Raw genomic sequence first — 71,434 nt, 5'->3', positions numbered from 1 at the left:
CTAGAAGGTCTCAGATTTGTTTCCTCTTTTGCTTCTTCCTTCGCCTTGGCCAAAATCTCATTTCCTCATAGAGGAAATTTGTGTTCTCTTTTTCTTTTGGCAAGTATATTCATACATTAATGCACAAAATAATCTCCTTTTTGTCTTTGGGTGTTGGGCGGCCAAGAGCATCTAGAAGGGGCTTCTAGATGTTTCTTCATTTGTTCATGACAACATAAGAAAGGCCCATTAAGAATTTTCAAGTAAAATTCTATGAAATGAAATTAATCCACAAGGCCCAATAAACTTGTCATGGCCGAGTGATGATATGTCATCATATGACAATGTCAAAAAATTTATTGACATTCATTTCATCCTATGTCCAAAAAGACAAAATTACCCTTTTGACAATTTTCGTAAAACTTGTCTCATTCTTGTTTTGACTTAGCTTCTAGTTTAACTATTCATACTCGATATGATTTGTGACAGTGACCTCATGGATCCAAATGAACAAAGCTTGAGCTAAAATACTAGGACTCAAAAGTTCACAAACCTTTTCCAAGTTTAGCTTAATGTCAACTGACTCCACTAAAGCGTTGACACTGAGAATCTCTCGGTTCAAATGAATTTATTTTCTACTCAAGAATTCAACTAAATTATGATGAATGGATCCACTGAATATTATCTATGTTTACCCTTCATGAATATCATCAGCGAGTCGGGATTTACAAAATTACCATTTTACCCTTCTAGTTGTTATTTCCTCAACTCCTTTGTCGCTTGTGAATAAGTTAGAAACAACGTATTGATGAGGAGCTAACAAGTCACATTGATTCATCCAAAAGAGTCATGTCTCAATTTGGACACTGGCCAGTTCATTTATTCACATTCCAAGGAACAAGCATGAGGTGATATACATTGCATTTCAGCTATCTTGTACATGAATTCCATATCTATGAGAACTTCACAAAGTTACTCATGACATCTTCATAACTTAGTACTTCACCAATAGGTCTTGTTAAGAATCACATAGTGAATCCAAAATCTGACTTTCTCAAATGAGAATACGTAAGCTATGAAATGACATGTCTCATTTCAGGATTGAGGTAAGCATGATGCAATTCATTCGTAGTGACCTCGAGACATAAGAGGTTAAATGTTTGTTCTTATCTTGTCTCTAGAAGTGCACCGGTCAATTCAGTACATTCGGAAGATACCTAGAAGAACTATTGTACTAAGATCAATAGTCCTTTGATCCTTAGATTGCGAATATATTGTTTTAAGCAAACCATGAAGAGTTCGTTCATTCAAATCTACATTTGTCTCTTCATGTGTTGTTAGGTTTGTTTATGGACAAAAGACTAAGGTTTTATCATAAAGCTTCGGACAATGAATAATGAATGAACATTTCAACTTTTATTAATAAATAAGCAATTACAAGCAAGAGTCTTCGTGAGACTTTAGTACATCAAATGTACAAAAGTAAAGACTACAACTCTTCTTGTGGGCACCATTGACAAAAGTTTTTGAGTTTATAAGCATTGTCTTGATGAGTTACAAACATTATAAAGTAGATTTGGCTCATAGGTCTTATTTAATTTAGAAAAACAAAGCAATAAAAATGAGGAAAAATTCCGACTATTGGTAGTGCTACCTCAAGAGTTCCACATTCCAAGGGTAATGGATCGGGGTCCCGTCCATGTATTCGATGTAATAGGTCCCGTCGTGGACCATTTAGCGGACCCTATAGGATCCTTTCTAGTATGGACCAAGGATTCCGGCACCTTGTACTTGGGTGTTTTGAAACATTCTTCTGACCACAAGGCTTCCAACGGCGAAGTTTTGCCTCTTGATTTTGGAGATGTAGTATTTTTCGACTTTATGCTTTTGCACAACGGGGAGATTAAGTGCATAAGACCTCTTATGTTGATAAAGTCTAACTCGACGCGCATGGCCTTATCATTGTTTTCTTCTTTGAAAGTCTCAACTCGATCGGCACCACGGCTTCAATCATGTATGTGATGGAGAATGGGGTTTCTCCAGTGGCATTCGGACCGGTAAGCCCACAGGATGAATATTAGTTCTTTCGCTTAGAAGTCTTTCTTTTCTTCGAGCTTCTTCTTGAGGTTTCTCTTTATGGTCTTGTCGACTGCTTTGACTTGGTCGTTAACATGGGGTTGTCACGGCGAGGAGAATGTCTTGTTGATTTTGAGTTGAGCGCATATTTCTCGTACGTTGTCAAATTGTGCTCCGTTCTCGGTCACAATTGTGGTCGGGATCCTGTGGCGGCAAATGATATTCTTCCAGATGAAGCTTGTGGTGTTTGCCTCTATGATCTTGGCCAGTAGCTCGGCTTCCACCCACTTGGTTAAGTAGTCGATGGCGATAATGGTGTATGCGTGTTGTTTTGGCGCTCTCTAGAGCTTGACAATGATGTCCACTCGCCATTTGGAAAAGGGTCGTCGAACGATGATAGCTTGTTCTTCGTTTAAAGGCGTTCTTCGTTCATCGTCGAGATCTGAGAGTAAGTAGAAGAAAAATTAAGCTTAGATGGGCGTAGAGGAAGTGCCTCTGACGCGCGCTCTGGCGCTCAACATTAGTTTGATTGCTATGTGAGATGGGGGGTCAATATTTTCTAGTTAAATTTTGGAAGATTAGAGGCTCGGCAGAGGAAGCAGTGCGAAGACAATGTTTCTAAATTCTAGAATTGAGTAATCTTGAGAGAATGAGAGAAGTATATATGTTTGGGAGGCTGAGGAGAAGTCTCTAGTCGTTTGGGTGCAGAAGGTTGCGCGCGCGCGTTTAGGTGCTGGCGCGTGTCATGTGCCAGATTTTTGAAGCACGTGCGGCTATCATTCAACGGTGCATGCGAGGAACAATTATTGAAATATAGGTATGATATGTATGACTTTATCAATATTTCTATTTTCAAATTTTTAATAAAGTATATCTATAATATTTTTATATATTTACATTACCTGATCAATATTAGAGAATTTAATAATATACATGTTTTTCTATTAAAATGTAATATGTTTTTTTTCTATATACCTTACGTTATTAATATTCTTATATACGTATTATATATGTATATTACACGTCATTTATTATATTTGTATTACTCGCTATGGAAATATACATTTTTTTTAATTATACGACTGTACATATAATTTAGTTTGCCCTCCTCAAAGAAAGATAAAGAAAAAAAAATGTTTACTCAAGCGAGTCAAAGTTATATTGTTAATAAGTAACAACTTGTGTACACAAAATTTAAATGGGCAATTAGGCCTCTAGCTCAATAGTCTATCATCCTTAATAATCTAAGTTTTATTTTACTAAGAAAATAGTCCACCAAGTTTATTTAATTAACTTCATCCTGGTGTGCTATTTTCATAATAAAATGAAACTTATGCTACATCCTAAAAAAAATAGAAGATTGATTAGCTGCGACATATACTTAAAATTTAAGAGCTTATCACTTTTATTTTTTATTGTTTATTATTTTATTTTCTATGTTTATAATCTATATCCACTATTGTATTGTCAGAAATTTTTTATTGTTCTTTATTGTATTTGTTTTTTATTGCTTTTTTTTTAACCTTTGTAAACTTTTTTGAAAAATTGGGGCACACTGCGCCTTCTCTCTCACCTTCTCTTCCTCCTCATCCTTCTACTCCTTTCTCAACCCATTTTTACAGAGCCTTATTTTTTTTCTTGAAATTTTTTACAGAGCTTCAACCGACACTTCAACTGACACATCTCGGATTTCTTTGATATTCACCGAAAATATGTTGAATTTGTACTGCACCGTGTCGAAACGAAAACGGCACTACCGAAAGTTGCCAAAATTCGTCAGATTCTGAGGCGTGTACGCCGCTGGAGTGGATCGCCCGAAAGTCACAACAACGAAGCGTTTCTCTTCGACTTTCCATGAATATCTTCTATCATCATTCAATCTTATTCTTTAAAAAAAACAAAAACGATTGATCGTTTTTGGGCCGAATGACATACCGTTTTGTCAAAATTCCAATGACATTTAACGGCTAAACGACAATATGTGTCTTCGTCAGCCATTTTCGCTCAGGCAGCGGCGACACCGCCTATTTTCGCCGGCATTTATAAACAATTTAAAAGAAAGAAACAAAATTGAGGGTAAATTAGTAAGATTGAAAGGAAGAAGGAAATTTAATTTACTATTTAAGTTACTCTTTAGTTAGAGAATTTACCGCGGGCCGGGTGGATTATTTTCTTAATAAAATGAATTTTTGACCTTTTTTTAAAAGGAGAGTGAACTATTGGACTATTGGCCTAATTGCCCCACATTTCAAATGATTTAATAAAAATTATAAACCTAGAAAAGAAAGAAAACAACATTTTTGTTATTATTTTAATGATTTATAATGGAGTTGTTTCTTCTATTTTTTTTTTTAAACTTGAGTTATTAGGGATGGCAATTTTACTCGTTATCCGGTCTTAACGGACCGGATAATATCCGTTCTTATCGAGTAAACGGATAAACGGGTAGGACCCGTTAAAATTATAGCGGGTCCGAGTAACATAATAAGTGGATTTGTACCGTCTCTCCAGTACCCTCCGTTGACACTCGAAGTTAGTATTATAACAGTAGTAATATATGATATTAATTGTATTTTATACTATTACACTCATATTTGATCTCGTAATATAACATTATTTTTTTATGGTGTATTTTGATTATGTATTTGATGGGATAAAACAAAACAAAAAATTGCATAATTTAAACGGGTCAATGGATCTACCCAACCCAGTACCCATAAATATTAACTCTGTTTACTCAGCAGTTATGCCCGTTACACGGCTTGTTTCAAAAACTGGATAAACGGGTCCAGGTAACCGGGTCCATTTTTAATCGGGCTTGGATAATGAAATCATTGGACTCAACCGGATCTAGACCCGTTGTCATTCCTATGAATTATTTCTTAAAAACCGTAATAAAAAATGTTTATAAATAACAATATCTGAGCATTAAAATTGCACTCAATAATACATTCTATACTACTTATCATGCCAATTTGATAACAAGCCGTTACAGATGTGTCTTTTAACTTATTTTAAAAAAAATGGTAAAGTGCAAAGACAACGTTAAATAATAATAATAATTCAAATAGTATTCGACTATAGTGTATAGCTTTGACACGATTAATCATTGGTATCAAAATCGAAAGAGATCGAAAATTCCGGTTCCGATGCTTTAATTTACACCACTGGAAGTACCATTCCGGTGGCAGTCGGCCGGTAGTGGAAGAGACACTTCCGACAAGCTGTTAGAAGCGGTAAACAACCCATGGAAGTCTTCACTTCCGCTAACTTCTGAAGTTTTTAGGTTTTTTCAATTTTTTTTAATTAATTTTGGACCATTGGATTCAAAATCCAATGGCTTAGACCTCATCTGCCAACAAGTAGCCGCGGCAAACTCCAATCTTACCGCGGCAAGTTCGTATATATTTTTTTTCACGCTGTTTTATGTTAATAGATTACAAAACGCCAATATAACCGGAATTCGGACTTTTTGGTCTTGGAATCGGAAATTACGGTGTCCAGCGGGATGGGATCACCAGTCGTGAACGATGGGAGGCTTCCGGTATATCGTTAACGACCGAATGCGTTTTTCATTGGAAACGGATTTCCGATACCGTCCAATGTCCATGATGAGACACAATTCTAGCTTTTGTTGACACATGTTTTCATAGAAAGAAAGAAGAGGACTTCAAATTTGATCGACCATTTATCATATGACTGCAAGAATTTGGAATTGTAAGCTATTTTCCATAAAAGCTCAATGAACCATAATGACCTAATTTTGAGTAGCGTCTCAAAACTTGTTCTTTCACAAATAAACCGAAATACAAAAATATTGCTTGTGTTGCAAGTCATCCTAAACAAAATTTAAAAAATAAAAAAGAATGATATTTTAGAATCTTAGAGACTCCAATTTCTGAGCCGCAGAGGCTAGAGTGGCATTGCTTTTACAAAAAGCAAACCGAATATATCGACTCTGATAATCTGATTCGGATCCGGACACCAAATTTGATGAATTGGGACGAAAGAAGACACATCCAGGCACAGCCACAACCCCTGCTTTCTCTATCATTTCCATTACATATTCCACCTGCAAAAGAAAAGAAATTAAAAAAAAAAAAAATTATGAGTTTTTCATACTACAAGAAAAAAAAATAAAAATAAAAAATATCGCATACACATACATCAGAGAGTGGGCACTCCTTTGGGAGCTCAGCAAACAAAAAGAAAGAGCCTTGTGGCTTAAACTGAACGTTGAAACCAACCCCTTCAATCATCTTCACAATGTAATCTCTCTTCGACTCATAATCCTGAGCATTATGACCAGAATTAAAAAAAACTGGGATTCAATTCCTCTATATTCAAGGAAGAATGAATTAAAATTTAAAACAAATAAAATTAGAGTGAGTTATGATATATTTGTGTATACATTTCGCAGCGACTCGAAGTAGTGAGGAGGGCTTGCCAAAGCAGTCAGGGCGGCTTCTTGAAAAGGCGCGGGCGCCGAGTCTGTGATCTTCACGTGAATGTTTTTTATTGCCGACGCGATGATCGATGGCCCGATCGCCCACCCAACTCTCCAACCTTATGATAAACAAAAATATAAACAGTAAATAAAATAATAAAAAAATAGTCCTTAAACTACATATTTTGCAGCTTTTTAGTACAGTTTTTTTCATAAATATTGCACCTAAACAACTTAGAACATATCTACAAACTTAGATACCGTGTTTAGTTTCAAAATTTATACCTGTGACGCTGAAGGATTTCGACAGCGACGATGTGATGATAGTCCTCTCTTGCATTCCCGGGAGCGATGCAAGCGATATGTGTTTGTTGCCGTCAAATGTAATGTACTCATACACCTGAATAATACACCAAAGTAAGTCATATAAAAACACAAAAATTGAAAAAAGAATTGTTTAGGGATCTAGATAATTATACTTCATCTGTTATGGCAAAGCAGTTTCTGAGGCGGCATTGTTCGGCGATGACCTCGAGCTCGTCTCTGGTGAAAACTTTTCCGGTCGGGTTCTGCGGACTGAGCGATATTTCGTCACTAAAAACTCGTGTTTCAAGTCACGAATATCAAAGGACTAGCTCGTAACCTGTTCAATACTATGGCTTTTGTTCTCTCGGTGAAACACTTCTTGAGCCTCTCCGGGTTCAATGTCCATCGAGGAGGGTCGAGAGCAGCATACACCTGTTTTTTTTTTAGAAAATGACATTAATGACCCTATTTTTTACAATGATATGTTTTTGTGGCTTTACATGTTTTACAGCCCAAGTTTTTTGCATCAAACTTAATTAAAATAAAGCATAAAAGACTACCGCTTAAAAAGGGGACAAATATGTGCAAAACCCGTTTTTTTCTATAAAAAAAAAAAAAACTACTGTAAAAACGACAACAGATTAAAAACGACAATTTGAGAGATGTTCTATCTATATCTAATTAAGCTCACCGGAATTCCACCAGCCAGCGTGACACAACCTTCGTAGGTCTCGTAAGCGGGGTCGAACAGTATTACTTCATCGTCTTTGTCTATTACTATTTATATATAAACACATATATAAGCAGATTGTTGAGTTGAAGAACACTGAATTTGCTCTGAGCGACTCACTAGCGAAAATCGCGGCCGCGAAAGCTTCAGATTGGCCACAGCAAATGGCGATATCAGTTTGGGGATTCACCTCCAAGCCTTGCGTTTTCTTCAATGTCTTTGCCAGGCTGTCACATAGTCCTTCCACGTGCCTTGAGAGTTGAGAGAGAGAGAGGTTATGGTTTAGATAGTGAAAATGAGGGAAGTGGTTAAGAATCGTACCGGTACTGATTGAAATCGGCGTTAATGGCGGAGACGGCGGCGTTTTTGAGCTGTGAAGGCGCGGGGAAATCGGGGAAGCCTTCGGCCAGGTTGACGGCGTTGCGTCGCTGGGCGAGGTGTGAGAGCTGTTGAATCGGCGAGGGTTTGAAATTCTTTGCCGCGGAAGATATTTTTCCTTCCATTGCTCTTTTTTTTCTCTCGTGACTCTCTCGACTTGAAACTTCTCTTCTTTTTATCCATCTTTTTGTCTCTTGCCTGGCTTGTCCTGTTCTTAGTTTTATATTTGAGATTGTGATACAATTTTACGTATTGAATTGACCATCTTTTTTTCAAACAAGGTAAATCTCAAATATGAATGAGCTCTCGAACATATTAGTAATAGTAAATTGTATGTCCATTATAATTACTAGTAATATTATATTTATTTTTTTGAATCTTCAGTAGTATTATTACATACTAGCGGGCTCAGTGTGTTCGTGAATAAGTAGAAATTTAGTGATTGCTAGTATGTCTGAGTTCACATGAGTGTGTGATAGAGATAAATATATATTCGGGCCCCTCAATTTTTTTTTTGAAAATTTGGAAAAATGTGTGTTAAAAGTTGCAATATTTGGTTTTTAAAGAGTGGTAAGTTTTAATTTAGAAAGTATGTATATTTTCACAAAAATGACTTTAGACACGCACTTTTCAAGTTTAGCCTCTTTTCTCTTTTTCCTCTTCACTCTCATCTCATCAAAATCCTATCGCCGATCAATGAGATTTATTCCTATTGCTCTCAAGATTATTGAGATTTTAGCAAGTCATAAAAGAAAATAGGAAATGAATCCCCAAAATCTCTAATCACATTAAAACCTTTCTTTCTGATGAAAAACAAAACCATTAATAATATTTTTCTTTGTTTTTCTCTTCCTTGAACACCAAAAGATCAGAGTCTAAGTCTTGGTCCGAGTTTGATTCAATGACTTGGCGGTGCTCGCATCCCAGCAACAATGGCCACAGTTCAGGACTTTCCCTAATCGCGAAGTGAAGATCTTTGGAGTCCGTTTGCCCTAATAGTGGGTTCTCTTCCGCTCGATCCGAATGCTATGGGCTCGCGGAACCGAGCCCTAATCTTGTGATGCGAAGTACGTCTTCAATGTACTCCAGATCTGAGAGGATGTTTCACAGGAAATCACGCGCGATAGGAGACTGTCGCTCATCGAAGCCATGAGATTATGAACTGATTTTGTCGTTCCCAAGCTTCAAAGGCTGGATTCACGATTCCGTTTTCTCGATTACGATCGGAAGTGAATTCTGGTGGCGTAGTTACTTCAGCTAGCAGGAATCTCCGCAGAATGTGGCCTCGCAAAGTAGCTAAGACTTGTATTTCTCAAGATAATGCAGTTTTGCATCAAGTTTAGATGCAGCTGGATATGAGAAAGGTGACGAAATGCGTAGCAGCGTTGCTTTCCATCTCGGAGAAGAAAGAATAAAGATGAAGGAAAAGAGGACGGCGATCGAGGAAGTGATCGAAGATCAGACGTCAAACGAGAAAAGCTCCGATACCATGTTGAAGCTAGAGAGAGAGAGAGGGTGTTTGGGATCAAATGAGTGAACGAAGATTTCATTGATACAAAGAACAGTACAGAGAAGATCATAATTTATAGTTACCGATCTTGAGATAAAAGAACGACAATGAATAGAAGGGAAACTATACGATACACAAAAGAAAGAAGATGTAAAGAAACTACAAGTCGTTTCTTTACTCAACACTAACACCGGAGAATACGCCACACCACCGCACCGGACCGCAGAGCACCTCATGTCCCCTTCGGTGGCCTGTGATTGTCAAACGGCGCGCTGTTATGCGATTCTCGTGCAGTCTGTTGCGGTCGTGTGCCATCTGTTGCGGCGGTGTGCGGCGTGAGCCGTCCGCTGCGGTCCTAAGTTGTCCGCTGCAGTAGTCTAATGTTTCATCTTCATTTCTTGTTTTGGCTCATCATTGTTGTTGCAACTTACCAAACATAATTGTTTCTTTTTTGGTGGCCTAGAGACATAATGTAAGAATACTGGAGATTTTATTAGCCAGACATTTTTTTTTTCTAAAATATTTTACTAGCCGGGAATAAATGTCTATAATAATTTTATCTTCTTGTATTGTTTGTATACAAAGAGATGATAGTTTTGTTTTGATCTTGAAAAGTCTATCTAATAATAGTTATTTAATTGCAGAATGTGGAATATCATTATTAGTGATGATAATTTTGTGTGTTCGTGTCGTAATTATGTCGTGTTAATCGTATTTATAAAAGTAATCATTAAAATCAAATCCGACATTTATTAATCACGTTTCAAATTTAGATTTAAATTCGACCATTTATGTTTTTACAGATTCATATCCGTTTAAATTAAACTATTTAATAATCGTGTTAAATGATTTATTTAATTAGTTTTTGCTGGCACTTCACCATCATCGAAATGATACATCGACACTTTGTTCCACTTATTCAGAATTAAATTCCATTTGAAATCTGCCATATTATATTGCAAAGAATACGAGCAGAAGCTACAAAGAAATTAAAGAGAATCATATTATATACTTTAGCAGAATGCATTAAAGCATGTTATATACAATTTGTTCAACACATTGCATTTCAAAACAGTACATTCAATGTCTTCTATAAGTATTAAATAAAAATCTGAATGACAGAGTTGACCCACCCAAGCATGGCGGCTCAGGAATTATAGACGAGTTGAGTGAGATAAGACCCGATTCCCTTCATTCAAAGTTAAAAGTTAAAAGCAACACAAGAGCATCTAAAGTTGAGTAATAAATTAAATGAACAGCTTTCTCTCTAGAGAATTGTCTGTGTGAGTGGCCGGTTGTCTTCCTCTTCTCTGAGTATGGACGACTTGTGCGACAAATGGTCGGAGCGGGGCATCGAAGAGGAAGAGGACGGAGAGGTTATGGTTTTTGAAGAAGAAGATCTTGAGAGCGCGGCGGTGGACCTGTCCGACTGCCTCTTGGGAAGGCTGCTCCGAAATAAAGGCTACAACAGCGATGCACTCAAGACCGTCATGGCCAAAATCTGGAGAACGAACGGGAAGCTGGAGATCAGCGATCACGGAAATGGTGTTCTATGTTTCCGATTTGAGAAGCCGGCGGATAAGAAACGTGTGTGGGACTTGGGGCCGTGGACGTTCGGCAAGGCCCTCCTGGTCTTGAGCGATCCCGAGACTGAGAAGAACAACGTGGATGAATTCCGGTTCGTTGAGTTCTGGGTCCAACTCCATGGAATCCCTGCCAGGTACAGGTCGACGCAAATGGGAGAGCTTATCGGAGGAAAAATTGGCAGGGTTACAAAAGTTGATAAAACCAGGGAAGGTCGGGTTTGTGGCGATTTTATCCGTGCCCGTGTCGCCATCGACATTGGAAAGCCGTTAATGACGGGAATGTTTATCAAATTGGGAGCTAATGAAGGGAAGACCTGGACTGCTTTCCGATATGAGAAGCTCGGCGACTTCTGCTACGGCTGTGGCCGTCTCGGTCACGGCGAATCGGAATGCCAAGATAGAATCGAGGAAAACAACAACAACGGAGTTAAGGCCCTGTACGGGACCTGGCTGCGAGGTGACCAAACTAAGAAAACCAACCTGGACACCTGGACCTTCAATGGCGTCACATCCCGGCGTGAGAAGGGATGGGCCGGCCCGGACTTGGACTATGTGGAAACCTCTGGGACGGGAAGGAAGGCCAGGCCAGGCGGGGTTGGGGACGACGGCGAGAAGCGGCACACTGGAATGGACTCTAGCGGCTCGCAAGGGTCGGAGAACAAGGAATCGCAACCGAAGGATGGAGCGGCGAATCCAGGCGAAACCCTGAGTGAGACGCTGGAGACTGAAGGCCCTGTGCCGATGGTCGCTAAGCCTGGACCGCGAGGTGCGCCGAAGAGCCCACCGACCTCCGGGTCTGCTACGAAGCAAGCCAACCGGGATCTCTCTGGCTCGGCGAAGGATGTTGGAGCGGCGGAACCCGGCGAAACCTAGAGCGAGACGCCAGAGAATAAAGACCAGGTGCCGAGGGTTGCTGAGTCTGAATCGCGAGGCGCGCTGGAGAGGACCACCGGTACTGCTACGAAGGAAGCCAGCCGGGATCTCACTGGCTCGGCGAAGGTTTCCCCTGAGGCGCGCCGACTACAACCGGGGAAAAGAGCTGGGAAAGCCGCCACGTCGGTTGTCTCGGGCTCCGGGTCTGATTGCCATTTCGAGAGGGGCAGCCATAACCCTATTCCGAAAGGAGAGGTTCTTTTACCTGATTTTGGGGGGTTAGGAGGCAACGGCTCTAAGCAGGTGGTCTCTTCAGAGAAATTCAGAGCTGCAGATAAGGAGGCCATGTCCTTTGGCGAGGGGCGCGAGGTAGGAGTTGTTGAGGTGGGACCGGGTCAGAGGCTTTCCTCAGAAGAAAGGGCTGGGTGCTTCCCTTTGGGCCCGAAAAATGTTCAGGCTATACCCAGGAATGGGCTTAGTTTGAATTTGGGCCAGGGAATGTCTTTTCCTTCTGAGGAAAGCAAGGGAAATTTCGGTTTGGGCCAGGATGCTAGTCCCACGAAGCCCAAAGTTGATTTAAAAGGAACGCTACATCCTGGAGCCTCTGGGCCGTCCCCCTCTTCTGGCCGTGGGAGGCCTGGGCCCGCTGAAAAGTTTTCTCTAGCGCCTAAAAATATTATTTTGGGCCGCAAGCTTGATCATTCCCACGGGAGGGAAACTGATATGGGCAAAATGGTGGGCGGGGATGACGTAGGTGGGCCGGGAAAGAGAAAATCTAGCGAGAGGATGCGAGTCGGAAACGTGAAGAAGATGGCTCGACTGTTTGAAGCCGGTGGGGGGAAGCCAAGCGTGGAAGACCAGGCTCCCGGCTGCGAGACGAGGCCTTCCCTTATTCCTCAGGCGAACCAGGTTAGTCTTTCTTTCCGGTGCTCTATTTCATTTCCGATTGATCATGAGATGTTACGGACCTCAAATGAGATGGTCTCGGAGACAGTTATGGGTACTAATAACTTAGGAGCTTCTGACACCTCGGATTCGACTAAGGACGATTTGACAGAGAGAGCGGCGCCCCTCATGGAAGAGGGCCGCCGATCGCAATGATAGGCGTTATTTGGAACGTCCAGGGGTTGGGTAACCCCGGGACGAGGTCAGCCCTCCTTGCCCACGTTCGAGACCATAGCCCCGATTTTATTTTTCTTTCGGAGACTAGACTTCGGCGAGAGGGGGCTGAAAGGGTGAGAGTTTTGTTGGGTTTTGATGGTTGTATGACGGTTGACTGTCTCGGTAGGAGTGGAGGCTTGATGTTACTTTGGAAGGAGCCTGTGAGACTCCTACTCGGGACGTTCTCGAGATTTCACATTGAGGGAGTTCTGGTTAGCGAGTTAGGAGAGAGTTGGAGATTTTTGGGTATCTACGGGGATCCTGTGAGCGCCCAGAGGAGGCATACTTGGGAGCTTCTTCGTCGCCTCCGGAATTCTTCCACGGGTCCTTGGTTGGTTGGGGGCGACATGAACGAAGTTGCCTCCAACTCTGAGATTAGAGGAGGTAGAGACAGAGGCCCCGGCTAGTTATCGGCGTTCAGAGAGATGATTTTGGATTGCGACATCCACGACTTAGGTTTCGAGGGAGACCCTTTCACCTGGCGCAGAGGAAATATAGAGGAGCGTCTTGATATCTGCCTTGCGAGTCACGAGTGGAGTGATCTTTTCCCTTCGGCCACTGTTCGACACTTGAGGTTCTGGAGTTCGGATCATAGACCGCTTCTTCTTCTTACAGCGGGATCTCGAGATCGCCGGCAGAGCAGGAGGCCGAGGCGTTTCTTCTTTGAGGAGTCTTGGATAGGTGAGCCTGAGTGTGACGAGCGGATCCGTAGAGCTTGGGGGACGGGCCAGAGTGGTGATCAGAGTCCGAGCTTAGCTGATGCGACCAGTCAGTGCAGGCAGAGCCTCTCCCACTGGGGCGTAGAGAGGAACAGAGAGATCAGAACAGGATTGAGAAGCAGAAGAAGATTGTTGAGCTCGCGGGACAATCGGGTCCGGCCTTCAGCATGGAGCTCTTCAGACGGGAGGAGAGACAACTCGACGCCTTAGTTCAGAAGGAGGAGCAGTACTGGAGACAGAGGAGCAGAGTGTCCTGGATGCGGTGCGGGGATAAGAATACGAAGCTTTTTCACCGCAAGGCTTCCTCTAGGAGGAAGAGGAATGCTATCAGAGGACTGGAAGACGATCACAGTGATTGGCATAGTGGATACACGGAGATTGAGAGGATCGTCTCTGGTTACTTTGGCGACATCTTTTCTTCGGCGAGGCCTTCTTCGCAGAGTATTGAGTTAGTTTCGGCGGGCGTTCAGCCTAGGATCTCGGAGGCTTTGAACGCCGAGCTGGAGCGCCCTTTTGAGCCAGGGGAGGTGAAAAAGGCGCTTTTCTCGATGGATGCGATCAAGGCCCCGGGAAGTGACAGCTTTCCCGCGATTTTCTACCAGAGATATTGGGACGTAGTAGGCGAATCGGTCTTGAAGACCTGCCTTGGGATTCTTAACGACGGGAATGAGGTGGCTACCATTAATGATACTGTGGTCACCCTCATTCCCAAAGTCGAGGACCCGAGACGAGTCAGCGATTTCAGACCGATTAGCCTGTGCAATGTGATCTATAAGATAGTGGCCAAGTGCTTGGTCAATCGTCTTAAGACTACTATGCACGATGCTATTTCTGAGTCCCAGAGCGCTTTCGTTGGAGGTAGACTGATCTTCGACAATGTCATGGTTGGTTTCGAGGCTCTCCATACGATGAAGCGGAAACGCTTCGGAAATGGAATGTGCGCGTCTCTCAAGCTTGACATGGCGAAGGCTTTCGACAGGGTCGAGTGGGCCTACCTGGAGTCGATGATGCTGAGACTGGGTTACTGCCCGCGGTGGGTTCACCTTATCATGAGATGCGTTACCTCAGTCATATTTGCTTTCAACATCAATGGCTCCATCCGAGGCAGTGTGACTCCTTTCAGAGGCCTCCGCCAGGGGGACCCTCTCTCTCCTTTCCTTTTCCTCTTCTGCTCTGAGGGTCTCTCGAGCCTCTTTCAAGCGAGCGAGGATGCTGGAGCGATTTCAGGAGTCCGGTTCCGGGATCTTCATGTGTCTCACCTTCTCTTTGCGGATGATAGCTTGGTTTTCTGTCGAGCGATACCTGACGAGTGTGAGAGGGTTACAGACATTTTACGAACTTATTCAGAGGCCTCGAGCCAGATGGTGAACTTTCAAAAGTCCGATGTTTGTTTCGGTACGGAGGTTTGCAATGAGGAGGGCGAGGTTTTGGCTCAGATCCTTGGTGTTAGGAAGACGGACTGCCATAAGCGATACTTGGGTCTCCCCGCGTTCACTGGTCGGAGGAAGGCGGAACTTTTTGGGTTTGTGAGAGACCGTGTATGGGCTAAGATTAAGAGTTGGAATGGTCTCTCCCTCTCGCAGGCTGGCAGAGAGGTCCTCATTAAGTCCGTCCTTCAGTCGATCCCCAGTTACGTGGCCTCTTGCCACAAGATCCCTCTACGTTTGATTAGAGACATCCATTCAGCGATCGTCAGATTCTGGTGGGGGGGTGGAACGGCGACGAAGAAGATCCACTGGTGCAAGTGGGAGGACCTCACGCGACACAAGTCAGAGGGCGGGATGGACTTCAGAGATCTGGAGAAGTCCAACCAGGCCCTTCTGGCTAAGAGTGTCTTGAGGCTTCTCAGGAGACCTGATAGCCTGGTAGGACGAGTCTATAGACAAAGCTACTTCTCAGACGGTGATATCATGACGGCTCTCCCTGGCTCGTGTAGCTCTTCCATATGGCGCAGTCTTCTTTGGGGTCGTGAGATCATTCAGTCTGGTTCGAGATGGCGGATCGGGGACGATGAGTCTGTCTTGGTCATGGGCGACAGTTGGGTTCCGAGGGACAGACCGGCCACCTGGATCGACCCCCCTTGGATTCCCCCCGATATGCGGGTAGCTGAGCTAATGAGATTCGACGGTAGCTGGGACGTCGATCTTATTACAGCAATGTTCGGGGTGGAGAACGCTGCGGCGATCCTGAGCATTCCGTGTGGTGGTGAGGATAATCCTGATGTGCGTCGCTGGCATTTCACTGAGAACGGAGAGTACTCTGTCAAGAGCGGCTACCGTGTAGCGATGGAGAGAGCCAGTACTCCAGTCGCCAGCTCTTCTGATCCGACGGTGATGGAGAAGTGGTGGACGAAGTTCTGGCATTTGAGAGTTCCTCCTAAGGTGAAACTCTTCTGTTGGCGAGTCTGTTTAGGCCAGATCCCGGCCAGAGCAGTCTTAGCTAAGAGGAGGATCACCTCTGACGACAGCTGCCCTGTCTGTCAGGAGGCGAGAGAGACTGTTTTCCACGCTTTTTTGGGTTGCAGGTGGAGCAGGAGAGTCTGGAAAGAGGTGGGCTTCGGCCACATTCTTCCGCCCTTCAGAGACGGCGACGTTTTCGACGCTATCCTCAGAGCGACTGAGACCCTTGAGGTTCGTTTCCATGAGCTTTTTATTACCATTATTTGGGAACTTTGGAACCACAGGAACAATGTCTTGGCCGGGAGATCAGCTTGGAGCCAGCCTCAGCTTGTCCAGTGGACGGTGAGCTTCCTCGAGGAGTACAGGGCGGCCACGGTTGGGGAGACTCCGACGAGCACGAGGGTGACTACGACCCCCAGATGGACCCCCCTAGGGACGGGACCCTCTCGATTAACGTCGACGCGGCACTCGCTCGCGACCGTGGAGGCTTCGGTGTCGGTTGCATAGTTCGAGACCACTCCGGAGAGGTGATCGCCTCGCAGACGCTTTTCCTGGCTAGGGGGTTCTCCCCCCAGCTTGCGGAAGCGTTTGCTGTCCTCCAGGGCATAGAGCTAGTTCGCAGCGTCGGCGGCAGGAGAGCGGAGATCCAGTCTGACTGCTTGGGGGTGGTGAGGATGATCGATGAGGGCGTGACGCCTGCAACAGAGCTTGGGACGATCTTGCACCGCATCTTCAGAGAGGTGAGGGAGCTTGAGGTTTTTCGCATTTTGCATATTTCTCGCCTTTGTAATGTTGCTGCGCATAATCTAGCACGCTATGCGGTTAACCATCACTCGTCCTCGACCTGGCTGGGTTTAGTCCCGCCTTGTTCGGAAGAGGCCATTAGGGCCGATGATCGCGAGTTGAGGTCCCGCACGGCCTCCTAGGGCCCTGTTTGTTTGAGCTTGTTTCTGTTTTCTTTCCGTTGGTTCCTGTTTCACTCTTATCTTTGTAACCACGGTTTTCCTCCGCCATACGTGAGGGCTTTTATGATATTCCGTGGCTCCGACCACGTTTCCTAAAAAAAAAATGTCTTCTATAAGTATTACAGAAATATAAAGTTATCCGCAAGCAATATTAAAGAAATTACCACCAAACATTTGCTCCCAAGGCACTTTATATCATGGCGTTTACACGGAATTTTTTTTTAGAACACTTTCTTGAGTATCATATCGATATATATATATATATATATATATATATATATATATATATATATATATATATATATAAAAGATCAAGCGGCTAAATGGTCAAATAGAACTTAAGGATTTGCAAAATAGTCAAAGTTTATCAAATATAAGTAAAATAGTCAAGCTGCGATTAATTCAGGTAGGATTAAATTTAATCCAGACAGGATTTCTGGATTAAATTTAATTCAGGCAGGATTAATTTAATTCAGGGATTTTATTCAGTCCTAAAATTTAATCCTCGACGTTCTTCGACCTCCTTCTTCTCCAACCTCCTTCCAGTCACCGCAATCGCACAGATCTTACCTCCCGTCGGACTCTCCGTCACGGCGGCGAAGGCGAGGAGATCGACGGAGATTCGGGACTCTCCGTCACACTACGGCGATGAGGAGGGCCACCAGGTCGGAGCTGCTGCGGAATTGCGCGGCGCAGCTGGCCGACGCGGTGGTGGAGGATCTGGTGTCACCGTGCCGGAGGCAGGCGGCGGTGAGGAAGGTCGGGAGGCTCGTTGATCGGTATCTTCAGGTGGTGGCCATAGATGTGAACATGCCTGTTTCCAAGTTCGTGACTTTGGCTGAGTGTGTAGTGCCTGATCTGGGAGACTATGGCTATTTTGCCTAACCTAATGAAACTACGACTATTTTGCAAAAGTCATAGTTTGAATCGGCTAGTTCATGCCATTTATCGTATATTTAAACCGTATCTATCTAACCCATATATATCTAAACCTTCACCATATATATTCAACTATATATTTAAAGGCAGTAATAATTAAACTATATGTATATAGACATATACCTACGTATCATATCTATAAATATACTAAACCATATGTTTTAGTGAATTTTAATTTTTGTTAAATATTAACATGTAAAAAAATAATTTTAATAAACTAATTTAAAAAATATAGGAATTATAATGTTTTATTAAAATATTTATTAATAAAGAGGTTATTTAGTTTTAATAATATAAAAATAGAAAATAGTGTTTTTTGTGTGATTTTTTTTTTTTTTTTGTGGATGAAGTTGGAAAAAAGTTTGATGCTCAAAACACAACAAAATTATTGTGATTCAAACACACCAAATTTGGTGTTAGAGTTGGAGATGCTGACGAATTATAGAAAGAGGTAAGGGGCATTGATTTATATTTTGGGGGAGGAGAGAGTTTTTTTTCATATAAATAAAAGGAATAAGGTATTTGAGGGAATGAAAATTTTGGGGGGAAATGAAAATCCTAATTTGATGTATCTTTTTTTAAAAAAAAAAAACTGAATAAAAATTAGAGATTAAATTTGAAAAAAAGGGAAGGAAATAAGTTATTTTACTACAATTAAAATAAAAACACTAATGAGAGAGAGAGAGAGAGAGAGAGAGAGAGAGAGAGAGAGAGATAATAAGGAAATAAATGAGGATAGTGAAAATTTTGATGGAAATTGAAAACACTAATTATTAATTTGGCTTACTTAAAAAAATCTCAACCAAAATTAGAAATTGAATTTGAAAAAAAAGGAGGGAATAAGTTATTTTATTACAATGAAAATTAAATAAAGTTGAATATGATATGTTCCATTTAAATAAATTTTTTAATGAATTGTTAAAATAAATTAAAATTGAATATGACTCTATAAAATTTAATAAAATTGATTATTACTCTTTGATAAAGTTAATTAAATTTGTTAGATACAAAATTTCACAGGTAGATATTACATACATTTGATACTAAAACTATATAAATTTTTTACATTACCAATAGTAATTGGGTTTTAATAATAGATACAAACATATTAATGACAAAACTAAATTACAATCTTTGTATATAGCTAGTGATGTCAAAATTAATTTAGGCTTGATAGTATAACTACAGGATTCAAATGTGATTCATTGTGAATCGTTCGATATAATAATTTAATGACACAATTATGCACTTTAAAAACGTAAATATTCGTCCAAAAATCAAGAAAAGCGCACAAAATGGAACTATTACGCGAAAATCAACGAGAAGAACATATAAGTGTTTTTTTCCGTTTGAACGACGTTGAAGTTTTAGTTTTCAAGTTATGTAGAAAATGGTGTGAAAGAATAAGAAGAAGTCAGAAAACTAATAGGAAAAATAAAAAAAGAAGCTAAAGAGCTTTTGCCAAAAAGTAATTCAATTTTTTTTTTTTTTATGAACAGAAGACATATCTATCCAAGAATTATGACAGTGACGAGAATACATCCCTTATACTATAAAATTGACCACTTTGCTCTTCAATACTAGCTAATGTAACGTTTTGGTCATTCCTTGTATTTTGAGCTCAATCCGTCAGTTAAATGTACATATTTTTGGTCAAGTGATTTTTTAAATTAGGGTAAACTCGTAATTTTAGTGAAAAATAAACTAAATTTAAAATTAGAAAATCAAAACAATCTCTCTCGCTCTCATCAACCCATCTTCTTCTCCATAACACCATCACCTTCATCACAACTCCCAACCGATGACTTCCCCACCAACAAACTCTGCCATAGTCGTCATCGTCGTCGTCGTCTCTCTCTCTCTCTCTCTCTCTCTCTCTCTCTCGTGTAGAAATTCTCACAGTATTCTCCAACATCACCTCAGTCATTAGATTATGATTAATCCATTTCTCCGATTTCTTCACTTCACACCACCACCTAAATCAATCACAACCACTATGTATTCCCATCACCATCGCGATTTTATTTTATGGGTTTTACGTCTTTTTTTACTTCGTTGCGGAAAGAGTAGTCTGGAAGTAACTTCCAATCTTTTTATTAACTCAAAATACGTTGAAGGACCAAACCTTTACAAAAACTGATATTAAGGAGCAAGTGGTCGATTTTATAGTACAAAGAGTGTACTCTAGTCACCGTCATAATTTAAGGGGCAAATATATCTTTGATTTTTTTTTTATATATAAAAAAAATTGTACAAATACCTCCGGGGAAGACAAATTTGAAAAGTAAAAGAAAAATCAGTTTGGTACAAGTTGTAAGTTTTAACTTACAGTAACACCAAAATATATACTTGAGCCTAATAAATAAGTGCAAATATAGATAACTAAGCAAGAGTAATTTTTTCAATTAAAATCATAAACACTATTATACATCTTAAACCCAAAACATTTGTTATGCATCTTAAACCCAAAAGAAAAATAAACACCAATACATATAATTATATATTAAATTTAGGGAATGCTAGCCCACTAGCCCAGTCCACTTTCCTCTTTTAAAAGTTTATCCTAAGTTTCATTTTATTAAAAGAAGTAGTCGATCGGAATTGGCCAAAAAAACATTATTCCGAAGATACCCCTCTATATTAACTAAAAAGTAAATTAAATTAACAATTATGGTAAATTAATTTTCCATACAAATCTATAAAATTATATATTTGATTACGAGAATCAGAAGAAAAATCAAGAGATAGAACGAGTCGACTGTGTTTGTAATGAGATTTTTCGTTAAAACAATGTACATCAAAAGAATATATGAAATTGATAACAAAATCAAAATCTGAATAGTCAATTAAATTAACTGTTCGGGTAAATTTAATTTACTATACAAACTCGTAAATTTACAAACTTAATTACAAGAAAGAAAAAAAATTCCAAAAATAGATCGATCCGAAGTGAGCTTGTAATGCAACTGAAAAAGAATTTTATTGTTGAAGCAGTTTAAATCAAAAGAAATATATGAATTTAGTAACAAAACCAAAATCAGAATAATAAATTAAATTGACTCTTATTGTAAATTAATTCACTTCACAAAATAGGAAATTTTCAGATGTAATTATGAGAATTTGAAGAAAAATTCCGAGATAGAACAATTCAAATTGAAGAATAAAAATCCATCGACAGAACGATTCGAACCGAGTTTGTTATGAAGCTAATAAAGGATTCTTTTTTAAAACAATGTAAATCAAAAGAAAATTATGAATTTGGTAACAAATAAGCAATATCGGAATAGAAAATTAAATTAACTTTTTGGGTGAATTAATTTACTTCACAAACCTGAAAATATTTTAGATGGAATTACTAGAATTTGGAGAAAAAAATCCGAGACAAAACAATTCGAAATGAAGAATAAAAAACCAGAGACAAAATGATTCGACTTGAGATTGTTATGAAGATAATAAAGACTTTTTTTTGTTTAAACAATGCAAATCGAAAGAAAAAAAAAATACGAATTTGGTAACAAAACTAATATCGGAATAGTAAATTAAAAAAAAACTTTTATGGTAAATTAATTTACTTCACAAACCTGTAAATTTATCAAAAGTAATTACAAGAATCATAAGTAAAATTGTGAGATAGAACAATTCGAAATGATGATGTAATGAACATAGTAGAGAAGTTTTTTGTTTAAGCAATGTAAATCGAATGAATTGATGAATTTGGAAACAAAGCCTACCAAAATGAAAATAAGAAAACAAAGGAAATTAGTTTGGTTATGAGATGTGAGCAATTGAAATAACACTCAAACACCAGAGGAAACAATGAGAAAATTAGAATGATAAAAAAAAAAAAAAAAAAATTGGGTTTAACAAAGTAATAAACACAGCTCAATAAAAACAAAACAAGGGTGCAATAATGGCTGTGTTTGGCATAGCTTTACTTTTTAAAAAAGTGATTTTAAAATAGCTGTACGAAAAAACTGTTGTTTTAAAAAACAGATGAGTGTTTGGTAAACTATTGTAAAATAGCTGTAGCTGTTAACAAAAGCTGATTTAGTGTTTGGTAAAATATATATTAATATTTATAAGTGATAATTATTTATATAAAATGTAATTAATAATAATAATAAGATATATTTTGTTATATAAAAAATATATCAAAGTGGGTGTCTATAGAATGTAAAAAATAAATTATAAATTTTGGTGACGTCAAAAAAATTATTTGATAAAAGCATATAAAGATAATTAGAATTAAAAGTTAGTGTAAGAAAAAACAAAAAGTTAAGAGAGAGAAATTACAATCCAAAAACTAAAACTACGTATAAAAGCTACAAATTGTAGCTTTTGATTTTTTAGTTAAAATATTCAAAAACACTTTTTAGCTTTTAGAAAAAGCAATTTTACCAAACACTTAAATATGATTTAACTTTTAGAAAAAACTAAAATCAAGCTTAATAAGCTGAACCAAACATAGCCAATAACGGGAGAGTGAACATACTAGCCCAATCAACCCACCAATATTATGAGAATAATCCAAGTTTAAATAAATTAAGTGAATAGCCCAATTAATATTTCACTATCTAAATTACCCTCGTATATAAGAGCAAAACTCAATTTTCCCAAAACCTAAACCTAAACTCGTTCTCATCTTCGTGAAATTGTTATTGTCGTTATCAAATGGCGGCGGCAAGAATAAGAATGTCTTAGGTGATGACAACTTAATCTCACTCCAGACATTCTTAAAAGAAAGTGTTGCCGCTGCCATGGTTGTTATTAATAATCTCAAGAAGGACAACCAAAGCCGCCTCCTTTTTTTTCTCTTTCACGCCACCGATCCACTTCACGCCGCCGATCGCCATCGATCCATTTCACGCCGTCGCATCGTCGCCAATCGTCGTCCATCCTCGTTGCTGATCCCTAACGTCGCCGGCGAGATCCGCCATAGACGCCGTCAAGATCCGCCATAGACGGCGTCGATTCCGTCGAGCTCCGGCGGCGGCGATGCTCGGAGAATCGACGGCTCAGGTTGACTCGAAAATCGGCGGGGGGAGAGGAATCGGCGGCGGAGAGGAAATCGGCGGCGATGGAGGAGATTGAGGAGAGACACTTTGTAAATTCGCGAATCGATTAATTTAATTAATCTACTGAAGTGAGTTAGGTTAATTAATTAACTGATTCGTGAAGGATTTGAAATTCACAAAAAAATTACAAAAGTCATAACTTAAGTCAATTGATATTCAAAGTATTCAATTAATTAACCTAATTCCAAATTCAATCATTTAGTAAATTAACTTTACTCACAAAAAAATCAGAACCTAAACTAATATTCAACCAATAAGTTAATTAATTAACCTAACTCACTCCAGTAGGTTAATTAAATTAATTTATTCGCGAATTTACCAAGGGCGTTATGGTCTGAGCTGAAAATATAAGCTATTTGCTTAATAAAATGAAACTTAGGCTATTCCCCAATAAGAATGATAAACTTGACTAGTTACAACAAATTTGACTAAAGCTTAACAATTGAACTTCACATGTATATATATATATATATATATATATATATATATATATATATATATACATGTGAAGTTCAATTGTTAAGCTTTAGTCAAATTTGTTATACACACACACACATGTTTATGTATTATATTTTTAATATATTACGCAACATTATTTATGTGTGTTCTTTTATTGGCATATCGATTTTTTTTATAAAAAACGGAATTTGAAAACAGTAAATCAGTTGCACTTTTCTACATTTTTTTATGTAATTTTTAATCGGTTTGTTGATTTTGTGTAAATTAGGAAGCTTAAAACGATAACAAAAATGACATTCGAAACTTTGGTTATCGCATTTGATAATACAAAGAGGAATCGTATTTCCCTTTTCTACAATAATATATAAGTTTTAAGGCTTTAAATTCGTTGTATAATAACATCATTACAATAATATATCTTTCTTTGATGGTATGCTTCCGTCATACCATGGCAATCACACATTTACAATTAAACATTGACCGATAAGAATTATTTAGAAAAACTAGTGATTTCCTATGTATTTTTCCAGGGCATACTCATTAAATAGGTTTTTTAAATAACAAAGTTGTTTGCAATGAGGAAGCTATTTATTCATACTCTGAGTCAGCGGGATGGCAATTTGCCCCGTTACCCGCATTACGACCCGTTCCTCGATTTTAATATCGGGTCGGGTAATGCCCATTCTTTTTGGGTAAACGGGTAATACCCGTTAAAGTCTTAAGGACAAGCTTTTGCGTCACTCGTATTGGAGAGTTGGAAATAATAAACGAGCTTCCATTATCACAACTAAATTCTCGAGTAAATTATGGTTCAATAAATTTATCGAATTAATTTAAAATATATTAAGGTAATGAGAAATCTCGGAATAAATAAAGTAATTATTGAGTTAATCTCGATTAATAAATTATTTTCGAGGAAATATTCCGGGAATTAATTTAATAAATGAATTCTCAAGAACGAGAATTATTTCCAAGAAACCTTCAATATATTTGAATTAATCGAGAACAAATGAGAAATTATCGGTTCGAATCATATAATTATAATCCGTTCGGTTATAGATTTAATTAAATAATTATATGATAAGGACTTAATTGTAATAATTTTTCTGGACCCATTTGAAATAAAAATGGAACTCCGGGACAGTGTACAAGAGGTGATAAGTAGAAGGATTAAGTTAGTAATTATAGAATTGTGGGTTGGTATAAAAACCAAAATCCTTTCTCTCTTCACACGTCTTCTTCCAACATCTTCTTCCAACATCTTCTTCTTTCTTCGCCTTCTTCTTCCGCGCGACGCAGGAACACGAAGAAAAGAAAAGAAACAGCAACACAGCAACAACAACAAGAAAAACCACCACCATCAAATCCTTTTCCGACCTTCATCTTCTTCTTCTCTCCTCGTCTTCTACCTCGCGCGAGCCCCCGCGCGCGCACGGACCGAGAAGAAAAGAGCTGCTGCGAGCACGCCGAGGACACTGGACCGAGAGAAATCGCCGGAATCAGAGGGAAAGAGCACCAATGAGGATATATTAGGTGAGGAAATTCTTTTTCCCCAATTTTATTCTGGATTCTGGGGTTTGAATTTGGATTTTCGGATTTGATGGTTCAAGGGTTTGATTTCGATGATTATATAAATGGTTTCTTGATTTATGTTCGAAAATGAGTATATTCGTTTTGGAATTCTCTCTCGTCTCTTTTGTTTAGGCCGATTTTGTGAATTTGGAAATCTAATCTAAATCTCTGTTATGCTCGAATTGATGATGAGCACCATGTCTGAAAAATCTAATTAGATTTTATTCTCAAACATGGTGTTGGATTCTGAGAAATAGATTTGATTTTTCAGATTTGTTGATATGGTTGATAAGCTTTGTTTCGTGTTGTGTGAGTTATGCGTTTATCGGGGGTTTAGGCTCAGATTAGGTGGGCTACGCAGAGCTGTGGCGGTGGTTCGGGATGGCGAGGACGCTGTCCGAGAAATGGCGGAGCTGCCGCGCGAGCGTCGGTGAGGTGGGGCCGGACCAATCCGAGAGTAGGCCGGGTGGGAAAGGCCTTTCGGCTTTGGCTCGGAGGCTCACAAAGTGTTTGTTTAGTGTTTAACAAGTCGAGGATTTTTCGAGTCTCGACTCGAGCTAGTTACGAACGGTTAATCATTTTTAAGAGTCGATATATATTTTTTGTGGTATTATTATGTTTTTTTTTTATGGATTGTTAAGTATTTTATTTTCCGAGTTAGTTTCGATATAATTTGTTAAAAATTATAGTGCTATTATCGTACTCGTTGGTTATCCAATTAATTATTTAGTATCATTATTTAATTTATGTATTAAAACCGATTTCGACTCCAAGTTCGACTCTTTTGAATCGAAAAAAATATCAACGAAAAATATTTTAATTGGGCAAGAAATGAAAGAAAGATTCGAATACGGACCGAGGGTTCGATTATTTCGTAAATATTTTATTAAATCGAATCCATAATCTATTTACAAAATGATTAGATATTTAAAATAAATGACTTAGTTTATTTTAAATGAAAGGGTTTTACGTTTATTTACATTATCAAATATCTATAACTTGTCAATAAAAAGAGACAAGTCAAAAAAATGTTTTTAAAGCTTATTTAAGAATGAGTTTCGGAAATTTTAAGTCTTTTTCAAAACCCGAAACGAAAGGTCTTGTTTAGTTTATGGGTCGTGTGAAGTTTATGATGTTTTGAAGGTGTTTGCTCGAGTTATTTTCAAATAACTCATGTTAGATAGCAACTACTAGCTAATGTTTCTTTTTTATGTTTTGATTATTTTAGTCTCGACTCCCAGGAATCTATTCTAAGCAATGGGTTTTGCCTAGTCGAAAGAGTAGATGGTCGAATAGTGTGAGACGTTTCTTCGCTTAGATCAGAGAAGCAATGTCAAGGCCTCATTTTAGGCTTCAATTCTTTTGTGTGTCTCTGTTCTGTCTTGTGTGTTCTCTGTTGCTCGTGTTTGAGGCGCTCTGAGTAGCGTGACTAGGAGAACGTTTTGAATACATTCCATATGAGCTTTCTTTTAGTAAACGTGTGTACGTTAGTGTGTCGATGGATGAGGTACTAAACACGCTCGATGTTCGATCTTTCTCTTCCTTAGATAAGTCCAAGAGTAGGATAAGCCAAAAGATAAGTCACTATCAAGAGTAAGGGCTTCAAGCCACTAACGAATAGGGAAACAGAATTAGTCCGGCTAACGAAATTGGCTAGAGGAAACTAGAAACCCGAGCCTTTGTTACGTCTTTAGTTAGCCTCCCCCAAGAGATCCAGTCCTATTGACTGGGTTATGAGAGACTGTGGTTAAGACTCTATTCAAAAGCGAGGATGTTTATGTAAAGATCTCTGTGAATCACATCCCGAGATCTTATAAGTCACGAGTTAATAAGAGAAAAGAATATATGTTAAGATCGGGATTGAACCCGAACTAAGCAGTCTTTCATGTTAAGCTAATTAAAGAGAAAACATGTAATGGTACCGCTTCCGACATATACCCCATGTTAGCAGGTACCTGTTATCCTTCGTGGTGGTACCACATGGGGATTAGGCAGGAGATTGTGCACCCTCCTGTCTGGCGCCAGTAAGACATATGTCGTGCGGATATCATTAAGGGATCTCGAGCATGGCATGTATTGTATGATGGGAATCGCGGGGACCTAAGCTAGCAGAGTCTCAAGTAAGTATGAATTACCGAGACCTAAGCTGATAATTCCATAGATTATGATAGAAATATGTATGCTATGATGTGAATCACCGGGACCTAAGCTGGTGGATTCTTATGAGATGAATCTATCGGGACCTAAGCCAATCGATTTTAAGTAAGATGAATCTATCGGGACCTAAGCCGATTGATTCTTAAGTAAGGTAGATCTATCGGGATCAGAGCCGATACTTCCACAAGTTATGTTAAGATATAAACTATATGTTATATGTTGCTTAGGTGTTATGTGCACGGTGTTGGGATTGATCTAGGGTTAAGAAAATATTTAATGCTTCGAGCAAGCGGCAGAAAATAAAAAAATTTCTTTTAAACAAGTAAAACGATTTTACTAACCTAGACAAAGAGCAAGCACATGTTAATATTAAAACTATCTAAAAGCGATTACACGATTACTAACATTTATGAAGCTTGAATGTTGAGAAGCCTTAGGAAGGTTGAAACGTTCATCTCCCCACGCAGCTCGTCTTTCTTCGTTCTTCGGGAACTCGAGTAACCACGAAAGTTTCTATCACATAAATCACGAAAGTTTCTATCACATAAATCACAACGACTCAAGAACAAGTCTTAGAGTCGAAGAGCTAATATAAACACTAGGTCAAATGTGGACCTAGGTGCCAAAACAAAAATGAAAGAAGCTAGAGAGAGAGAGGGGATGGGCGGCCACAATGTCTAGAGAGAGAAGCTCTCAATTTCTAACTTATGTTGGATGAGAAAACAATGAGAATGAGGCCTCTATTTATAGGAGAGGGGTAACCTTCATAAAGGTAGTTTCCTCTTCTATAGAATATCACATATTCATGAGCAAATATTTGCCTCTCCTTCTCTTAGTTGGACGTCCAAGGCAAGCTTCTAGAAGCCCTTGGATTTGTTTCCACTTTTGCTCTCTCTTGGTTGGCCGCCCATTATAGTTTCCTCTTTTTCTTTTGGCAAGTATCTTCATACATCAATGCACAAAATACACTCTTATTCTCTCTTAGGTTGGACAAAATTTGAGGCTTCTAGAAGGAGCTTCTAGATGTTTCTTCACTTGTTCATGACAACATAAGAAAAGCCCATTAAAAATTTTCAAGTAAAATTCCATGAAATTAAATTAATCCTCAAGGTCCAAAAATCTCATCATGGCCGAGTGCTACATTTCATTTCTCATCATATGACAATGTCAAAAAATTTATTGACATTTATTTCGTCCTATGTCCAAAAAGACAAAAATACCCTTTAGATAATTTTCATAAAACTTGTCTAGTTCTTGTTTTGACTTTGCTTCTAGTTTAACTAATCCTACTCGATATGACTTGTGACAGTGACCTCATGGATCCAAATGAACAAAGCTTGAACTAACATACTTGGACTAAAAAATTCACAAACATTTTCCAAGTTTAGCTTAATGTCAACTGACTCCACTAAAGAGCTGACACTGAGAATCTCTCGGTTCAAATGAATTTATTTTCTACTCAAGAATTCAACTTAATTGTGATGAGTGGATCCAATAAATATTATCTATGTTTACCCTTCATGAATATCATTAGCTAGTCGGGATTTACAAAATTACTATTTTACTCTTCTAGCTGTTATTTCCTCAACTCATTTTTCGCTTGTGAATAAGTTAGAAACAATGTATTGAAGAGGAGCTAACAAGTCACATTGATTCATCCGAAAGAGTCATGACTCAATTTGGACACAGACCAGTTCATTTATTCATATTCCAAGGAATAAAGCATGGGGTGATATACATTGCATTTCAGCAATCTTGTACATGAATTCCATATCTATGAGATCTTCACGAAGTTACTCATGATATCTTCATAACTTAGTACTTCACCAATAGGTCCTGTTCAGAATCACATAGTGAATCCGAACTCTGACTTTCTCAAATGAGAATACGTAAGCTATGAAATGACATGTCTCATTTCAGGATTGAGGTAAGCATGATGCAATTCATATGTAGTGACTTCGAGACATAAGAGGTTAAATGGTTTGTTCTTATTCTGTCTCTAGAAGTGCACTGGTCAATTCAGTAACTTAAGAAGATACCTAGAAGAACTATAGACTCTCCAACTCTCAATGTCATATAACCAGACATCATAGATTCTCCTAACAATCGTACTGAGATCAATAGTCCTTTGATCCTTAGATTGCGAATATATTGTTTTAAGCAAACCATGAAGAGTTTGTTCATGCAAATCTACATTTGTCTCTTCATATGTTGTTAGGTTTGTTTAAGGACTAAAGACTATAGATTATCATAAAGCTTCAAACAGACAAGGAAGAATGAATGAACGTTTCAACTTTTAATAATGATTCAGCAGTTACAAGCAAGAGTCTTCGTGAGACTTAATTACATCAAATGTACATAAGTAAACACTACTATTCTTTTTGTGGGCACCATTGACAATACACGGTGTATTAGATACATAGATTTCCACTTGCTGAGTCTTTCGACTCATAGTTATTATCTTGATATCGTTGATAAAGGCAAGGCTAAGGAGGACTGAGCAGGGCATCAGCAGAACTCGGTAAATAAGTAGATGTGTATGTACGGCTGCTGACCTGTGGCTAAGTCAAGGGGGGAATGGGTCTGTTTTATTTTTGAAAATCGAGTCTTTTGTTTATAAAAGTTTTAAATAGTATGTTGTAAGAAAAACGAAAAATTCGCCCCTATTTTTTAGACGTTTATGTAAATATTTTACAAGTTTTCTAGAAAATGTTTCCCGGAAGCGTTTCCAACACGGTTTTCATGAATTTTATTTTATGTTAATTAAGATACGAAGATCTCTGCCGCAGTTCGTGGACGAGCTAAGGCTCAAGGGTCGTGACATTTTAACGGGTCCGGGTACGGGTAACGGAATAGTCATCCCGTACCCGGTTACCCGGGACCCGACCCGTTAACTTTTAAATATTTAAAAATATAATAAATCAATATATGTTTATCTAATTAGATGATATATTTTAATAAAGTAGTATTAACGATGCCCTAGTTTTTTAGCCGTAATTATTTTTTTCCATTTCAGCCACAGTACAAAGAATCTCTCAGTTGTCACTACCGCGATTGCCCGTTCATTCACCGACGTTGTTTGTCGCCGTTGTTTGATCCGACGTGCTGTTGTTCACCGTCGCCACCAACGTTGTTTGTCACCACTGTTTGATCTGACGCTGCTGCTGTTCACCATCGCAATCGTCTTGAGATTTATTGAATTTATATATATGTGTGCTTTACTAAGTTTTGATAATATATATATATATATATATATAGACACGCCATTTTCATGAGTCTTTTACCGAGTTTTAATAATAATATACACATGTATACACAATAGTCATTGTCGTGAATCTTTTTCTAACTTTTGATAATAATATACACATATATGAGCCATTGTTGTTGTGAGTCTTTTTTACTGAGCTTTGTATGTATGTACATATCTGTATGTATAAAAGTCAGTACTGGTAAAAAAAAACTGTATTGTTTATTTAGGCAATATTGTTTACAATAGAGCTAAAATATTATGCACTGACCAAATACAATATATGTATAGCTTAGATATACATATATTATTCTTTATTAAAAATAGTACACTGATGAATATAGTATTCTTTATTATTGTTTGGTTTTTTCTGTTGTTTTAGTCATGAATGAGGAGATTATTGGAGAAAGAGTTTCATCGAAGCAAGATCAATCACCTCCGGATGACAACCAGTCATCTAATTCAAAAATATGATGGGTAATGTTAGGATATCAGGTCCAAATCCCGTGGAAGTATCGCCCGAGAATAAAGTGGTAGTGGAAACAAAACGATCATTGAAGTCGGTTTTCTGGAAACATTTTGAAAGAACCAAAGAAAATGATGTATCGAAGGCAATGTGCATTTACTGTAAGAAGAAACTGAACGGGGGATCGAAAGAGGGGACATCTCATCTGATGAAGCATTAGCAAAAGTGTCCTCGCCGGACTACTACATCAATATCACAAATGTCATTAAACAAAGTCAAGACAGCTGAGGGAAAATCTGCACTTGGTCTACATGCTTTTGACCCAGAAGTTTCAAGAAGAGATCCCACAACTATGTTCATCACGCACGAGTATCCACTCTCGATTGTTGAGCATGTTGCATTTCGAAAGTTTTGCAGTGGGCTTCAACCGTTGTTTAAGATGGTGTCGAGAAACACGGTAAAAAATGACATTTTGAAGATTTACAAGATTGAGAAGAGCAAAATGATGATTTATTGGAAAAAAAAAGGAAGAATTGCTATAACATTTGATATGTGGAATTCTAACAATCAACACAAGCATTATATGGTTGTCACAACACATTTTATGGACAACGATTGAGTTTTACGAAACTACATATTAAGGTATCAACTTAACTACTCAATATTATTTTAAAATTTCAATATTATTTGTTACTCCTTCTAATGATTTCTTATATGATAATATGGTTCATCTACATGCCAGCTCCGAATACTGTTGAAGTTCTTTGTGATAAAGTTTTGGAGAAACTGATGGATTGGAATATTGATCGCAACTTATCCACGTTCACTCTGGATAATTGTAGCACAAATGACAGTATAATTAGCAAGGTAAAAGCAAGATTTGACAAAAAAAACATTTCTTTTGGGTGGAGAGTTTTTCATATGAGATGTGCAACTCATATTTTGAATCTTATCGTAAGAGATGGACTCGAGAAATTCACCGAGGGAATTCGAAAGGTTCGTGATAGTGTTGTCATTTGGACTTCGTCTCCTAGAAGTTGTGAAAAGTTTGAGGAAACTGCAAATCAATTGAAAGTCACATATACTAAGAGTTTAGTTTTGGAATGAGAAACAAGATGGAACTCTACGTATTTGATGCTTAAAGTTGCTTTGCATTACAAATATGTCTTCTCACGTTTGAAGCAACGGGATCTTCAATATGTTTGTTTGCCTTCAGACTTGGACAGGAAAATTACCTTCTTCATCTTCAAGATGATCCAATTTGCAATGAAGACTTATTTTGTATTTATTTATTATTTATTTTGAATTTTAATGTTCTTTATATTGTAGTAGCACTTTGATATTTTTCACATAAATTTTATTATTTTTTAATTTTATATTGTTGATTGATTTTTATTTTGTAAACGGGTCTACCCGATCCGATACATTTTTTTTATGTCGGGTAAATGGGTAACGGGTCCTATATTTTACCCACTTATTCTACGGGTATCTCCGTTACCCGGTCCGTCTCAAAATCCGGATAAACATGTCTGAGTTAAAAAATTAATGAGTACGAGTAACAGAATAAATTTACCCGGTTTTACCTTTACAAGTTGCCATTCTAGTAAGCCGTGGAAAACACATTTAATAAGTAAGCATTGGAAAAATAGCTATTTAGAGAAATTGTCACGATCACACTGTTTATATCACGAAGCACTTTACTCGATACTTTATTTCCTACAAATATTATCCTATCACGTACATATTTTTTAAATATTATTATTTTTCAGAAGGATCCGCAATAACAGGCTTGTTCAATTTGACCGTTAATGCCCCCATCATGTTTGACTAATATCTATATTTTTTAATTGACAAGCTCTAATTTATTTATCCATTTCTGCATGTTGAGAAGGTATTTAACTGATACATGAGATCCACTTTATTATACGCTGTGTAAATAATGATTAAAAATCACATTGTTGCTCCCATTATGAAGATCACTCGCTCCCACAAACTAATCATGGTGATAAAATTTAATCTAGAAACCAACCAATCACATGGCTATAGTTCCTTGCAACTCAGGCCCACTAAGAGCATCTTTAATGGTAAGCTATGTCAAATTAGCTTACCATGCCACATAAGTCATAGCAAAATACAATTTATTTAAGTTAAATCATCCACAATATAAGCTAATTTATCATCTTGCTTAAGTTTATCCCACTTGTCATTTTCTATTTTTGTTTATTTTTTTTATTCAATTTCCACTTGTAAAAACTATAATTTTTTTTTATTTATTAAAAGTTGTATAATTCAATTTATTAGGCCAAATGAAGAACATGTAATTTTTTTAAGAAAACAATCTGACTATATTATAGTAACAATATATTAAGAAAAGAATAAAATTAAGAAATATACACAGTTTAAGAAAACTTGATGCACAATGTCATAAAACTACCCAAAACACACTGTCAAAGAAAAAAAACTAATGAGTACATAATGTAAAAAAAAAAAAACTAATACACAGAGTTGTAGATTAATTAATTATGTCATTACTCCTTCAAAAACACAAATCATGACATTGCATAAACAAAGTTTGACATTACATAATAAATCCCTACATATAAAATAACTTTTACTTTAGACTACTCAATTCCGTACTTAGCCTTGATGATATTGCAAACTTGTTTGAACTCTTCCGGAGAAATATAGTGTTAAAAAAAAAAAATCTTCTCATATTCAAAACAATAAAATAATTGTTAAAATAGTGTATTGGATCCCATGTAGTTTGCTTAAGCAAATAGTTCTATAGAGCTAATTTCTCTAGCCAATCACATAGTTAAAATGCCAAATAATGGTTAAGCAAATAGCTTAACACTTTTCCTAATTGCAAGCAAGTCCTTAAATTGTTAAGCTAGGAACCATTAATGATGCTCTAATATCGTATTCATATATTAAAAAAACAACACATTTATAAAATGTCCAAAATATCCATACTAAAAAATATAAATAGATTATGATTTCGTAACATTTTAGAAAAAACTTTGATATACTTGCAATTTCAAATAAGGTCATACGCATCTCGATTTCATTGGAGTATTAAATATATTAGATGATTATATATTGTTATAAGGTGGAAATATCACCGACCTAATACACCAAATTGCCAGAAAATATGTACCAATGCTCATTTAACATCATCGAGAATATAATAGAAATTAGCTGTTATAAAAAAAAGACTAATCAAAATCGAATGTTTATAATAGCCACGTAAACTTTAGATAATCGTCAATTGATCACACGGGCCATAAAATTATCAAAATAACTCCTACACACATGAAATGAACGGTTAGCAGTATAATCGTCAAAACGTGGGTCTGATCAATCCAGATTCCAGATGATCCAAGCATTATAAAATGATGGCAATAATGTGAAAAAGAAAGAGGTTCTCATTCTTACACTAGCTATGCTTCTCATCTATCATAAGCACACGCTCAAAATTTATTTGTTATTTTCTATGTAATTAGATTTGTTTGTCATATAGAAAATATATCATAAATCTTCATGTCGTAGGCATATTCTAATCGGTATGTTCTAGTTGGCATATCATGTTTGCTATACACGAGTTTTCGCTGAGGCAAATATTGTAGCAATTTTTTATCATCAATATATATATATATATATATAATATATATATATATATATATATATATATATATTAGTAAGGTAAGAGTATAATTATGAAAAAATTACACAAATAAAAAAAATTGTTCACCGTATTAATTGTTTACATGATAAAATTAGTATAAATGGTAAAAATCGGTCCTTATCAAATCAGCAGTTGGTAACTATTTCTGATTTCAGGCTTTTGGTTTATTCAGAAAAAAAAAAAAAAAAAAAATTGAAGGAATATTAACGACCAAGTTTTTTGTTAACATGTCATTTAAATCGAGAGAAAAATCAAGCAAAAAAATTATATATAAATAATGGAAACATAATAAGTTAATATTTTACATTTCATTTGCTAAAACTAATAATAATAATAATAATAATAATAATAATAAAGTAACGGACATTTGTGTCAAAGAGAATCCCAGATCGGAAAGAGTCGACGAAACAGCTTAGCCACAGTACTTATTTGTCTCCATTCCATTCCTTCACAGAAACAGAAACCACTCCCCATTATCCAAATACAAACCAACCAACAAAAAAAAACTGTTCATCGAATTCGAATCACTGCTCAGCGATGAAGAACCAACAGTGTTTCTCAACCAGCGAAGAAGACGAGAACGACGAAGAGTGTTCCGGGTCGTCCCGATGGTGGAGATCCGACCCGAATTCACCATCCTCCGCCGGACCATCGCCGAGGGAGAGAGTCCTGAGAGAGCTCGAGAGGCTTTCCGCGGCGGGTGGGGACCACAACGGTCTGAGCGAGCTCCGTCACAAGCTCTTCACGTACCGGTGCGGCGATTTCTGGGTCCCCACCGGAGGAATCCCCAAGGAGAGAACCGAAATCCCTCCGATCACCACCATCCTCTTGCTCGGCTTCTCCGGCGCCGGAAAAAGCTCGCTCGTCAACCTTATGTACTCCGTCCTCGGCCGATCTTGCCTCATCCCTTTCGCTCAAACCTCCAATTCAGCAGGTATATCATATATTATACATTCTAACAAATTTCTTTAAGATTAATTTGACTATTTGTTTTCATTTTGTTTAGGAGGGAAGCATGGTAATAATACGAGCATGTTTTTGGAGGAGCACAACGTGATAAGGTCGCTTCGGAGCGGGTTCTGCGTGTACGACTCTCGGGGGTTCGACTACGACCAGGCCAGCGAGGTTGTCGACGTGGAGCTCTCGGATTGGATCAACGACGGGGTGCACCACAACCAGCTGTGCATGAGGGCAGGGGATCAGTACTCGCTGCCAAGGGACGAGCTCGAAGCGCTGTCGGCCAGATCGTCCTCGTCGTCAAAGTTCGCGCGGCGGAGGGTCAACTGCGCTATGGTGGTGGTCAACGCCGCGGAGGTTTACGTCGCTCTCAAGGCGGCGAATCACAAGCCGTTGGACGCCGTCAAAGAACTCTATCGATCTCCTGTTTTTAAAAAATGGGGTGAGTTTTTTTCTTTTTGTCCTTATAAATATATATATAAAAGTAAGGGATCTTTGTCGTTATAAAACTTCAGTTTATAGATCAAGGGTGGTATTTGATTTTGATTATGTAGGTGAGAAGCCGATGTTGATATTGACACACGGAGACGAGTTGTCGGCGGATGAGAGGATGGAGGCGCGAATAAAGATCTGCGAAGGGGTGGGAGTGTCAGAGACGAGTGGGGTATATGACGTGGTGTGCAAGACAGAGCACGGGTTCGCACCCGAGGACGCTGACCCAGTCTCTTCCTACTCTGTGGCTGAGGCACTTTATCGGGCTTTGGTGGTGTCGGATCGGACCCACCCGCCCAAGAGGAACTACCTTGATTGGGTCCTCCTTCTGCTCTCCTGGATCATGTGCTTCTTCGCTGCCCTCTTCGCTTTCTTAGCCAACATCTTTGCCAAGCTCGGCCATAGAGACGGAAGCTTCAGGCTTTGACCAACCACACCCTGGGATTCACTCTAACTCTAACGCTGCGTCTTATTCATCGATTACGCGATCAATAATCACAAGGCTTTAACTCCATATATCACTAATTCCAGGGATTTTTATTGTTTTGTTTGTGCATTTTTATCCGTAATTAGTTCATGCTCTTCTTGAGCAATTACTGCCGTTTTTCGACTAGTGTACGTGTATGTTTCTTTTGTCTATCTTGGGTTATATATGTCATTTATTGACTAAACGGACTTGTATTGTGAATGAAAATGAACGTCGAAAGGAAATCCAATGTTGTCGTTTATAAAACGAGACTGGATAAGAAATCAGTTCCTAACAATTACCGTATATAATCCTTTCTATCTGATAATTACATTGATAAATAATAAGATAAATCCAAAAAGAGGTGAAATTAAACCAGGATTGGGTGAATCGTTAATCAACATTAGAAAGCCCAAGAAAGACTTTGAATAGACTAGAACATGACACGTAAGCAACGTACACTGAATCGTTACCACGTCACAGCACAAATACACACCTGTCAGTCCAGAAGCAGCCTCTGGAAACTTCGTTCGAACCTATTTTTAGTTCATCTCTTCGGCAACTACACTACATTCATCGATCTAAAAAGAAACAAATTTACTTCCTTGATTAAAAAAACAATGGTGTCAAAGATAGCATCTATAGTAGTAAGACAGTCAACCCGGTTGTTCTCATCGACTAGACTTCTCCGCCGTGGAATCTCATCGACGCCGTACCGGACCGCACAAGAAGACGAATCTCAACAACCAGTCCTTCCTAACGTAAACCCTAATCATTACAATAAAAATATAAGTATATCACAGTATTTATATTTCTAACTTGTTCTTGATCAGGAAATGAAGGAGAAATATGAACCTGAAACAGGGGAGGCAGGGTACGAAAGAAGTGATAAAGATGAGAAACCAGCAAAAGGAAAAACAGTACCTGTGAAACGACCAAATAATAAAGCAGCAGTACACCATAGCTCCTCTACGCTCGAGTCCAGCGGAGTCCACAACCCGTCCGACCCCACCTTCCTCCAGCATCGGAAGAATCATCAACTCCACAAAGAATCTCCGGTGAAAGTGGAAAATCTCGGCTGCTCCGCCGGGGTGGAACCGCCGCCGTGCCGGGATGACGATGACGACGACGACAGAGAGTACTACTTGCGGCACAAGGCGTCTCCGCTGGCGGAGATCGAGATGGCAGACACGAGGAAGCCGATAACGCGGGCCACGGACGGGTCTTCCGATCAGAAGAGGAACGTTTCGGGGTGGTTGCCGGAGCAGGTTTTGACGGCGGAGGAGACGATGATGAGGACGGCCGAGATGTGGCGGCGAAACGCCATGCGCGGGGACCCTGATTCTCCACACGGAAGGGTTCTCAGGGCTATGCGCCGGGAATGGTTTTGACTATTTCGAGATCGTTGTGTATATGAATCATGATCGTTTTTGTGTGTATGTGTGTGTGTGTGTTGGAATGAATGAGTAATGGTAAAGTAACACTTATTAGCATAGTATATTTCTATTACCCTATTTATGTAGGGTTATTTTAGTTTCTTTATGGTTGTATTAAGATGTGGTATATTTTGCTCATTTTAAGTGGTGTGACATGTCGCACCTAAAAGTTTTAAAATTTTTAAGCGGATTTAAAATCCCTCATCTTATTTTCAGTGTCATGAATTAAAAAAAATAGTATCTGGTTCGATATGTCGCATCTAATGCTCATTTAGGTGCGACATGTCACACCAGATACTAATTCAGAAAACCAAAAAATTTGATCATTTTAAGTGGTATCGGGTGCGATATGTCGCACCTAATACGTGCAACAAGTGTGACATGTTGCACCCAATACATGCAACAGGTGCGACATGTCGCACCGGATAATATTAGGTTAAGGTTATAAAGACCCTCCTCCTTCTTTTTCTTCTTCTTCACGCTCGTCCCTCTGCTCACTGCCCCTCCTCCACGCCGGAGCTCGCGCAGACGCCATCCTCCCCACTCTTCGCTCTCTGTCCTCCGCCATTCCCATCTGTCGACCTCCGTGCCCTCCGTCAGCGCCTCGCCGTCATCTGCCGACCTCCGCCAGCACCGACTCCGTTGGAAGATCGACAACTCCGACCTCCGTCAGCGCCTCGTCGTCAATCTCATCGGCGCCTCCGTCTCCGAAAACCACATCTACCTCGTCTACGACTTCCTCGCCGGAGCTCGCCCTTACAGGAGCTCGGCCTCGCCGGCCTTGCCCTCTCATTACCCCGACGAGCTCCTCGTTCGACGTATTCCCGTCCTTCGAAGTCTGGCAGAGCACCTGCGATGCTATCCTTGAGAGAATCTCCGAAGCTTGCCCTCGCCGGTCTCAACCATCGCCCCTTCGCAGCCGGAGCCCCTCTTGGTGATTAATGCACCTTAAATAACCAATTTAATGCGGAAAAGAATAATTGCGCTAAGAAGAGCTAATTATTAACATGGTTATTAAACAAGATCTAGATTACTTAATTAATTAATCATAAGAAACTTCATCAAGCAATCATATCAGATAAAAGACGAGTTTAAGGAAACTTACAGTTTTGGCTCACGAACCGAAAGTTTTCACAATCCGTCTTCGTCTTGAACGTACAAGCCTCCACACGATCAGATCTGGAACTCCTCCTTCAAGGACTCGATGTGATGACATCAGAGTCTTCAGAAACGTAATCTTCGAGGAAGATAAGACAAAAGAGTGGGCTTCGTTATATCTCATTAGATCTGAAAATGGGGTGTTTCCGATCTTTCTCTCTTATTTCTAATAATGGAATTGAAGCAATTCCGAGGGGAGGAAGATGAGAAAAAGTCGGCCAACTCAAGGAGAGAGAGAGGCCACGAAATTCCTTGGCTATTTCTGTTAAATTTTGCTTCACATCAGCCATCTATTTATAGCAGTTTAAAAGGTATCTTTATAAAATATTCCAGAATATTCTAAAAGATATTATTTCATTTTATTGTGTTCACACTAGTGGATTAAATCTCAACCATTGGATCTCAACAAGTGAATCCTATTTTTTCTCTCATCCGTCAGATCCGTATCTAAGATTTTATTTTATACAACAGTATAAAATATTTTGCTGTTGAGGAAATCTAGGAAAATATATTCTCCTAGATTTTCTCCTAAATATCCTCCTAATATTTAGCCTAAATATTACGAGGGAATATAGGAAAATATATCTCCTATTTATTCTCCTATATTTTAGGAACAAAAAAACAGAAAAAATACTGATTACCACACCAGTGCAAAAAACGTCCAACACCGTAGGGGGTAGGCGATTTTTGCTTTTTTAAGGCCCAATAGATTTAAGCCCATTAAACACTTATTTACTTGTCCAACAATAAATAATAAGTTTATTTACTTGATCTAGCAACAAATAAACAGCATTGCCATAAATATTAATTTAATTCCAAAAATACCCTTTTTGGAATTAATGCTGTCAATCACTATTACAGCAATTGAGATTATAATAATAATACATACTATTATATTAACGTCCTTATCCGCCTTTATCGAAGCCGAATCGGGGGCGATGGACCTAGTAGTTGAAGTTTAACAAATCCGATAAAAAAGACGAAATAGTCATTTCTCTTTTTCGATCGATTTGTCTAATCTTAGTAAATACTCCACCGTGTAAGCTAAGACTGCACTCTCCTTAATACTTAGAATTATATTTACTCATCGTGACGAGTGTCCACTGATATAGTCAGTACGTGATCATGACCCGTATCGAGATAGGTCAATTTGTTTCGTTATACTTTTCTCGTTACATATAAGCGCTAAGCATCGTTGCTTCCCCAGCGAAAGATTCAACCGAACGTAAGCCAACTTCGGAAGTGTGCACAATCAATCGGTTATGGAATCAACCCTTAGGTGAGAGAACATTAACCTTCTTTCAGGAAGGCTGGATTCCGTATCTGTAAAACACTTCCCTTCTACAATCATGTCCCGAGTTCCCAAAAACATCCATTTATTCAACCTTCATTGGCCTTTAACGTGATGAATCAAAGAACCCGGTAACACGACCTAGAAGTCCATGATCACTTCAGGATTAAGATCAAGCGTCACTGTGACCATCATTTGTGACCATGGCTAGTGTGTCGTAACGGTCCTTAAACGACACATCTACATGCAAGGTCTGTCCGGGTCGTACATTTACCACAGGTACAGAATGCTCCTACTAAGTGATCAACCTTCACTTGTGTTCCACATATATGACTTTAGATAAGGCTTTCCAGGCACATATCAATCATCGACCAAGTTTTAGTTCACCGCCCGATCTCGGATGCCCAGCATGCGATTCAGGTTGATACGGAGACTATGTATGACAATTATAATTGATTCTGAATGTTATCAGACCTCAACCCACTAATCATATGATGCTTATAAAGTAACTTCTTATCTTATTTAGTAATCATCATCTTCTAGTGGGCAATATTCCTAACAGCCCCGTCCCTCACGGTAGGCTTTCTCTCTCTCTCTCTCTCTCTCTCTCTCTCTCTCTCTCTCTCTCTATTTCACTATCTTTCTCTCTCTGACTCTCTCTATCTCCTGCTATGTCTCCGCCCGAGCCCGACGCCTGAGCCCAAGCCTGACGCTCACTCTCGCTGCCCTCTCAGCCGAGCCGACGAGCCTCGATGACCGCTAAAAAACACTGCCTCTCTCGCTCACTCTCGCTGTCCTCTCAGCCTAGCCGCCGAGCCGAGCCGAGCACCGGCGTGAGGACATTCTCAGTTTCTCTCTCGCTCTCTCTCAACAAGTACATCTACTTGGTAACAATGTCTTTACATTCAAATGTGTAATTTCTATTTAAAAGTAAACCGGTTACTTTTGGTTAACTTTATTTTTTCGGGTTTAAATTAAAGAAATCCTCAACAAGGAATCAACTATAGCTTCATTAAACCTCAATAAGTTAGTAATAAGTAATTTTGTGACAAGTTAAAATTATTAATTTTGTGACAAGTTTAAACTAGTATATTGTAATTACTAAAAATGAAATTATAATTGAAATTTAAAAATGAATTTGCAATGTTAAGTTCAAATGTTATTGCCTTAGAGTTTAGTTTATTAATATGATAGTTATGGATGGTCTGTATATCTTTTTAAACGTGTTTGCAGGTTTTTGGTTTGTCAGTATTATAGGGGAAACTCTGCCGAAATTTCAGTAGAGTTTCGAATTAATTAGTTTCATAATCTCTCTATCATTCTACTAAAGTTGTTCTCCGTCTCTTAACAATAATTGTCTTTGACCTTCTCGTTCAGCGGAATGTCAAATCCAAGTAGAGATTGGATTACCGAGAACAATTTCTTGAGCTTGCAGTATAAAACAGGGGTGCGACTTTGGGTACAACATATCTCACCGAAAAGTGTCGCGTCTAATATGTGACACTATTAGGTGCGACATGTCACATACGAAGCTTTAGCGACGGACTTTTGGGTACAACATTTTGGCATTAAGTGCGACATTTTGTTGCACCTGATGCCTATATATGTAGTAGTGGTAATTTAGTTGTAAATTGCTTCGATTTGGAGTGTATATTGGGGTAATTGGATTTCGAGTTTGGTTGTTTGATTTCATCTTTGGAGTTTTGTTAGGGTGAGGCACAATGACGAGTGTGCATACTGCAAGAAAAATGGTCATTGGAAGGTTGAGTGTCCCGTATTGTTGAGCAGAGGCCAAACGCAACCGCAACACCAACAACCACCACAGTCTCATCAGCGGTCGTTGGCCCCATTTGTAGATCCGTACATGTTTGAATAGTTCCACCAGCTCCTTGCCTCGTAGCCTCATGCCATTTTCCACTGTTCCTCAAAAGGTTTGTCCTTGTAGTCAGCCCCACGTATACTATCCTCATTGTGGGTCCTTGATTCAGGTGTCTCCAATCAAATGCCCCCTCACTTTCTATTCTTAATGTTTACTATATCCCTAGTCTTGCTATAAGTTTTGTGTCTGGTAGTCAATTGATCGAATATGTTTTCTTAGTCACTTTTTCTTTGTCCACTTGTTGTGTTCAGATCCACGATTTCAGACGATGATTGGCCGTAAGTAAGAGGGACTCTATGTCTTAGATGAACTCAAAGTATCGGGTGTAACTGCCTCCGGTGTGGATTTATTTTCTTTTTATTTGCGTCATTTATCGTCTAACTTTTATTTGTGGCATTCTCGTTTGGTCATGTTTCAGCGTCTTGTTTGCATTTTTTGGTTTCTACGTGAGCTCTATGACATTTGAACTCCCATGTTATTTCGGATTGTAGTGGTTGTAAACTTGCGAAATTTTTTAGCTTTACCTTTTCAAAACAGTGTTTCGTTATCTCTTGCCTCCTTTGATATTGTGCATTCTGATGTGTAGGGGACATGCTCCTGTGTCTACTAAGGGTGGTCTAGATATTACGTCTATTTTATTGATGATTTCACCCGTTACACTTGGGTTTATCTTATGGAGTGTATATCTGATTTTTTAGGCATTTATCGTGATTTTAGAGCCCTCGTTAAAACACAACACTATGCTGTCATTAAATGTTTTCGTTGTGATTAGGAAGTGAATATACTTCTAACGATTTTGCCAGTTACTTGCTTCTATGGGACCATTCGTTAAACCTCATGCACCGACCTACCTCAACAAAACGATGTTGCCGAAAGGAAATACTCTCATCTTGTTAGAGACCCCGCTCAGTCCGCCGAGGTTCCCAATATTTTTTGGGGGGTGGCTATCCATACCGTTGCCTATGTCATAAACAAAATCTCTACCTCTCAAAATAGAATCCCTGCCTATCTTTTATAAACATCCGTTTTCATCATTTTATTTTGTTTTTATACATTTATTTTTTTTATACGTAGTAATATAATTAAATACATTATTTAAAATGACATTAATTGAAAAGATATTTATTTTTATTAGTAAAAATTTATTTGTTACATTTATATATGAATTTTTATCTTATATATAGTATTTGTCTAAAATCATATAACAAATATAATATAGTATCAAAAAGTAAACAATATAATTACAAAATTGCTACTTGGTTAAACTTGGTAATGGTTTTGGAGATTTGTTTTGGGTGACTTGGGATCTATTCCTAGCTAGCTCCATTAAATTTCCTTTAACTTTCGTAAAAAAAAAATGACAGACAACAAACGAAAATCGGTGAAAACGAAAAAAAAACGAAAATCGATGACAAAAAAAAATACGCTTTTCGCCGACCGTTTTTACTCCAACGACGGTATCATCACCGATTTCCGGCAAATTTTTCCGGCATTTAAAACATTGCATAAGACACATATCCACGGAAGAGGTGAGTTTTATAGGGGGCATGAATGTTTTCTTCTTCTTCTTCTTCTTCTTCTTCTTATTAAGGGGCTATATTGCTTTTTATTTATTGCGTAACAATAGAAGAGCCATTGAGCCGGACATATAGTAACATACTCCAGTGGCGTACGTATAGTATTAGTATCAATATAGCCATTTTCTGTTAAATGTATATTTGACGTTTTGATTTTTCTTCTTGTCGTCAATATCTCTATTTCATATAATATATCCTAGCGAAAAGAGATATATCACCGACAAGATGGTGCGGTCAGCAATACACAATGCGCTCACAAACACAACACCAAAAAAAATATTCCGTCGTTTTATAGATTTATTATCTCTTTCTCTACCTCACACTTCTCCCAAATATTCACTCTTTTAGATCAGTATATACATATATCAACTTCAACCTCGTCTAAAAAACATTCATAAAAGAAATGGCGATTCCACTATCTCCCATCATTACCATCACTATTCTTCTAATGATATCAACCCCAACAACTCACTCAATTAAGAGGACTATTGATAGTAATAATAATATAAACCCTAATGTGGAGTCCAAAGAAGTGATACAATGCACTATGTGCGAGGATTGTGAGGACCCATGCAAACCCTCACCCTCTCCTCCTCCTCCGCCGCCGCCCTCTCCACCGCCGCCGGAGATCCCAATCTGCGCTCCGCCGCCACCGCCGGAGATCCCAATCTGCGCTCCGCCGCCACCGCCGGAGATCCCAATCTGCGCTCCGCCGCCACCGCCGGAGATCCCAAACTGCGCTCCTCCACCGCCATCCGGCGGAGGATACGTCCCTTCGCCGCCGTTGATATATCCGCCGGCGCCGCCAAATGGGAAGCCGGTTTATCCCGGAACGCCGCATCCGTACGACTCTCCTCCGGTGTCTTACTATCCCAACTATTACACGCCACCGCCCTCCAGTTCTCTTCCCTCCAGGGTTAATTTCGTCATTTCCTTCACTTTTCTCTTCGTGAATGCGTTTGTTCTTATCCCCCGTGATAATTAATTTGGATTTTCTTGCTGTTTATTATTGTTCGTTGACAATCTCTTGTGAATTATATATGCATGTCATAAAGTAATAAGATATGCAAGAATAACGTTTTTCTGTTCTTGAAGATTATCTGTAGTATGTACCATTTCTTTAAAATTTCATTGTTTTTCTCTATTTCGAATAATGATATAATCTTATTATTATTCCTTCTAATCTTGCTTGTGTTGAGTTTATCATACAAGATTAGCTACTTTTGTATAAACTGAGATGACTGTTGAATTCTTTTGTATTATATTCTTAAGTTTCTGATGGTTGTATGAAAATAATGGGAAAAGAAATGGATTTCCTTTGTCTTTGCTTTATTGCGTAGGAATGATGTAATGTCAGTCGTATCAAATAAACTTTTGATTATGATAACATATCCATGTAATTAACAACTTACGTAAATATAATTTCTCACTTTTAGAGCCTATATAATTTCATGTTGATTGCCAGTTGGAATATACGACGACGTGTTGCAACTTGAGACATTATGGCGATGATAATAAGTCAATAATATCCATGAGCATACATTGACAACACGTGGATAGTTCTACGACAAAAAAAAAAAAAAATGCAGAAGAACACTTTGTTAAAAATAAATAATATATATCTTGTTTCAGAAAAAAAAACTAAAATAACGCGGAAGAGAAATCAAGAATGGAGAAGAGAGAAACTCAGATGGAAAGAAACGAAAGAAAATGTTTCATTATTGATTGTTTAGTTCGAAATAGACTAAACTAATGATATTTATATAACTGTAAATTGTGCACAGCTGAAGCAACAAATGAAATAAAATAGCCACGCCAGCATATGCGACAAAAAGAAAAAAGAAAGAATGTTTGACTCGATCGACCCAGGGCCGGCCCGAACTCATGACCGGGGCCTATGTGAATAAACATTTTGGGGCCTTTTGATAACAATAAAAAATAAGTTAATAAATATATAAGATGCAAAAAAAGCATAATGAAATAAAAATTCTAATTGCTGTATACTCACTTGACAAAGAGATTAAAACAAATTCTAATTGTTTGATATGTACAACTCAAATCCAAGCACCTAGGTCAAGCTCATATCCATTCAAATTCCTCATTTTCACATAAATCAAAAACAGAGAGAATGATCAGCCAGGGCTACAACTACATTCATTAATACCATTGCAACAATCCTATCTACAAGAAAAGGATATCATATACTCAGGTATATTCTCGCAGTTAATACCAGCACTAGGGCTACAACAATTCTCTCTCTCTCTAATAGCGCCCCATTGGAGGGTACTCAAATTTGGGGAAAATTTACATAACTTTCAGATCTTTTTTCTTTTCTCTCTCTCTCTCTCTCTCTCTCTCTCACATACCGGAGATGGCTTACATTCACAAAACCGAAGATTACGAACCCTGACGCCACCGTATGTGTTTCCCTAATTCTTTCATGATCCATATATTGGCTAATTAACACAGCCTAATCTAATCCTTGGCTTAAATCAATTATCTGTATGAAAATTTGGGAAGAATTTTCTAATTCCTCACCTTGATTTAGCAGGGCTCGGTCGGACTTGACGCGCGCGCGGAGGAGATGGGCCAGATGGCGTGGAGGAGAGGCTCTCGTTTGGGTCGCGCGGAGGCGGAGGAGATGGCGCCTTCGTTTGGGTCGCGCAGAGGCGGAGATGCTCGTTCGTTTGGGTCGCGCGAAGATGGTGCGTTCGGCGTTCGTCTGGGTCGCGCGGAGGCGGAGGAGAGGGTCGTCTTGGGTCGCGCGGAGTGAGACTCGTTCCGTCGTTCGTCTTCTCTTTTTATGCTCCTCTGCTGCAATCGTATCTTTTTTCAAACTTTTTTTTCTTTTTTGTTTCAGGATTCTGCGGAGAAGTGCGATCGGCTTAGAAGCTTTGAGGTCGCGCGGAGGCAGAGAGAAATTAAATACATAATTTTTTTTTTGGGGGGCCCATCCCATATTGGGGCCCTAGGCATGGGCCTAGCTCGCCTTAGCCCAATGCCGGCACTGGATCGACCAACACAATAACAACCGAAAACTTAATACACAAGCTAACTAAAACAAAGACTAAACTAAGCATCCTCAATACTCCCGCTCAAAATGGATCGTACAATCTTTGACACTACTATAAATATTAGACTCTACAACTTATTTTTTACAATACATACGGTTAAGTGTTGTAGAAATTGGGGATTCTGCAACACTTAAAATAAGTGTTGTAGAAACTGAGTGTTTCTACAACGTTTATGGCTAAGCATTGTAAAAACTGAGTGTTTTTACAATGCTTATGGCTAAGCGTTGTAGAAGCAAGGTGTTTCTACAACGCTTACTACAGTGTTGTAAAATTCATATATTTCAGATTTCTCATAACGATTAGACTATCCGTTGTAGAATCTTCTACAACGAATAGTCCAAGCCTTTAACGAGGTTCAACCCAAGACCTCGCCGCGGCGATGCATAATTTTCGCCGGGGCGAGAAACTTCTACAACGGTTAAAATATCCGTTGTAGAATAACTCGCCGCGGCGATGATTTATTCATAAATAAGAAAAAAAGTCGCCGCAACGATGTATATTTTTTGCCGCGGCGAGAAACTTCTACAACGGTTAAAATATACGTTGTAGAATATCTCGCCGTGGCGAAAATTATACATCGCCGCGGTGAGGATTTTTATAATATTTGAAAATTGTACAATGGAATCATACCGTTGTAGAAGCTTCTGCAACGTTGGATTCTACAACGCTTAACAAGTGTTGTAGAATCATTCTACAACTGTTTTTAAGCGTTGTATGATCTCATTTTTGTAGTAGTGTGAGAGATATCTTGGATATCAAATTCTCTAATAAGACTGGATCTGAGAGCGGGTTGGTGAAGACGCCAGCTAGTTGATGATTCTGACTGGTAACAACTTGACTGAGTTGGAGCTGAAATGCTCACGAGCAAAGTGTTGTCAATGGTGCCCACAAGAAGAGTAGTAGTCTTTACTTATCTGCATTTGATGTAATAAAGTCTCACGAAGACTCTTGCTTGTAACTGCTGAATTATTAATAAAAATTGAAACGTTCATTCATTCTTCCTTGTATATTTGAAGCTTTATGATAATCTATAGTCTTTAGTCCTTAAACAAACCTAACAACATATGAAGAGACCGATGTAGATTTGCATGAACAAACTCTTCATGGTTTGCTTAAAACAATCTATTCGCAATCTAAGGATCAAATGACTATTGATCTAAGTACGATTGTTAGGAGAATCTATGATGTCTGGTTATGGGGCATAGAGAGTTGGAGACTCTATAGTTCTTCTAGGTATCTTCTGAAGGTACTGAATTTACCAGTGCACTTCTAGAGACAGAATAAGAACAAACCATTTAACCTCTTATGTCTCGAAGTCACTACGTATGAATTGCATCATGCTTACATCAATCCTGAAATGAGACATTTCATTTCATAGCTTACGTATTCTCATTTGAGAAAGTCAGAGTTCGGACTCACTATGTGATTCTGAACATGACCTATTGGTGAAGTACTAAGTTATGAAGATGTCATGAGTAACTTTGTGAAGATCTCATAGATATGGAATTCATGTACACGATTGTTGAAATGCAATGTATATCACCTCATGCTTTGTTCCTTGGAATGTGAATAAATGAACTGGCTAGTGTCCAAATTGAGTCATGACTCTTTTGGATGAATCAATGTGACTTGTTAGCTCCTCGTCAATACATTGTTTCTAACTTATTCACAAGCAACAAAGAAGTTGATGAAATAACAGCTAGAAGGGTAAAAATGGTAATTTTGTAAATCTCATCTAGCTGATGATATTCATGAAGGGTAAACATAGATAATATTCAGTGGATCCACTCATCACAATTAAGTTGAATTCTTGAGTAGAAAATAAATTCATTTGAACCGAGAGATTCTCAGTGTCTACTATTTAGTGGAGTCAGTTGACATTAAGCTAAACTTGGAAAAGGTTTGTGAACTTTTGAGTCCAAGTATGTTAGCTCAAGCTTTGTTCATTTGGATCCATGAGGTCACTGTCACAAGTCATTTCGAGTAGAATTAGTTAAACTAGAAGCTAAGTCAAAACAAGAACTAGACAAGTTTTACGAAAATTGTCTAAAGGGTATTTTTGTCATTTTGGACATAGGATGGAATGAATGTCAATGAATAAGTTTTTTGACATTGTCATATGATGACAAATGAACGTAAACCACACGGCCATTTCAATAAATTTGGGCCTTGAGGATTAATTTCATTACATGGAATTTTACTTGAAAATTATCGATGGGCCTTTCTTATGTTGTCATGAACAAATGAAGAAAAATCTAGAACGCCCTTCTAGAAGGTCTTGCACGTCCAACCCAAGGAAAGAGAGTTTAATTTTGTGCATTGATGTATGAAGATACTTGCCAAAAGAAAAAGAGGAAACAAATTTCCTCTAGAAGCAAAGCAAGTGGGCGGCCAACTAAGAAGAAAGAAAAAGAGGAAACAAATCCAAGGACTTGCATGGCTTAGCTTGCACGTCCAAATGGAAAAGGGAAACAATGAATTTGCTCGTGAATATGTGATATTCAATAGAGAAGAGGAAACTACCTTTTGAAGGTAATCATTCTCCTATAAATAAAGCCCTCATTCTCATTGTTTCTCATCACACAATTTTGAGATAGAGAGCTTCTCTCTCTTCATTGTGGCCGCCCCTTCTCTCTCTCTAGATTCCCTTTTTCGTTTTTGTTTGTGGCACCTAGGTCTACATTTGACCTAGCGTTTTGGTTTAGCTCTTCGACTCTAAGACTTGTTCTTGAGTCGTCGTGTTTAAAAGTGCCCACACACTAAATCCTTCTTCTCTCGAGTGATTCATGTGATAGAAACTTTCGTGGTTACTCAAATTCCCGAAGAACGAAGAAAGGCGAGCTGCGTGGGGAGACGAGCGATTCAACCTCCACAAGCTTCTCAACGATCAAGCTACATAAAGGTTAGTAAACGTGTAATTGCTCTTAGATAGTTTTAATTTAAAATTAACATGTGTTTGCTCTTTGTCCAGGTTAGTAAAAATCGTTTTTACTTGTTTAAAGAAAACTTTTATTTTTCGCCGCTTGCTAGAAGCGTTAATTTTTTTCTTAATCCTAGATCAATTCCAACACAAAGTGCATATTAATCTCTATATGCTTTATTTTCTCGTGTAAAGAGTGGTTCGAAGCAATCTAAACTGCTGCTTGGTTGTCACTGAATAAAACAGCTGGCATAGATGAAACAATGGAGAAGTCAACTAGCAATTGTTTTAACCATAACACCATGTGGCAGCAACTAGAGCACGATACTTTGCCTCTACTGAGCTCTGAGACCCGTAGTTTGCTTCTTAGTCTTTGACGTAACCAGTAAATCTCCAAGAAAGACGCAAAAGCTTGTAAAAGATCTTCGAGTGTCCACACACGTTGACCAATCAGCGTTAGAGAAGGCACACACACTACCAGAAATTTGGCCTCTAACTACTGCCGAACGCCGTAGTCATTTTAAGTCGACTACAGTTTACCGACTGTCATCTATTGCACTGGAGTCTTATCTCTTTGATTATGACTCCAGTTTTTGGCCGTAGTGTATCTGTTTTATAAGACTGTAGTTAAAATATATAACTACATTTTATAGATGTAGTCTTACTAATCTCATATATAAATACTACAGCGTTATGATGTAGTTATATATAACTCAATTACATAAGAAAAAAACACTACAGTTTTAACAAGTAGTCTTAATTGATTTAATTAGACAGACTACGGCGTTTTTGTGTCATCTATTGCACTGGAGTCTTATCTCTTTACCTATGACTCCATTCTTTTCTGTTGAAGACTACATTTTTATAATGTAGTTGTTCAAGTTGAGAGTCAATAAACACTACATCTTTAAAGAGTAGTTATAATTAATTGAGTTAGACAGACTACTGTGTTTTTGTGGCATCTATTGCACTGGAGTCTTATCTCTTTGCCTATGACTCCAGTCTTTTCTCTTGAAGACTACATTTTTTAACTGTAGTTTATATCCATGAAATTCTATTTTAACAATATAGACTACATCTTATTTATGTAGAGCAATTTTTTTAATAAAAATATATATTTAAATAAATATTTATACTAAATTACATTTATAATAAATGAATATCCAAAAAATACCTAATAATAATATAAAAAAATCTCATATTTCATTAAATCAATCATAAATATCATTTACATTTACATGCATAAATTTGGCATTACAAATATTTGGAAAAGATAAATTACTTACAATTTGTTTATGACACTACAAGCAAAGTTTTTTTTTTTTTTAAGGAGACCCTACAAGAAAAGTTAGTATAGTGAACCCATCGAACCTGCAGGCAAGGGAAAAACACACCAAAATCACACAAAATCATAAACACCTGAGACATAAGAAAAAGCCACACCATGTACTAACACTCTGAGACATTGTTTAGCTTTGAACCTAACACTAATTAGACACTAACACTAATATTTCACACACACATGATCAAATCAGACTTACCTAACATAACACACACAGAGACTAGGACAGACACTAAGTACTTACAATTTTTCATAGACCCACTGTGGATAGACTCACTCTTGAAATCAATTAGCTTCGTTGCTGAACTAGGACAGCCTCACTGTTGCCCCGCATTGCTGCCCCGATGTGCTTCAAAGTCACATCTTGCTAATGTAGACTACATCATCCAATGCGCATCATAATTATTAAAGAAAACTAGGATAGAAATTGATAAGCTTCATTCATAAATCAAGCGACAAACATTAATCGGAATCATCAGGCCCATCACAAAATTCCAATTCAATTCTCATAAACTTTGACATAGAAATAGCCTCAAATAAAAAAATATGTACCTATTTCTCAAGTAAGTTTTTGAATTGGAAGGATCCAACGCAAAAAAATAGCTTTTCCACTGCCAAGACCTTTGACATAAACTTTGACATAGAAATAGCTTTGGTCTACCGTTTCCATCTCTTTCCTGACCTGTTCAAAGAAAGAAAGAAAAGAATCAAGAGCAGAAAAATAGTTCAAAACACTACCAAGCTTGACTAAGCTCATTTGGACTTGTGATTTAAAGGAATGGGTTAAATATTTATTTTTTGTAATGAAACTGAAACAATCAGACCTAATATGAAATAATATTGGCAGTGGATATATCATACAAAGATTCTGAAAAATTCAACGATCATCACAAATCAAGCATCAATTCAGCACCAATAATCAAGAACCATTTACCCGCAAAAACCCCAAATTCATGAAACCTAACTCAAGAGAATCACAATCAAACCAAACAAAGGCACGCGAGAAACAAGAACGACGTGAATCATAAACATCGCCATCAAATTTATCCTCAAACCATTCAATTTCCGAAATCAAGCAGAATCAAAAGGAAGTCCTAATTCACGAATAGAAGAGGAGAAAATTACCTCAGAAACTCGTGAATAACTGGCGAGAATCCACTTACAGCTCCTTTGCCGTACATCTTCTTATGAGATAAACAAACTTCGATGACTCTCTTCTAATTCTGATCCTGTTCTTTCTCTTTCTCTCAACCTTTCTCCCTCTTTTCTTTCTCAACGTGTTTCAATCTCATGCCCAATCTCTGTCTTGCTGATTCTCTCTCGATCATGCTCAGCTCTCTCTCGATTGTGTAGTTTTTTTTCTTTTCTTTTCTTTACTTGTGTTAAGGGTCGATCAAAAGAGATGGAATTGTCAAGGAATTTCCTAAAGAAATCCTTTCATTCTCCAGCCTCCTAATTTTCACAACAAATTTTTTTTTTAGAGAATAAACACTTTTAATAAAGAGAAGATATTGATGTACATCTAGCCAGACAGAAAACTTCCATAAAGATTTTTAAAAAAAAACTATCATCAATATGATCGCCTAAATAAATAACCCCCTTGTCCTTTGGTAAACACTGGAAACAATAATGAAAAAGAAAAGCCAACGTAAAAAAAAAAACAAAAACCTCAGAAAGGTGCACCAGTTTCACTCCTGGTCTCGGTAGGGCTATACAAAGCAGACTTGTTTCTGGGCCTATTCTCCTCCAACTGCTTGACCACCTCGTCCATGGCCGGCCTCACCGCCGGCACCGGAGCACAACAAACCCATCGCGAGCTTCAGCGCCTGAATCAGCCCTTCCTCCATCGGGCTCCGAATCCCTTTGATCACCTCCGCGTCGTAAACCTCCATCGTCGTCTCCTCCAGAACCGCCACTTGCTTCATTACGATGCAGGACACCGAAATCAGCCAGACGGAGAGGAAGTTCTACAGAGCAAAATTAAAATCAGAATAGATACATCGCATAGTACTATACAAGAGAACAATATCTGAGCGAGAATTGCCCGATGGCTTATGGCATAATCTCATGTTTAGTGGAACTAAAAAGCATCAAAAGGGCAGATAGTATAAATAATGATTATTCAATGCGATTAAAGTCAAATAAACAAATCCAGATATAAAACAAATGTACTTGGTAACGATTTAGATGCTGATCAAAATAACTTACAAATACATCCTTCGAAGTTCTACTACCAAAATAACTCTATATCAGTCAAGAAAGGAAATTTCTTGTATTCTATAATTAGGAAGAAAACAAGATAAATAGTAGATATTATGTAGAAATTTCACCATCGCCGGAAGATCGATAAACTCTCCTCCTCCGCCGCCGCTCTTCCCGGGCTCAAAATTTATTACTTTAAATAATGTAAAGCCAAGGGACTCGGATATCACAAGGGGAGATTTAACAATCCTGTTATGAGGATTTAAAAGTTCATAAACGAGATGAGATTAGAATGCGAATCGATACCTTGGAAACGGCTCCTGGGTGAATCTTGTTGATGGTATTGCAGAGAATGATTCAATTTCTTAAGCAAGAAAGGAATTTTCTCTTCAAAGGCTCGTTCGACAATCCCAACGTACCCACTAAGCTCTTGAGCCATTGCACCGCTTGAAATCGCCTCCAAGCTTAACATATTCGGTTATTTTCGTATTATGATCAAGAAAACAAAAAATGGGAATCGAATAATGTAAAAAAATTGTGAAAGAAGAAATAAAGTCGAAAAATACAAACCTGCTTCTTCAGCTTTTCTTGAAGCCATTGTGAAATCATTTAGACCCTACATCTCAACTCACAAAAAATCACAATCAGACCCACTAAATTAGACAAGATAAATTCAAATCAACTGAGATGAATCAAACCACGTTCAATCAATTTCAGAAACCCAAAATCAGAGTTCAAAATCGAAACTCTAAATCCATGAAATTACCTGCAATTAACGTTCGCCGAAACCCAAACATTAACATGCGATGGAGCAGAATCGCACGGCGATGGAGAGGGGCGGAAAATATTGAATGGCCACAGAGAGGGACGGTGAAGAATCGTCCAGGAACACGGCGAACCAGGTCTGCGAGTTAGAGACAGAGTTAGGAAGAGCGGGAAAGAGAGATTCTATCAACCCAAACATCTCAGATGAAACCCTAGATAACCTAGAACCAATTTTCTGGTAGTGGAAGAAGCAAACCGAGCCAGGAAAAGAGGTTCAAACCCTATTATCCTTTGAGAAATTTGAAGAAGAAGAAGAGGGAAATACTGAGTAGAGAGATGACTGAGATTCGGAGAGAGGGATTTACCGGTGAGCATGGTCGGGGTGAGATATTTGTGATAGTGGCGGTGTTTTTCGCAGCGGTGGTTATCGCGGTGAGTCTCTCTCTTCGGTTCTCTTTTTTCTTTTTCTTTTTTCTTATTTTTCGTTGAATCTGATATGTTTAACATGAGTGATATAATGTTTCTATACTTAGTCAATTTGGCCAGATAAAATAGTGGAGGGAAATTTCCAAAAGATAGTGGAGGGAAATTTCCCACCTTGTAAAAAATTTGGTAATTTTTATGTATTGAGTATTACAACTCCTTCTTTACCTTTGACTGTAGTGTAAATGTGCCAAAATTTTGTGGGAAATTTCCCTCCATTTAAAAATGGTGAAATTTTGATCATTTTTAATTTTTTGAGTATTACCACTACTTTTTTATATTAGCTGTAGAGAAAAATAGACCATTATCTACAGCTTTATATTCGACTGGAGTTTAATATAGACCTAAAAAAAGGTGACCGTAGTCTGTATTCAAAGACTCCATTAAAAGGCTAAACTGGAGTTAAAAAAAAAACTGTAGTTGTATCCCATATTTCTGGTAGTGACACATCGGACTTGTGCTTCATTAAGAAAGTACAAGTGAAACGTGAACAATCATCCACTATAGTTTAGAAAATTCTGTAGCCATTATAGGAAGTTATATGGAAAGGGCCCCAAACATCATAATGTACTAAATCCAAAATATTGTTACGTGCAATGAATGGAAGCCCACTGTTTTGCCAAAGGAAAATACAACAAGGTTCATTCTTATTGCTAGAAATAAAATTTAAAACATATCTAAGTAAATCTAATCTTTTGTAAAATAACTGTCATATCCTTCTTGTTATTGAACTTCTTCTGCATAGTGTCATCTTTGACCGCCATCGCCATAGCTGTAGAGGTTTCGTTGGATCCAATTTCATCGCTCGCAGATTATTGTTTTTCCTCTTGAGTAACTAGAGCAAAAACTTTGTTGACCGCCGAAAATGGATCCATGAGATTAACTTGGCCTCTCGTCTGCTTGTAGGACTCATTCAATCTCATGAGGAACGCCATCACATATTCTTCCTGGATGAAGTCCGCTAATTCCTTTTGATCTCCACATTTGCAATCGCATGAGAATTCGTTGAGCTCTTCCCAAATTGCCTTAAATTTGTTGGAATTGCTGCTTGATCTTGAGTGAGCTTAGCCAATTCTCGTAGAAGTTGGAAGATTCTTGGCTGGTTCGATTGTTGAAATCGTTCCTTTAGGTCATTCTAAACGTGCTCAGCGGAATCACTGACCAAAATTGAAGATACAATTTCTTTAGAGACGGTGCTCAAGATCTAAGAAATAACCATTTTTGTTGTTGCGATCGACTCCATGATGGATAATTGTCGCTGTTGAGAGGCTGAGAGACAATGATTGCTCATGGATTGTCAGAATGGTGGATATGGTAAGGACTTTGCGGATCATCCATGCTCGATCTTCGTAAATCTCCTCCTGAGCTCACGTCTTCAACGATGGTTACATCTGCTTTCTTCGCCTCCATAGATGACATAGATCGGAGAAAAAAGCAAAAGATACGTTGTGAGACCAGAATCGGAGGACGGTGAATTAGAACCTTGACCTAGGTGATCATGTGCGGATTGATCGCTCTGATACCATAACGCGGAAGAAAAATCAAGAACGGAGAAGAAGAGAGAAACTCAGATTGAAAGAAACGAAAGAAAATGTTTCATTACTGATTGGTTAGTTCGAAATAGACTAAACTAATGATATTTATACAACTGTAAAGTGCACAGCTGAAGCAGCAAAATAAATAAAATAGCCACGTCAGCATATGCGATAAAAGGAAAATAAAGAAGGCTTAACTCGATTGACCAATACAATAACAAATGGAAACTTAATACACAAGCTAACTAAAACAAAGACTAAACTAATATATATATATAAATCCAGATATTTGTAGTCTTTTTTCCTCCTGTAATGTGCTATATATAGCGAGTTCATGTGTTTCAACAGACACAAACTTCCTCTGCTTTTCAAATATACACAATCACAAAATCGATGCACTAAAATTCGATCACAACTTTTGGTAAACAGAGCCAAGCAATATGACAAACAAGCTCTATCCAAGAATGCCCAGACGATTATATCACAACATTGAAATCACAATCAAACACACGCATTAAGAAACCAAACAAGAGAATAAATCAAGCAGTGAATGAACCTTAAGATTGAGGCCAATGGCTCGCTGAATATTGAGATCGTAGAGCCAAATTCCTCAAAACCTAAAGCACAATCGAAAAATTCCTCATTGCCGCTTTTGGACTGAACCAAATCAAAAGATTTTGAACATCAAATCAAAATTCAATTTCAAGTTGATTTAAATTGCATCTTGATTTAAATCTTTTGATACATGCATATTGATGTGTTACGCCTTCTGACTTTGGAGCAGTGAATTCAATGAGTCGATGGCATCAATGACGATGAATTGAGTATTCGCGTCCTTGAACCAATAAGCAAAAGAAAAAAAAAAACCTCTAACCCGAGCAGGTTTGTTTGTTTGTTTTTTTTTTTTTTTTTTAATTGAGGTTATTCTAAAATTCCAAATCGTAAATCTCTCTCTCTCTCTCTCTCATTCCTAAAATCCAAGTGGTGGTTTTGTTTTTTCTTCCTCTTCATTCCTCATATTTTCATCGTGGAAGAATAAACTGGTTTTCTTTATATCCTAAATCTTGGATGTATCAATAATCTATGGATGAGATTAAGAATTTTTGGATTTATTTTTTTCTGCAATATTGTTGTTTGGATTAAAAGACATAAATGAAGGGCTCATTTTTTCCATGGATGCTAGAGGACAAGGGCCTCGGCCAGGATTGTTGTTTCTTAAATTGTTGTGTCATTATTTAACAAGAATTTAGCCAAAATTATGAATATATCTAAAAAAAATCTGATTAATTATGAGCATATATGGTCATAAAGAATAATAGAACACTATCGTCGTTTATTATTATTTTGAATATCAATAGCTTAGTATAACAATAATAAGATTTTAGCTAATCACAATTTTATATATTATAATTAATTAATATTATAATATTATTTTGTGCCGGAATTCAAATAAAGTTTGAGTTTGAAATGTATTTATTTAAGAATATTAAAAAAATGTATAGCATTTTTTACACAAATAAATTAAATATGCTTACATAAAAACTCATAATTATTCATTTAACACAATCAACATGTAATCTAAACCAAAATTAACTTAGTATATTATAACGTTTAAAAAAAAATATAATATAATATATATAGTGTCAGTGTCACAAATATAATTAATAACTTAAATTATCAACTATCATCAATATATATCAAATATTCCCGCTTGCTTGTGCTTTTATGTAAGTAAATATGGTAGTGTAAAAGAGAGATTGGAAAAGAAAAAAAAAAAAAAAAAAAGGAGTTAACGGAATTGGTGGGACAACAGTGCTACCGAAATCATTTTTGGCTCTTCGCTAAGGTTTCAATGACTTTTGGATCCATATCTCTCCTTGGTGGTCACTGATCAGTGGTCACACAACATAGTGACACCTCTTGATAAACCAATTTCGTTAAAATTGACAGAAAAATAATTTAAATATATAAAGTTTTCTTTACCGTTCCATTTCCTTAAATCCAATGGATCGTTATCTTTTGCGTGTGGCATTGTCGCAATATACTACTATATATAATGGCTATAATGAGCTATTATATTGCTATCGCAATATTTTAAACATTGGGAAAAATAACTCTACAGCGAGTAAAGTGCTACACCACCGAACTCTATCTCTTCAGAGTATAGTTTATTTTTTATTTTCAAAATGTTTATAAAAATACAAATTTGTACATGGAAAGAAACTAACACATAATATATTACACATTGACTGGTTTTTGTTTATATCGTTCAAAATAGGAGATTACTATTTCTTTTTTTTATTATTATTATTTATAAAAAGACTCCTCACATTGATATATTAATAAAAGCTAAAAAAAACTACAACTACAAAAATTAAACTTACGAACTCTTTAAAAAAAATGAGAAATGAATCACAAATATACAACGATCAATAATGCAAAAAAAAAAAAAATAGTAGATTACCAATTTTTTTCACACGTATAGCCAGTGACGGAGCCAGGATTTTAATCAAGGGGGGCAAATTTGAGAAATATTTTTTAGGAGGGGCTTTATTGAAAAAAAACTTACAAATTTGGGTCAAAAACATAATTATTAGTAAAATTTAGGGGTAAAATTATAAAAAAGTATAAAAGTTTGGGGTTAAAAAAATAATTTTCAAAAATTGAGGGGAGGCATTGGCCCACCCTGGCCCCTACCTAGATCCGTCACTGCGTATAGCCACATGTCGTCGATTAAGTTCTATAAGACCTTATCCAACTAAGATCTATGCCTAAGAAAATAAATCATATCTTAGATATAACGTTTAGACCTAACAAATATAATTTAAAAAATAATGTGGTACAAAAGTCAGACTCATGTTTAGATTATTAAAACATAAAAATTATAGAAAAAAACTATATTGTGGACGACGGAAACGATCTATATTGATAGGGATGACGACGACTCTGAGAGTCAAGAAGCCCTTTGACCGAATGTTTGATGTAAATTGATGAAGACATAAAAAAAAATCATATTTGTTAAAACGAGTTGTTCATTAATTTAAAGGAATTATAAACAGAAAAAGAAATTAAACAACACTATAAACTTAAAGTCAAATATAAATAAGATATAAAATTGTAAATAAGAAGAAGAAAAATATGGTTAAATAGACTTATTTATGTAATAAATAAATAAAATAATATTTGAGGAATTTAAGTTTGAATGAAGGCAATAAGTCATTTCCACTTCACAAATAACAATTTTTTTTCTTTTCTAAAACCATCTCTTCGAATTTAGTTTCTCAAATAATTTATTTGTTATTTTATTCCATAAATATCTCTATTTTACAATACTTTTCTTCTTATGTGAGGTATTGTTGATGTGAGAAATCACACCAAAGCCGTCACGACAACTTAGACAATTAGATGGGTCGATTTAGATTTATAATTGGGCCTCAATTTTTCGTTGCAAGACCAAAACAAGAAAACTGGAAGAATATTTTATAATAAGTAAAGGTAAGAAAAACTTAATGTAAAGTAAGCTCGGGGTTGTTTATTATAATCGCTCAAAGTAATACAATAATTTGAATCGGGAGGCAAAGATTGCAAGATCGCAGAGTAGGGAAAGAAAAACTAAAAGTAACTTGTCCGACGTAGGCCTAATTATCTTATATTTATAGTACTAGAGATGAGGTAGTGAGCTCCGGGTTACGAGTGCACGTCGTATGTCAATTAGAGCTCACTACTATGTTTTGGAATCCGCGGTTCAAAGACTTATTCATATGAGGAACGGTTACGGATCATCCGGGCTGACTGGCTTCGTACCTGCGAGTCTTTGGGGAGCGGTTATATCGATATGATATTTGAATCTTCTATCTTATTGGCGCTGTTCTTGGACCTATCATCACAAATTCGTGGGCTTGGGCCCAACTTCCTTGTGTCGGGCCGAATCCATCTTTTGTTATCTTGAGGATGAAGTCCAACACCGACAGGTATCATAAGAAATACCATCTTATCTTCAAATGGGTTATTTGTGAAATTTATCGTAAGAAGAGCTACCTCATAGGTCCAAATACGAATTATCTAAAATTTATCGTAAGAAGAGCTACCTCTTAGGACCTAAGATGGTAGCCTACACTCGCACGTGTGATATAATCCCGCCATATAATTCTTCAAACAAATTGAATTTTAAAAAACACACCATAAATAGGTTACCTTATCTTTCTCAGTCTCTCACTCTCTCATTTCGTCATTCTTACACACAACTTCCGCTGTTACTAGAAAGATGGTCACTAGATCCTCAAAAACTCAACCGTCTCTCCACATTCCTTACTTTCAGGTCCCCCTAATATTCTAATTTCCAATTTCACGCCACGATCCCAATCATACAATTTCATATTCACCCCTGTTTTTACAAATTTATTTTCGCAGATGATCATCGAAGCGATATCGGCTTTGAAAGAGCGCGAGGGATCGAGCCAGACAGCGATCACGAAGGCCATAGAAGAGAGGCACAAGAACCAACTCTCGCCGAGCTTCAAGAAATCTCTCTCCCTGGAGCTGAAAAATCTCGTCGAGTCCAAGAAGCTTGTCAAGGTAAAGACCTCGTACAAAATAGTCTGCAATGATCTTCACCAGAAATAAAAAAAGCTCGCGAAGATTAAGAGGCTTAGCCAAGTGAAGACCCCTGAGGGAATGAAGAAGAAACCGACGAAGGGTAAAAGGTGAAAAATGATATATGTGTGCGAGTGTTAATTTACGTTAGTATGTTTAACCTTGTTAGTTTCATTTTTCTTTTATTTATAATTGTCGTAAATTGTGTGTAGTAAGATGAACCATGAACTTGAAACGATTCTCTATGGTTTTTATAGAATTTAGGCTAGTGTTTTATGAGGGAATACTCGATATTATTTCAGATACTCGAATGAGTCTTTTATACATGGAAATGACGAATACAATAACTAAAATACCATAACAATAGCCTATTATTTCGATAGCTTAACAGCTAAGATATCGGAGCAAATCATGCCTAAAGAATAGGTAACGTAATAACAGGCTAACTAATAGCAGATAATAAAGGAACACGTGTAAAGGTAACAACCAACGAGTTTTAATAAAACGAAACAAGGCTCGCAGCTCGCAGTTCGAAGCTCGCTCAACTCGCAGATCTCTCAACTCCTCAGCGAGCTTTGCTCCAGCTCGCTCAACTCCTCAGCTCGCTCTAGCTCGCTCCAGCTCGTACGGCTTTGTATGCTGAAGCTAGTCTTTACCCGGAATTCTACACTCCCCCTCAAGCTCGCTGGTGGATGTCAAACAAGGCGTGCTTGGAACAATTGTTGGTGAAGGGTTGACGTGGCAATGGCTTGGTAAATATGTCAGCAGCTTGATCTGCCGAACTCACATATAGCAGGGAAATCACCTTTTCTTCAATCTTCTCACTCAGAAAATGGCGATCAATTTCGACATGTTTTGTTTTGTCATGCTGAACAGGGTCTTTAGCCATACTTATTGCTGACTTGTTGTCGCACAATATCTTCACTGGGCCATATATCTTGATCTTCAAGTCCTCGAGCAGCTTCTTTAGCCACATTCCTTCACACACTCCATGAGCTAAAGATCTCAGCTCTGACTTAGCACTACTTCTGGCTACAACTGACTGCTTCTTGCTCCTCCAAGTGACCAGGTTTCCCCAGACAAATGAGCACATGCCTGAGGTTGATCTGGAGTCAGTCTTTGAGCCTGCCCAGTCTGCATCGCTGAAGACTTGAATCTCACGGCTTGATTGTTTCTTGAACATCAATCCCATTCCTGGTGTGGACTTGAGGTATCTGAGAATTCTCATTACAGCTTCCATGTGAATCTCTGAGGGGTCATTCATGAAGCGGCTTACCATGCTTACTGAGAAACTTATATCTGGTCTTGTGTGAGCCAGATAGATAAGCTTCCCAACAAGTCTTTGGTATTGACCCTTATCCACTCTCTTCTCAGTGCTGCTCTTCAGTAGCTTCACATTTGAATCCATTGGAGTTTCAGCAGGTTTGCACCCCAGCATACCTGTGTCTTTGAGCAGATCCAGTGTACTTCATCTGAGACACTGAGATTCCAATCTTGGACCTTGCTACTTCCATGCCGAGGAAATACCTCAACTCTCCAAGATCTTTGACTTCAAACTCAGTAGCCAGAACACGTTTGACCTTCATGATTTCTTCTTCATCATCACCTGTGAGGATTATATCATCCACATAAACACTGAGGATGGTACATTTTCCCTGAGCTGAATGCTTGGTGAACAAGGTGTGATCTGCATGGCTTTGGCTGAACTGGCAGCTCGTGAGGACTCTTGTGAAGCACCCAAACCAGGCTCGTGGACTCTGTTTGAGTCCATAGATGGACTTGTGGAGGTGACAGACCTTGCTTTCATGATCACCTTCAAATCCCGGGGGCAAGTCCATGAACACTTCTTCCTCAAGAGTGCCATTAAGGAAGGCATTTTTGACATCTAACTGGTACAATGGACAATCCAAGTTTGATGCAATGGACATAATGACCCTGATTGTATTTAGTTTAGCCACAGGTGCAAATGTCTCCTGGTAGTCAATTCCATAGGACTGAGTATATCCCTTGGCTACAAGTCGAGCTTTGTACCTTTCAATTGAGCCATCTGACTTGTATTTGACCGTGAACAGCCATCGGCACCCCACTGTTCTCTTTCCTCTTGGCAGTTCCTCAATGCTCCAGGTCTTGTTTTTCTCTAGGGCTTCTATCTCCTCCATTGCAGCTTTTCTCCATTCAGGGATTGACATTGCTTCCTGAATTGTATTTGGTGTGGTGACTTGATCCAGTTGAGTCAGGAAGGCTTGATACTTGCTGGAGAGATTCCCATAGTAGATGAAGTCTTCGATCTGGTATGGACCACATGCTCGTGATGGCTTTCTCAAGGCAATGGGAAGATCAAGACCTGTTTCACTGTCAATTGTACTATTTGCAGGTATTTCAGGACTAATGGTACCTTGATTTGATTCATCTGTGATGTTGATTAAGGATCGATCAGGTGATGTCTCATAGGAGTGCTGAAGTATGTGTGTCTCTTGTGGCATCTGATCTTGGTGAGATTCATCTGTGAGGTGAGGCTCTTGTTGTGGATCTGGTATGGTGTCTATGATGTTTATGGTAGTAGGCATGGACTGAGTGTGGTGGATTGGTGTGCTTGAGGTTTCTAGGAGTCCTTCAGAGGAGTCATAGTATGGTGTGGTCTCATGGAAGGTAACATCATAGGAAATATAGGTTTTCTTGTTTTGAGGTGAGTAGCACTTGTATCCCTTTTGAGTGGAAGAATAACCAATGAAGATACATTTTATGGATCTAGGATCCAATTTGCTGTGATCATATGTGTGTACAAAGACAGAGCATCCAAAGACGTTAGGTGAGATGGTGGATATGAGCCTAGTTGTTGGAAAGGATTCTCTCAGTTTCTCACATGGGGATTTGAATCCTAGGACTCTTGAGGGCATCCTATTGATGAGGTATGTGGCAGTTAGAATGGCTTCTCCCCAGAGGTATTTTGGTACATGTGAGGTAAACATAAGGGATCTAGCTACTTCTAATAGGTGTCTGTTTTTTCTTTCTGCAATGCCATTTTGTTGAGGTGTTTGGACACACGAGCTAAGGTGAATGATGCCCTGAGATTGGAAGTAAGTGTTGAGTTGTGCATTGAAATAATCTTTGGCATTATCTGAATGTATAATCTGTATGTCTGTGGTGAACTGGTTTTTTATCATTTTGTGAAACTGGATGATGATTGAGCTAGCCTCAGATTTGTCTTTCATAAGGTATACCCAACTTATTCTAGTGTGGTCATCAATGAGGTTTAGGAACCATCTAGCACCATTTAGATTTTTCACTCTTGAGGGACCCCAAATGTCACTATGTAAAACAGAAAAAGGTTTTGATGGGACATATTGCTTAGGGTTATAAGAGCTACGAGTATGCTTTGATAGTTGACACACATCACACTGAAACAAATTTGTATCTTTATTGATGAATAATTTGGGAAACATTTTCTTGAGGTACATGAAATTAGGGTGGCCTAAGCGATAGTGATGCAACATAATATCTCTATCTGCTTGAGAGAAGGCTGACTTATTTTTGAGGATTGAAGCTGAGGCAATTTTGCTGGTCTCGGAGCTTGTCTTGATGAGGTAGAGTCCACCACACATTTCAGCACTACCAATCGTCATCCCTGATTTCTTTTCCTGAATTTCACAAGACACATCATCAAAGATAGTTAGGCAACATGAGTCCTTATTTACCTTATAAACAGATAGTAAATTGCAGTGTAACTTAGGTACATGTAATACATAACTCAGTGTGAGTTGATTGGTGATTTTTACTGAACCAATCCCAGCTACCAAGGCCTTTGATCCATCGGCTATTGTGACATACAAATTCTCATCACATGGTGTATAATTGGTGAATAGATGGAAACTGCTTGACATGTGATCTGACGCCCCAGAATCCATGATCCACACAATTGAGAGATTAGTAATCACATGGTATGCTGTTAAGGCTTGAATAGCCTCATGTATTGTACCTTTTTGATCTATCAGTCCAGTTGTAGGCGAGTCACCTTGTTGGCTGGCTTTTTTGATGAGGCATGTGAGCATCTCAAGCTGCTCAGGACTGAAGGGGCTTGAGGATGCTGAATTGGCTTGTGTCTCCTGGTCTCTTGAGTACCTTGAAGGCTTCCAGTTTGCAGGTTTTCCATGAATCTCCCAGCATGTCTCACGTGTGTGTCCTGGCTTCTTGCAGTGCTCACAGTAGGGTCTTCCTTTCTTGGTCTTGTTGTAGGGTGCCTTAGCAGCCAGGGCATGAGACTCTTCGTGAGCTACCAAGGCAGAGACATCTCGAGGACTTGGAGAGGATTGGAGTGCAGTCATCATGAGCTTTCTAAGGCTTTCTTCATGTCTGACCATTGAAAATGCTTCACGAAGTGTTGGCAATGGCTTGATGCTCAAGATTCTCCCTCTGACCTCGTCTAGCTCCTTGGTGAGACCTGATAAGAACTTGAATACACACTTGGTTTCCAAGATCTTTGCATAGAGCAGCGAGTCTTCAGGGCAGTTCCACCTGTGTTGATCATATACATCGATTCTTTGCCATAATCTTGTCAGTGTGCTATAATATTGAGTAACAGAAGCATCTCCTTGTTTTGAGTCATGAAGAAGGTTTTCTGTCTCAACTAGCTCTGATGTGTTTTCTGAATCTGAAAAGGTGATACGAGCAGCTTCCCAAATTTCAGATGCAGTAGAGTAAAGCAAGAAATTTTCACCTATCTCAGGCATCATAGAATTAACAAGCCATGACATGACCATGCTATTCTCAGCCTTCCAAATTTTGAATTTTGGATCATCTTTCTTCGGGGCTTTGGCTTCTCCGGTGAGGTGATCGTCTTTGCTGCGACCACAGATGAACATTTGGACAGACTGAGACCATTGAAGGTAGTTTTGGCCATTGAGCTTGTGACTGGTGATGGTGTGAGGGTTTTGATCGGCCATGGAGGTGTTTAGGGAAGGGGTTTCGGATGAGGAAGCTAGGGCGTGTGATTGACCATATTTAGTCATTTTCTGGATCGAGGTTAACACTGCTCTGATACCATATAGAATTTAGGCTAGTGTTTTATGAGGGAATACTCGATATTATTTCAGATACTCGAATGAGTCTTTTATACAGGGAAATGACGAATACAATAACTAAAATACCATAACAATAGCCTATTATTCCGATAGCTTAACAACTAAGATATCGGAGCAAATCATGCCTAAAGAATAGGTAAAGTAATAACAGGCTAACTAATAGCAGATAATAAAGGAACACGTGTAAAGGTAACAACCAACGAGTTTTAATAAAACGAAACAAGGCTCGCAGCTCGCAGTTCGAAGCTCGCTTAACTCGAAGCTCGCTCAACTCGCAGATCACTCAACTCCTCAGCGAGCTTTGCTCCAGCTCGCTCAACTCCTCAGCTCGCTCCAGCTCGTACGGCTTTGTATGCTGAAGCTAGTCTTTACCCGGAATTCTACAGTTTTTGTTATTGCTTTAGGCTATTATAACTATCATTCTCCTTAAAGAGGATTCTATAGAGAGTGCCCTCTGTATTTTAAGATCTTACAATCTGTTGAAATCGAGCTCGTCAGTTCGACAGATCGCCACTTCACCAGCTCGTCACTTCGCCAGCTCGTCACTTCGTCAGCTCGCCACTTCGTCAGCTCGTCAGCTCGTCACTTCGCCAGCTCGTCACTTCGCCAGCTCCTGACAAGCGTGCCTCGGAAGTCCTCTCTCCTTGGAACTCATCACATGGGAAATTGTGTTAATTTATTTGTCATCTATTTTCTATGTCTTATTTTCTGTGTAACATTTATTATTTTCTATTTCCTAGATAGAATTATTACATGTATTTATTACACTCTCTCTCGTATCCACCATATGTATAAATAGGTGATACAAGTTAATATCAAACATAAGAAATATTCAAAGTCTCGGAACACTCTCTCTCTTCTCCGATTCTCTCTTTCTTTATCCTTTCAACATAGTATCAGAGCAGGGAAAATCAATCACCATGAACACTACTCCGACCACCTTCCAGTCTCAATCTGAATCCTTCTCCCAACATATCACGAGCCACAAACTCAATGGTCACAACTTCCTACAGTGGTCACAATCCGTGCTCATGTTCATATCGGGACGAGGTAAAGATGACTACCTCACAGGCGCGGCAAAATCTCCAAAGATCGAAGATCCGGCGTTCAAGAGTTGGAAGCAAGGATTGAAATCCCGGGGGAACCGGACGGGAACCGGACCGGTTCCCCCGTTTTTGAACTCCCCGGCATCGAAATCTTAAAAACTGGAATTTTCCGGTGATTCCGGGGGAACCGGACCGGGAACCCGTGAGAAACCCGGTTCCCACTTCCCGGTCCGGTTCAGTTAAAAAAACCAAAAAACCGGGTATTTTATACCCGGTTTCCCCCAAAAAAAACTTCATTTGCGTCGGTATTAGATCTTCAAAATTCCGACGCGACCAAGTGAGAATTTTCCCAAATCCCGCCCGGATCCCGCCGTGCCGCAGCTTTCCGACGCGACGAAGGTGAATTCCCAAAAGTGAAGAGAGAAAGCAAAACTAATGAAACTCTGTTTTTTTTTGTTGCAGGTAGGTTTTTTTTTTGTTTTTTTTTTTTTACTGAAGCGGCTATGATTTTTTTGTTCAAAGGAGCAGCTAGGTTAAGAAGACATTATATCTTATCCAAGCTTTATTCTCTATCGTTGGATTAGTTTGCATCTGACGATTCACATATGTCTTTGATGCTTCACGTGCAACTCACAAATGGTAAAACGCATCACTGCAATTATTCATTCAGTGGGCTTGGGCTTTTGTTAAAGTTGTTAGTATTCTAAAAAATCTAACATTTTTCTTTTTTTACTCATATTTCATTAAATGAATTTGAGGGCATGTATTATCAATAAAATTAGTTTGCAAAATTATATATCTAAATTATTTTGCAACATTATTTTTAATTTTATGAATTTTATCCTACGTACTTTGTATATTTTTTTTGTATATTTCTTTTCTGAATTCCCCTCGGTAAATACGGTATTTGACGGTATTCCTCTACGGTAACGGTAAGTTCAACGGTATCGGTTTCCTTTTTTTTTCCTGCTTCCCCCGGTATTCCTTTACGGTACCAGGGGTTACCAGTAAATTCGAAAGCTCGGAACGGTAACGGTAACGGTATTTCGATCCTTGGTTGGAAGGCAGATAACAACATGGTGATGTCCTGGCTCATAAACTCTATGCATCCCGAAATCGGGGAAACCTTCCTCCTTTACCCAACGGCAGCAGAAATTCGGCAAGCAGCTAGAGAAATCTTCTCCAACTCCGAAAATGTATCCGAGCTGTTTGAGACTGAGAACACTCTCCACGACCTACGTCAAGGAGAGATGTCTGTTACTCAGTTCTTCAGCTCGCTCACACACCTATGGCAGAAGATCGACCTCTACGAACAGCACCAGTGGACCTGCCCCGAAGACTCAAAACTCTACCGCAGGATAGTGGAGACCAAACGTGTGTTTAAACTACTATCCGGTCTCAACCAAGACCTTGATGAGGTCAGAGGTCGGATACTTAGTACAAAACCACTACCATCTCTCCGTGAAGCCTTCTCCGCGGTCTGACACGAGGAAAGCAGGAGGAAACTCATGCTGGGAGTTATCCAATCGAGCTCAATTCCGGGCTCATCCTCAGACTCGTCCGCCCTCACCACGCATGGAGACGAAGTACTTGCAGCCCGCGTCTCAACAGAGAGACCTCGCAAACCTCGCCCCTACTGCGATCATTGCAGATGACCTGGACACCTCCGAGAAAACTGCTGGAAGCTACATGGGAAACCACCGAGCTCGAAGTCAACCCGAGACACTAAGGATCCGAACTCAGTCGGAAACTTAGTATCCACTTCGTCCGCTGCCTCGACCTCGACCTCGACCTCGGAATCTCCCTTCAACAACGACCAGATCGCTATTCTCCAAAAGCTTGTCCAACAAGTCCAACTCAGTGGAGAAACCTCAAGCATTGGTCCTCTAGGTAACTCTCCTAGAGCCCTCAATGTAAGCTCAGAGAATCCCACAGCATGGATTGTCGACTCCGGTGCCTCTGATCATATGACTGGTAATCGAAGTCTATTCACAACTCCGTTTGTAATAGAAGCATATCAGTCACCATCGCCAACGGAGCCAAAACTCAAGTCACTGGTGTTGGCACCGTGGTCTTGACGAAGTCTATGAGGCTAGAATCGGTGTTCTTTGTTCCCCAATTACAATGCAATCTCTTATCTGTGCATAAGATCAACAAAGACTCTAAGTGCCGAACTATTTTTGATGAAAGTTCATGTGTGTTTCAGGAACAGGTCACGGGGAGACAGATTGGTAATGCCGAGCTGAGTACCGGACTCTATGTCATCAAGTCAGATCAGTCCGCCATGTGTCAGCTCGCCCAACAATCACCCCAGTACAAAGAGATCATGCTCAATCACCTTAGACTAGGACATCCAAATTTCATGTATCTCAAAAGACTATTTCCTTCTTTGTTTATCAATAAAAATATCAATTCCATTCAGTGTGACATGTGTGAGTTCGCTAAACATACTCGAAGTTCATATCACTCCACCTCGTATAAACCATCTCGCCCATTTTCCACAATTCACAGTGATATATGGGGACCCTAAAAAATTCCCAATATCACTGGAGTTCGATGGTTTCTTCTCTTTGTTGACGACCACACTAGACTCAGTTGGATATACATGATGAAACAAAAATCCGAAACATCCAACCTATTCAAAATCTTTCACAAAATGGTCCAAACACAGTTCGACACCTCCATCCAAATTGTCCACACCGACAACGCCCGAGACTACTTTAATTCCGAGCTCGGCCATTTCTTCAAAACACATGGCATAATTCACTCCAGCTCGTGCGTTCACATCCCACAACAAAATGGGGTAGCCAAAAGGAAAAATCGACACATACTCGAGGTCGCTCGAGCCATCATGTTCTCCTCAAAAGTTCCATCTCATTTTTGGGGAGAAGCAGTCCTCACAGCCACCTACCTCATAAACAGAATGCCATCTCGTGTCCTTGGCTACAAAATCCCATCCCAAGTCCTTCTAGAGTCATACGCTCACTCTCGACTCATCTCAACTCTACCTGCGAAAGTATTCGGATGTACAGTCTTCACCCATTCTTATGACCAAGGTAAACTTGATCCAAAATCTCTCAAGTGCATCTTCCTTGGCTATTCAGCAACTCAGAAAGGCTACAAATGCTATGAACCCCGGTCCCGTAAATTCATAGTCTCCATGGATGTATCATTTCATGAGTTAAGTCCTTACTTCGCCAATTCAGCTCGTCAGGGGGAGAATAATGGAGATGACTTCCCAAATTGGCTCATCATAAACCCAGAATTCACCTCACCACTTAGTCCACCTAGTTCGCTCCCAAATCCGACCTCATCTGTTCAAGAAATTCCCAGCTCGCCCCACAGTCCGACCTCACCTGTTCAAGAAATTCCCAGCTCGCCCAGTCCGACTCTGATCCCCAGCTCGCAAGCCTCTGAACCCTCTCCATGCGAACTGAACATCACCCAGAGTCCGGAACAAGCTCGCGAACAAAATTTCTCTCCGAACCTGAACCATGACACTATTGAACAAGGTAACATCTCATCTCCAGACTTACCAATTGCATTGAGAAAACCTGCTCGGTCGTGTGGTCAATACAGAATAGAGGATTACGTGTATTATGGGAACCTATCTACGAGCTACCAAGCCTATGTGGCGAAGTTAGATGAAGGTAAAGTGCCACAATCCATCGAGGAAGCCCTTCAAAGTCCTGAGTGGCGAGATTTGAGTCATGCCGAGATCCAAGCCCTCGAACAGAATGATACGTGGGATATAGTCGAGCTACCACCAGGCAAGCAAACTGTTGGATGTAGATGGCTCTTTACCATCAAACACAATCCAGATGGGACAGTGGAGAGATACAAAGCCCGCCTTGTCGCGAAAGGGTACACTCAAGCATATGGCATTGATTATCAAGAGACGTTCGCTCCAGTTGGGAAGTTCAATACCATCAGAATCCTCCTTTCACTAGCAGCCAACTTAGATTGGCCTCTCATTCAGCTCGATGTGAAGAATGGGTTTCTAAATGGCGAACTGGAAGAGGAAGTCTACATGCAACTCCCACCGGGATTTGACAATGATCAAGGAGCCAACAAAGTCTGCAAACTCAAGAAGTCTCTATACGGTCTAAAACAGTCCCCTCGAGCATGGTTCGAAAAATTCACCAATGTGCTCAAGCGTTGCGACTACGAGCAGAGTCAAGCCGATCCAACACTCTTCTCAAAGATCTCAACACAAGGCAAGCACACCATCCTGAGTGTGTATGTGGACGACATAGTCATCACCGGAGAAGACCTAGAAGAGATCAGGAGACTGAAGCAAACTTTGTCATCTGAGTTCGAAGTCAAGGACCTCGACAGCCTACGATACTTCCTCGGCATGGAGGTAGCTCGATCAGAAAAGGGCATCTCTGTTTCCCAGCGCAAGTACACG

General features: G+C 38.7%; 5 protein-coding genes, 1 long non-coding RNA gene and 1 pseudogene across 8 annotated transcripts; 4 read left to right on the top strand and 3 right to left on the bottom strand.

Annotated features, from left to right (window-relative positions):
• Positions 1-5,761: 5,761 nt before the first annotated feature.
• On the bottom strand, positions 5,762-8,055 carry LOC149389848 (uncharacterized). The gene is made up of 9 exons (XM_089624046.1): positions 7,860-8,055; positions 7,659-7,789; positions 7,500-7,585; positions 7,146-7,240; positions 6,982-7,078; positions 6,788-6,902; positions 6,467-6,621; positions 6,222-6,347; positions 5,762-6,127 (listed from the first exon to the last, which is right to left on the bottom strand). Exons 1-9 carry the CDS (start codon positions 8,039-8,041, stop codon positions 5,930-5,932), a joined length of 1,185 nt encoding a protein of 394 aa, XP_089480172.1. The 5' UTR covers positions 8,042-8,055; the 3' UTR covers positions 5,762-5,929.
• A 16,800-nt stretch (positions 8,056-24,855) lies between these two features.
• LOC149389847 (uncharacterized) lies at positions 24,856-25,931 on the top strand. 2 transcript variants are annotated; one of them, XR_016300770.1, is made up of 2 exons: positions 24,856-25,135; positions 25,489-25,931. It is a non-coding gene; the product is annotated as an uncharacterized LOC149389847 (long non-coding RNA). The 2 variants fall into 2 exon arrangements; XR_016300771.1 differs by having other exon boundaries at positions 25,446-25,931.
• A 9,149-nt stretch (positions 25,932-35,080) lies between these two features.
• Positions 35,081-36,853, top strand: LOC149389846 (uncharacterized). Its single transcript, XM_089623943.1, has 3 exons — positions 35,081-35,663; positions 35,736-36,128; positions 36,241-36,853. Exons 1-3 carry the CDS (start codon positions 35,267-35,269, stop codon positions 36,603-36,605), a joined length of 1,155 nt encoding a protein of 384 aa, XP_089480069.1. The 5' UTR covers positions 35,081-35,266; the 3' UTR covers positions 36,606-36,853.
• Positions 36,854-37,131: 278 nt separating this feature from the next.
• Positions 37,132-38,222, top strand: LOC149389845 (GATA transcription factor-like protein). Of its 2 annotated transcripts, none has more exons than XM_089623945.1 (2): positions 37,132-37,393; positions 37,478-38,222. In XM_089623945.1, the coding sequence occupies exons 1-2, from the start codon at positions 37,265-37,267 to the stop codon at positions 38,033-38,035; spliced, it is 687 nt and encodes a 228-aa protein (XP_089480071.1). In that variant the 5' UTR covers positions 37,132-37,264; the 3' UTR covers positions 38,036-38,222. The 2 variants fall into 2 exon arrangements, with proteins under 2 accessions (XP_089480071.1, XP_089480070.1); XM_089623944.1 differs by having other exon boundaries at positions 37,147-37,405.
• A 6,027-nt stretch (positions 38,223-44,249) lies between these two features.
• On the top strand, positions 44,250-45,422 carry LOC149389844 (uncharacterized). Its single transcript, XM_089624048.1, has one exon. The coding sequence runs from the start codon at positions 44,389-44,391 to the stop codon at positions 44,968-44,970; it is 582 nt and encodes a 193-aa protein (XP_089480174.1). The 5' UTR covers positions 44,250-44,388; the 3' UTR covers positions 44,971-45,422.
• Positions 45,423-61,575: 16,153 nt separating this feature from the next.
• Positions 61,576-62,307, bottom strand: LOC149389843 (secreted RxLR effector protein 161 pseudogene; annotated as a pseudogene).
• Positions 62,308-64,508: 2,201 nt separating this feature from the next.
• Positions 64,509-65,905, bottom strand: LOC149389842 (uncharacterized). Its single transcript, XM_089622739.1, has 2 exons — positions 64,876-65,905; positions 64,509-64,537 (listed from the first exon to the last, which is right to left on the bottom strand). Exons 1-2 carry the CDS (start codon positions 65,903-65,905, stop codon positions 64,509-64,511), a joined length of 1,059 nt encoding a protein of 352 aa, XP_089478865.1.
• Positions 65,906-71,434: the final 5,529 nt, after the last annotated feature.

This window comes from Urtica dioica, chromosome 8 (assembly GCF_054948205.1).
Source record: "Urtica dioica subsp. dioica isolate 48M chromosome 8, U.dioica_male_clone48M_v1_H2, whole genome shotgun sequence".
Lineage (NCBI taxonomy): Eukaryota > Viridiplantae > Streptophyta > Magnoliopsida > Rosales > Urticaceae > Urtica > Urtica dioica.
The sequence above is the reverse complement of the archived record's forward strand: the minus strand, read 5'-3'. Positions and strand labels throughout refer to the sequence as shown.

What these genes read in the sequence shown, in the direction of transcription:
- LOC149389844 (XM_089624048.1), top strand. Translation starts at nt 44,389, where the DNA reads ATGGCGATTCCACTATCTCCCATCATTACCATCACTATTCTTCTAATG.
- LOC149389842 (XM_089622739.1), bottom strand. Translation starts at nt 65,905, where the DNA reads ATGACTAAATATGGTCAATCACACGCCCTAGCTTCCTCATCCGAAACC. An exon ending in TGGACTGATAGATCAAAAAG is followed by an intron (nt 64,538 to 64,875) that starts GTACAATACATG and finishes TGTGAAATTCAG; the next exon opens with GAAAAGAAATCAGGGATGAC.
- LOC149389846 (XM_089623943.1), top strand. Translation starts at nt 35,267, where the DNA reads ATGAAGAACCAACAGTGTTTCTCAACCAGCGAAGAAGACGAGAACGAC. An exon ending in TCAAACCTCCAATTCAGCAG is followed by an intron (nt 35,664 to 35,735) that starts GTATATCATATA and finishes CATTTTGTTTAG; the next exon opens with GAGGGAAGCATGGTAATAAT. An exon ending in TCCTGTTTTTAAAAAATGGG is followed by an intron (nt 36,129 to 36,240) that starts GTGAGTTTTTTT and finishes TTGATTATGTAG; the next exon opens with GTGAGAAGCCGATGTTGATA.
- LOC149389845 (XM_089623944.1), top strand. Translation starts at nt 37,265, where the DNA reads ATGGTGTCAAAGATAGCATCTATAGTAGTAAGACAGTCAACCCGGTTG. An exon ending in AACAACCAGTCCTTCCTAAC is followed by an intron (nt 37,406 to 37,477) that starts GTAAACCCTAAT and finishes GTTCTTGATCAG; the next exon opens with GAAATGAAGGAGAAATATGA.
- LOC149389848 (XM_089624046.1), bottom strand. Translation starts at nt 8,041, where the DNA reads ATGGAAGGAAAAATATCTTCCGCGGCAAAGAATTTCAAACCCTCGCCG. An exon ending in GCCGATTTCAATCAGTACCG is followed by an intron (nt 7,790 to 7,859) that starts GTACGATTCTTA and finishes TCAACTCTCAAG; the next exon opens with GCACGTGGAAGGACTATGTG. An exon ending in GAAATCCTTCAGCGTCACAG is followed by an intron (nt 6,622 to 6,787) that starts GTATAAATTTTG and finishes GTTTATCATAAG; the next exon opens with GTTGGAGAGTTGGGTGGGCG.